General features: G+C 35.4%; 2 pseudogenes; both read left to right on the top strand.

Moving 5' to 3' along the window:
• Positions 1-41,998: 41,998 nt before the first annotated feature.
• LOC100685657 lies at positions 41,999-42,486 on the top strand (annotated as a pseudogene).
• Positions 42,487-60,273: 17,787 nt separating this feature from the next.
• LOC100683211 lies at positions 60,274-61,006 on the top strand (annotated as a pseudogene).
• The last annotated feature ends 11,083 nt before the right edge of the window (positions 61,007-72,089 follow it).

Raw genomic sequence — 72,089 nt, 5'->3', positions numbered from 1 at the left:
TCCAGAACTTCTATTTTATGATTATCTTGAAAGTCAGCTGGAGCCCCTCAGATTAAGAATTATTTTTTTAAAAAAAAGCTGTTCTGATAATTAAAACTCTTGTTGGGTGCTTGAAAATATCCTTTGTATCTGGAAGTTTGAAGTGATAAAAAAAAAAACAAAAAAACAAAAAAACATGTTTTGTCCTGTCTGTGATTCAAACACAGCTATCAACCCCCTTGTAGGAACTTGGCAAGACTATTTTTGTGTGTGTGTGTTCTGTCCCATTTTCACTGGCTCAGGATGGATAAGACTACTAAATAAATGTTCAACTTTGTCTTAGCCTTTTGGATGTCAGAAAGACCTAGATCAATAACTACCAGGTCATCATGTTTGTTTTCCCTCAAAGTCCAAAGAACCTTAATTGGCTTGGTGTGAATCTGAGGAGAGAGAGGATTTTCTTCGGCAAGTTTTGCTTTTGGATTCAGATTCCATTCTTCATTTGAGTATCTCTCCTATGAAAAACAATGAGTACCTGAAATTTAAAGAGTTTAATTCCTCACTCACAAGCAGTTGTTGAGGGAACTCAGTGGCCCTGGCTCAAATAAGCTTAGAACTAAGAGAAAAATAAAAGCCCTTTTCTCACTTTTTTTTCTCCAGAAAACAGCTTGTTGTAGGGAGTCCTTAGTAAATAATTGGTGATAGCACTTAGCCTAAGCAGGGAGTGAAGGAGGAAGAAACCATAGCAATCCATAAAGACTATTTTCAAAAGAATCAAAAGGTGTTAGTTTCAAGAACAGGAAAAGTCATGCATATTTGGATTATTTAATTTTAGTGATAAAATTTTTCTACGGTTCTTTAACCTTGTATGAAGATGGCAAAGAAGACATTATTAAAAGGAAAACTACATTAAATCTGTGTTCTACAAAGATAGGGCTAAGTTATTATAAACAATTGGTAGAATATAAGGTTGATCCTTATATATATGTATGTGTTTGATATTCTTCCATGAATATGCAAAGTTATTTCTTATATAATATTCAAAGGTAGCTGATACAAAAAAACAAATGTCAATCTTACGAGGCTCTAAAATTTCAATCTCTTTACATATCTCTCCCATAACCTGTTCTCAGTAGGAAAGTTATTTGGTCTGATTGATAATGGCATAATTCCATCTGGAAAACCCTCTAATGACTATGAATTCACAGCCAATTTTAACACAAGTTGAGTTATATTGAATTAAAATGTATATTTTATAAAACTAACAAAGACTGAAATATTACAAGGTAGCATATTGAAGTGGGAGATGTTTCACTAATCATTTGTCAAACAGGACATTTAGTTGGTGTTGCTTAATGAATATAGAAGCATTCAACCAGGATGATAGCACCATGGAACAATAAAAGTAGGCTAAGAGAAGCCTTATCAATATGTCATTGTTTGCTTGGTTTTTTGATCATTCAATTTCTATTTTTCTATCTCTTTGGATATAACATAGCTATCCAGCATCCAGATAGGGAATACTATTTCTTAGTTTCTAGGACTTTTCTTCACATAAATTTTGAATAGATGTCTTTATCTGTTGCACAGCAACTGAGGTATGAGGACATAGCAGGAAGGCAGAGTCAAAAGATATATTATGGTATTGTAGGAAAAAGACAGATAACCATCATGACATTATTCTTTTAAAAGATGGTTCTGCTGAGACATTGGGTTTCTAGGTAGAGACAGTAAGGTTGGTAGAGATCAGAGAATTGACAGTCAAAAATTTAAGGTTTGTGTAGCAGTAAGAACCAATGTTATTTTTAAAAGATTCATGTAGAGGCCACTTTTAGGCAAATAGGCTTGAGCGACAATGTAGAAAGGACCCCACAGTATCCACCTGGCTGAATACAGACAGGCCCATAGGTGATTCCGCTCAAGATGTCCATAGGCCGTAACTAACCAATGGACTATTTACAACCAACAGTTACCAAAAAAAAAAAAAAAGGGGAAATTGTATATGTTGCCTTATCTCCTTACCTTCCCCCTTTAAAAACAGCCCTCACCCACTACATTTCAGACAGCTTCTCCATTCCTGTCCTGCCCACTGCCCCCTTGTGGTGTATTCACTAAACTTCTATTGCCTTTGTTTTGCCTCAGATGAATTCTTTGCATCTGAGGAGCCACGGGTTCCATTTGATTATCGCCCTTCCTTTGGGGGCCCCATCTGATCAAGAGAGACACCACATTTAGACTTCACATTTAGACTGTAGAAAAATTATATCACAATTAATAGCAGTGTCATATTCAAGAGGAAAAAAATGAATTGAAAGATAAAACATGTTTTAGTGTCATTATATAAACTGTAATACTTAAATAATGATACTAATTCCACAATCTAGACATGAAATACAATCCTCTTACTTTGCAGTCATGCTTGATAGTCAGTTGAATTAAATATCAACCTTACACAGGGAAGAGCATCCTCCAGAATTGCTACCATTCACCCTCAAGTCAATTAACACAAATGCCACAGAGAAAGAAATGTTAACTTGCATCATACTTAAAAGGGATCTGAACACGACTTGTAATTAAAATCAAATCACCCATATACATACATATTCTCAAGCTTACCTCCTTCTATCTAATCTCTAATTCTTACTAATAACGATAATGTTTTTCTTCATGTGCAGCTGGAATGATAAAATTTTCCTATTAAAGTGATATGACTTCAGTTTATATACATCTTCATTTTCTAATCAACAGAAATGTATTTGCATTTTTCTACACAAAGAGTTGTATATATCCCTTTATGATCTTAGGAACCCACAATTACTTGACTATCTCTAGTTAATATGTTTTCATCAGACCAGAGTAAATATAAATGTGAAGGAGATGATCTTATCTTCAGCATCTTCCTCTCCCTTAAGCTTCTTTCTTCTCAAATATCCTATCCACAGGGGCAAACTTTGTCAAGGACCCTTGCCATATTAAGGGAAATGAATGGAATGGAAGAGAATGCAATGGGATGGAGTAGAGTGGAATGGAATGCAGTGGAATGAATGAAGAAGATAGGAGAAGAAGAAAAAGAAGGGAAGAGAGCTTTAATTAAGCTATACTATTACTGAGCATCAGACTAATAAAGGATATATTATAATATTCAAAAAGAAGTTCAGTTCACATGTATTACTGTGTTCAATAAATAGATTTGGGGTAATATAAAATCATATTATTCTAATTAATATTATTCTAACCTAAAAACTGATGCTTATGATTTAATTTCTCTTTCAACAAACATATAGTTCCTTTTCTCGTTTTGCCTTTCTCCACGTTCTCATTATGCTGAAATTTTAGATGTAAGAGTTGCAGCCCCTGATGTGGAAAACAGACACAATGACAATTACACTGTCTTATAAAAACTGCCTTAGAAGTCATAAAGGCAAGCATGACAAATCCATCCTGAGAAACCAAGAAATAGTATTTGGGCTAGTTCCTTCAGGACTATAAAGATGGGTTGTATTTTAATAGAGAGATGGGAAAGAACATGAAAGATAAGCCCAGATACTTCTAACATAATCTTACATTTGAGAAAATAGAATTTTAATACAACTAGATCATAGGAAACATGAGTCAAGACTGTAACCAAAAAATGGGATTATGATAGGTTTTGAGAGATGTTTCAGACTCTGCAAAGGAGATTCACTCTTTAATCCTTGGTCGCAATTATGTAACAAAAAGCAAAAATTGAGAAAGGTATGACTAGATCTATGATCTAATTAAAAATGAAAAAGAGAGAATAAATCAGAGAAGAATAAAGAGATATCTTTAAAGGGTCTATTAAAATGGTCATGGTATGGGAAAGCAACAACCTGGTAAAAGTTACTGGCAGTAGGAATTAAGAAAAGGAGATAATCAAGAGGCACTTACTAGAAACTTTGAACTGAACATGGTGCTTCATTCCATTGGATTAGTGTTCTGACAATTAATAAGAAACATGTATTCAAAAGTATAGCATATCAAATTAATACTAGTATATGAAATTTATAAACCTATTTTATAAAATTCAAGTGAATTTTTAGGCATCTGTTATTGCATCTACCTCAAATAATAGACCATTTTATTATTACAATAGTACTATAAAGCAGAAAATATAACCCATTTGAGAGATGAGAAGATGAGAGGTTTATTGATTGAAGTTGTTCAAGGTCACATTTTAGATTGGATATTCCACCAATGTAGCTGTTGCCACAGAGTCTAAGTCTTTTGGATTCAGTACAATAGTTCAAAATTACCTCAAATATTTGTGTTTTCTATATGGTAGTGGGTGGCAAGAATATGGAAGTAATGAGATGGCCCAGGGGAAAGAGGATAATGGTGTCAGAGAACAAATTCTGGAGATGAGTAAAAATAAATATATTTGGCTTTAAAAATAGACCAAGGATAATTCAAATGGACTTCATCTACCTATATGTCACCCAACAGTGATGTTGTGCATTAATATTTTTATTTTCATCATATATAAAATATGTTATCCCAGAACATTTACAAACAGAAAAAAAATGATTGTATGAAGATTTACTTTTACTTACCATTTTAAGATCTGTAGGTGATACTGTGGAGTAAGGAAAACTTTGTTATTGTCACATTAAACCACTCACAACATCTAAAATACTAGCACTATTGCTTAAGCTCATTAGATTTCAAGGATAGTCATGAGTACAAAATCAGTGGCATAGAAAAAAAAATACTGTTAAATGTCTTCGAATCTCTTTATCATGCCCTTAATTACTGACATAAAGAAATATGTTTGGCTTTCAACATGGACCTACCTGTGCGATTGCAAATTGGCAAAAAAGTAAAACATAAATGGAATCCCAGAATTATCAGAAATAACAAGTTTCTAAAAGACATTTATTCATGCTTCTTCCTAATTCATATAAGAAATGAAGGTCTAGAAATATAAGGGGCCTGTCCTAGTCAAACTTCCAATGACATCCAGGGTTAAAATGTAGGATTTCTGGTGTTCCATTTGATGCCTCTTCCTTCGCAAGGCCAAACAAATAATCTTGTTATAATGTCTTAAAATATTATTACCATACAATAAAATAATTGCTTGGTATTTTGGAAAAGGGATGAAATAAATAAGCAAAATTAAGCTTACATCCTGAATACAACAATTTGATATTTATTAAAGAGATTTTGGAACTAATGTAACATCATGTGCTGACTATACTCAAAAAAATAATTACTTAAAACATGTTAAAAACCTTAAAAAAAATAGAGATGTTTGTAGCATTAGCCATGACAGAAGCAGGAAAGTACATTTATCTTCATCTTCATTTATTTCTCCCTCTTCTAAATGTATTTTCTTTGAATATCAAAAAATGGCAGCAAAGGGCAGCCCTGGTGGCCCAGCGGTTTGGTGCCGCCTTGGGCCTGGGGTGTGATCCTGGAGACCCAGGATCGAGTCTCACATTGGGCTCCCTCCATGGAGCCTGCTTCTCCCTCTGCCTGTCTCTCTGCCCCTCTCTCTCTCTGTGTGTCTGTCATGAATAAATAAATAAAATCTTTAAAAAAAATGGCAGCAAAGAATTGAGCCAGAAGTTGATTGAAGTAAATGAAAGTCTTATGTATATGACATTGTCAGAATATAATGTGTAACTCAAAGGCAATTGACAAATGAATTTTTATAATTATTTCGCTTTACTCTTGAGGGGTGGACCACGAGGCTGAAAGGGTGCGGTTGGGCATTTTCAGTTGCTTTTTGGAGCAGAATCTCAGCTAGATAATAGGCTTTAATTAGAATACTCCTGCACAAAAAGAGAATTGCACTCCTAGCATCCCATGATAGCAGTCAAGATGCAGCAGGTGGACAACAAACACTACAGCACACCAGCGAGAAACAATACTGCAGTGACAACGAGAGCATACAGAAAGTAAGTGAAATTAGATAAGTACAATAAGAACATGGGCAGAGCAGTTTCCATCCTGCTCGCTTAACTGCATTCATGCTTCAGTGATGCAACAATTATACCACTCCATCCTCCTTTAACCAGCTGTTCCAATGCTGTCATGATGTCCTAGGTAGGTGTAAAATGTGGTTCGGCATGTGTCACCACCTAGATGTCATCACATTACTGTCTACTTCAGTGATAAAACTTTTGAGTTTTATCTTTATTTGCCTTCAGATGAAAATATATTGGTAAAATTATGAATAATCTTTTAAAGGTTAGCTTAGTCATTTTTCTTTTTTTTTAATTTTTTTTATTTATTTATGATAGTCACAGAGAGAGAGAGAGAGAGAGAGGCAGAGACACAGGCAGAGGGATAAGCAGGCTCCATGCACCGGGAGCCCGACGTGGGACTCGATCCCGGGTCTCCAGGATGGTGCCCCGGGGCCAAAGGCAGGCGCCAAACCGCTGTGCCACCCAGGGATCCCACTTAGTCATTTTTTATATTATTTCCATCACTAAGGTAGGTGTACCTGAAACCATCTAGAAATAATGTATGATTTTTCTTTAATTAAAAGCACAGAATTTCCCAATATGGTGCCACTTTTAACGTTGATCTTGGTTTCTTCTCTATTAGTGATGATTCCAATTACTTTATCCCCAAAGAATCATAATATTCTGTATCTTAGCAGAAGGAAGATAATATAACAAATGAACAAAAGTTAGCTAGTGTATTTCATATTGTACACACATGCAGCACCTGATCTTTTATTTGCTCCTTCAACAACGTGGTGACAAGCATTTGGCTTCAATATCCATATGTGTAAATGTACATATATAAACTATGATAAATCTATTCATCTATATCAATGAAAACAGATTATATATCAGCTACGTTACATTGTTTTTAGGTTTTTAAAAAGTACTCTGTATTGCTATTAAACTATCCAAACAAGGATTTACAGAAAAATAGAATTAAACTCATGCCATCCTAATTTTAAATCAAAGTAATTTTAAAGCCAAATCCGTTTCTTGTTTGATGTTTGGTTTTCCTTACTATTGCCATTAATAGCAGTTCATCCACAGTGAAAGGTGTGCTATTAGTCACCTCTGAAATTCGGCCACTTGTTCAGTCTGACATTTTTACAGAATTGTCAAGGCACGTTAGCTTTTTCTTGCTCTTGGCAAAGCTTACCACTTTCTCAAATCTAAATGCCCACCATTTAGCCAAAACAATAGTAGCTTACAGCATACCATTTAGTTGTTTCACTTTCACTTAAATTAAATATTTTTTTATTTTTATTTATTTATTTTTTTAGAATTAAAGATTTTTAATTATTTCTTTCTATTATTTAGGGAGGCTTTGTTTTGTTTGCTTTTGCTTTCTCTTTCTGTTGCCCGCTTTCCCTAAGAGCCCAGAATGAATGATCAATGTATCTCTTGTTTGGAAGGAGAAAACACCTCTTTCCGCATCTTCCTATGATCAAAAGCTCTCCTGAGCTGAATGGACACTGATAGTCCATGATTTTTCATACTCCAGGCAGGGAGCGTGTTGAATAAACATACTTAACAAAAATTTACTACAACCTATTTTTCTCCTCTCCTAGCACAAGATTGAGGGACAGCCTTAGAAGTTGATTAGGTGATAAGGGACTGAGTTTTCTGAGTGTTTCTGTGTTATAATGTGATTAGCATAGATCCCAAGCTCTTGATTCCATCTGGTCTTGTAAAAAGAATATAGCCGATGTCTTAGAATAAAAAGATTATAGTCATAGATGTACTCAGAAGTGCTCAGACTCCACACTTCCACAGTGTTCTAGGATGAAAATGGCATAGAATTGTGCAGATATAATAAGGTGGAAAGAAAGAAACCATCAGGGGCACCTCAGTTGGTTAAGTGTCTGCCTTTGATCAGGTCATCATCCCAGGGTTTTGTGATTGAGCCTTGCATCAGGCTCCTGCTCAGCAGTGACCGTACTTCTCCCTCTCTCTCTCTCTCTCTCTCTCTCTCTCTCTCTGCCTCTACTCCCAACTTGTGCTTGCTCTCTGTCTCTCTAGTACACACACACACACTCTCTCTCTTTCTCTCAAAAAAACAAAGTCTTTAAAGAAGAAGGAGGAGGCGAAGGAGGGGGAGGAGGAGGAGGAGGAGGATGGAGAGGAGGAGGAGGAGACCATCAATTTACTTTTCTGATCCTAGTCAGAGTCACTTTGACACAAAGGAGTAATTTTTAGCCTGAGAACTTCTGTGATACTAGAATTTGCTTAGAATCTGGAACAAAATATTATTGAATTGAGGTTCTGTTCAAGTTTGCTTTGAGTTACAGATCTTCCAAACTTTTGGAAAAACAATTTTTTGAAGCTTTCCAATGCTGCAAAATTTCAAAACAACAACAACAAAAATACCTGATATCAATAGAACATAAAACAAATGAATTTTGTCTTTTGCTTGTCTTCTTACCATAAAGGAGTAATATTTTCCATTTGGAAGTTGAGGGCATTGTACTGCTCTTTTAACATAAAGTAGGAGAGAAAATAAGACAAATACCATTACAGTAGTTAAGAGTAAATTTGACATCTCCCCATCTTCCTCTATCTGAAAAGCTGTTGCAACTCTGCCCATAACCCCAAAATGTTTCTCTATGCATCAAGGGTTTAACTTTCAGCATCTGTGAGGCAGAGTGTCACAAAGAATGTGTAAGATGTTGCATTGTCTAAGAATGCCGCACTTCTTTAACATGAGTCTATGGAGATGTGTGAATAATTTATCTTAGGCATAATTTGAAAAGGCTTTAAAAAATCACTTGTGACAGTGATACTATCTTTCTGTGTGCCCATTCCTGTCTTGATGTGGCACAGATGAGATGGAGAAGTTGAACATAAAATAGCAGGAAATAGTTTCATTATTTATTTATGCATACTATTGATATTCTTTAAAGGAATAAACTGTTGGGAAATAAAAGTTATAGAATCAAAAACAAATGATTTGAAGCACGGACTGAAAAATAGGATACATGTAACAGAAAAATTTGTAGAAAACTACCTAGCATATAAAGAACACTTAACAAATGACATTAGGGGTGCCGGGGTGGCTCAGCTGGTTGAGCAGCTGCCTCTGGGTCAGGTCATGAACTCAGGGTCCTGGAATAGAGCCCAGCATCGGGACTGATCATGGAGCCTGCTTCTCCCTCTGCCCTTGCCCTGCTTGTGCTTTTTCTCTTTCTCTCTCAAATTAATAAATAAAATCTCTTAAAAAAATGTTTAGCAGAAACTAGTTTAAGATATTTTTTATTCAGGAACGCCTGGGTGATTCAGTGGTTGAACATCTGCCTTCAGATCAGGGAGTGTTCCCCCGGGGTCCTGGGATCGAGTCCCACATCAGCCTGCCCACAAGGAGCCTGCTTCTCCCTCTGCCTGTGTCTCTGTCTCTCTCTGTGTGTCTCTCATGAATAAATAAATAAGATCTTTTTTAAAAAAGGTATTTTTATCGAATAAATTTGGCATGCAACATTATTTAAGTTTAAGGTATGCAGCATGTCACTTTGACATTTTTTTATATATTTTATATTTTTAATACATTGCTGGAGCAGTGATATTTATCACTTAACATAATTATAGTGAAATATTATTGTTTATATTTATTGCACTATTCAATAGATCTCTATGACTTATGTATCACTCGTTACAAGTTCATACCCTTAAATACCATCTATAATCCGCCCCACCCCATCTCCTGGTAACAACCATTTTACTCTATTCTTACAGGTTCAATTTTTTAGATTCTACATATAAGTGATATAATACTTGTCTTTCTACTCTTTATTTTGCTTAGCATAATGTGTTTAAGGTCCATCCATGTTGTCCCAAATGGGAAGATACCTTTATTTCTCATGGGTAGTATCCCATTGCATATAGGTGCCACATCTTTTTTATCCATTCATCTGTCAATAGGCATTTGAGTTGTTTTCACATCTTGGCTATTTTGAATAATGCTGTGATAGACATGGGAGTGCAGGTATCTCATTGAAATCCTGTTTTTATTTCCTTTGGGTATTTACCCAGGAGTGGAATTGCTGGGTCATATGTAAATCTATTTTTAATTTCTTAAGGAATTTACATTAAAAAAAAAAAATATATATATATATATATATATATAAAGGTTTTCTTTTCACTACATCCTCACTAGCCCCTAATGTCTCTTGTTTTCCAAATGATAGTTATTCTAACAACTGTGAGGTGATATTGCATTGTGGTTTTGATTTTCATTTCCCTGATGATTAGCAATGTTGGGCATCTTTGCATGTCTGTTGGCCATTTTGATGTCCTATTTGGAGAAATGTCTAATTATATCTTCTACCCATTTTAATTTGGATTGTTTTGTTGTTTTTCTTCTTGTTTTTTTTTTTTTGTTGTTGTTGTTGTTTGTTTTTCTTCTTGTTATTAAATTGACTGAGTTCTTTATACATCTTGGGTTTAACCCTTTATCCAATATAAAGTTTGCAAGAATTTTCTCCCGTTCTGTGTAGGTTGTCTTTTCATTTTATTATTATTTTTTTCCTTTGCTGGGCAGAAGCTTTTGAGTTTGGTGTAGTCTCATCTGTTGAGTTTTGCTTTTATTATTTCTGTTTTTGGTATCATGTCCAAAAAAATCACTGCCAAGATCAATGTAGTGAAGTTTCTTCTCTACCATTTCTTCAAGGAGTTTTATGGTATCAAGTATTATGATTAAGTGTTTGATCCATTTCAAGTTAATTTTTTGTGAGTCCTGTGAAAGAGGAATCCAATTTCATTATTCTGAATGTGTTTCTTCTGTTTAACTGGCACCATTGTTAAAGAGAGTATCCTCTTTCAATTGGGTATTTTTAGCTGCCTTGTTAAATATTAGTTGACCATATATGCCAGGATTTAATTCTGAGTTCTCTATTCTGTTTCATTGGTTGATGTGTTTATTTTTGTGCTGGTCCCATACTGTTTTTATAACTATGGCTTTATGACATATCTTGAACTCCAGAGTTGTGATACCACCAGGTTTTTTCTTTATTCTCAGGAAGGCTTTAGCTATTCAGGCTCTTTTGGTTCCGCCACAATTTTTTTTTTAATTTTTATTTATTTATGATAGTCACACAGAGAGAAAGAGAGGCAGAGACACAGGCAGAGGGAAAAGCAGGCTCCATGCACCGGGAGCCCGACGTGGGATTCGATCCCGGGTCTCCAGGATCGCGCCCTGGGCCAAAGACAGGCGCTAAACCACTGCGCCACCCAGGGATCCTCTGCCATAAATTTTTAAGATTGTTTCTTCTATTTCTCTGAAGAGTGCCTTTGGTATTTTTGGTGGGGATTGTGTTAAATCTGTAGACAGCTTTGATTAGTATGGCCATTTTGGCTATGTTAATTCTTCCAATCAACAGGAAATGTCTTTCATTTGTTCATGACTTCTTTTTCTTTCAGCAGAATCTCATAGTTTTCATTGTACAGATTTTTTACTTACTTGGTGAATTTCATTCCTAAGTCTCTAAATTTTTATGCCATTGTGAATAGAATGAGTTTTTAATATAACCTTTTCAGATACTGTTTGTCATTAGTGTAAAAGAATACAATTAATACCTGCATATTGATATTATATCCTGCCACTTTACTGAAATTGCTGATCAACACCAACATTTTTTTTGCCTGACTCTTTGGGATTTTCTACATATAAGATAATGTTATCAACAAATAGTGACAGTTTTACTTCTTCCTTGTATTTTATTATTTTCATTTCCTTTTCTTGCCTAATTGTTTAACCTAGTTCTTCCAGAACTAATTGTTACAGGAGTGATTGAGAATGGGCATCCTTATATTTTTCCTTATTTTAGGGACTTTCAATTTTTCTCTAAATTTTCTCCATTCTCCATATGGACTTTAATGTTAGCTGTGGGTTTTTCATATATGGCCTTTCTTATCATGAGATATTATCCATCTATATATCTATATAGATATACATCTATATCCATATATCCATCCAATTTGTTAAAGATTTTATCATAAAAAGATGTATTTTGTCAAACACTTTTTCTACATTTATTTAGATATTCATGTGATTTTTTCATTTTATTAATGTGATATAATACATTTATTGCATTTATTATTTTGATGTGTTGAAACAGCCTTGCATCCCAAGGACAAATCTCATTTAGTCAAGGTGTATAGTCATTTTAATGGACTCTTGAGTTAAGTTTAATTTTTTTAAAGATTTTATCTATTTATCTATGAGAGAGAAGATGAGAAACAGAGAGAGAGAATGAGCTGGGGGAAGGACAGACGGAAAAGCAAACTGCACCAAGCAGGGAGCCTTACACGGGGCTTGATTCCAGGACCCGGAGATCATGACTTGAGCCAAAGGCTTAACCAACTGAGCCACCCAGGCACCTCAGGTTTGTTAATATTTTGATGATAATTTTGGCATATATATTCATCAAGGACATTGATTTATAGTTTTTGTTTTGCTTTGTCTTTAGTATCCTTATCTGGTTTCGGTATCAAAGTAATGCTGGCTTTCTGGAATGAGTTTGAAGTGTTCCCTTCTCTATTATACTCTAGTAGACTTTGAGGAGGATTCTTTAAAGGTTTGGTAGAATTCCCCAGTGAAGACTCCTGGTCCTAGAGTTTTCTGTGTTGGGAGTTTTGTGATTATTGATTCAATCTCTTTACTTGTAATTGATCTGTTCAGATTTCCTATTTCTTTCTGATTCAGTCTTGATAGGTTGTATGTTTCTATAAAAGCATCTATTTCTTCTAGGTTATGTAATGTGCTGGTGTATAATTATTCATAGCGATCTCATGAGTCTGATGGTGATCTCATGAATCTATGTATTTCTGTAGTATCAGTTGCAATGTTTTCTCTTTTTTATTTTATAAGTCTTCTTATTTTTTTCTTAGTGTAGCTAAAAGTTTTTTAGTTTTGTTTATAATATTGAGGAAACAGCTCTTAGTTTCATTGATCCTAACCACTATTTTATAGTCTGTGATTAATTTATTCCCATTCTCATCTTTATTATTCTCTGCCTTCTGCTAACTTTGGGCTTTATTTATTCTTCTTTTTCTAGTTCTTTGAGTTGTAAAGTTAGGTTGTTTATTTGAGATCTTTGTAATTTCTTAAGATGTGCATTTTTTTTTTTTTTTGCTGTAAACATGCTCTGAGAACTGTTTTTGCTAAATTCTATTTTTGACCTGTTGCATTTCTATTTTGATCTATTTTAGGATTTTTAAAAAATTTTCCTTTTAATTTGTTCTTTGACCCAATGGTTGCTTAGAAATGTGTTGTTTAGTTTTCACATATTGTAGGTCTTCTCACTTTGTTTTGTTATTGATTTCCAGTTTCATGTTATTGTGGTCAGAGAAAATAGTTGGAGTGATTTTAATCTTAAATATGCTAAGACAGGTTTTGTGAACTATCATATATGATCTGTTTTGGATAATGTTCCATGTGCACTTGATGCTCTTGGATGGAATTTTCTGTATATATTTAAATCCATTAAATCCATTTGTTTTAAAGTATTGGTCAATTCCAATGCTTCCTTGCTGATTTTTTTGCCTGAACAATTTATCCATTGATAATAAGATGGTACTAAAATTATTTTCAGTTGTTTTCTATTTTTCTCTTAATATGTTAGTATTTGCTTAATATATTTTGGTTTTCAGGTGTTAGAGGTGCATATATTTACAATTTTCATATATTCTTGATATACAGATTACTTTCATAACTTTTTTGTCTCTTATTATCTTTTTTGGCTTGAGGTCTATTTTGTCTAATATACTGTGGCTACACCCATCATCTTTTGGTTTTTACTTTCTTGAAAAAGCATCTTCCATCTTTTCTAGAATACCAATTAATCTTCTGATGCCTCTCCTAATGGAGTCTGATACTTCCTGTAGGGCTTCTCACTTTTTAAAATTCTAGTTCTCTCTCCTCTTCCATCTGAATCATTTCTATATTTCCATTTTGAGCTAACTTATCTTCTCTTCCATCTGATCTGCTTTATTTCCAGTACTTTTTAATGCATTTGTCATCTTATTTATCGAGTTCATCAGCTCTAGAATTTCTTTGGTCTTTTTTAAGATCTCAATGTCTTTGGTAAAGTACTCCTTCTGTTCACTAATGCTATTCTTGAGATAACTGTATTGCCATTCTGAGTTTTCTTGTAGCTGATAAATTTCTTCATGACAGCTATTTTGAATTCTTTTTCAGTTAAATCACAATGTCTCTAGGTTCAGTTCCTGGAAAATTGTCATTTTCCTTTTTGATATTCCATTATGATTTTTTAAAAAGACTTACTTATTTTAATGAGATAGAGAGTAGAAGCAATGGGAATGGGAGAGAGAGGGAAAGAGAGAAACCTCAAGCAGATTCTCCTTTGAGCAAGAAGGGGGGGGGCGGGGCTGCTCAATCTCATTATCCCCAGATCATGACCTGAGAGATCAAGATTCTGACAATTAACCAGAAGAGACACCCAGGCATCCCTCCTTACCTATGATTTTTAATAGTGTCTGATGAAAAGTTCCTCTGCCTACTGCGTTTGAAGTACCAAACACCTTCCCAGTTATGCCAAGTTTTGTTTACTGTGATACTAACAGTTCAAATACTTGGTAATTAAGATCCTTCCTTTTTTTTTTTTCAGAAGATGGCTCCATCTCACAAGTTTTTGATTGTCCTTAGCTGACTGATGTTTTGGCAAAGTAGGGAACAAGCTAAGGGGGCAGAAGGGGCTGGTGGGAAGCAAGGGTGGAGGTAAAGTTGGGAAAGGTGAATGGTTAGTTAGCACTTTGGGCCTTGGGTGTGGGCTTGCCTGAATCCCAGGGCACACATTGGGAAATAATGTCTTTTTCTTTTCTTTTCTTTTCTTTTCTTTTTTTTTCCCCCTTACTTCCATTTCCTTTCCCTCTCTCCAATCACTGAAGTTTGTGCGAGAGCAAGGAAGGGTCCTCCTTCTAGCTGGGCGGAGCCTCACTCCCCTTCACCTTCAGGTCCTCTGTAAGAAAGATCCTGCTGGTCGCTGTCAAACCTGATGCCAGCCTTCTCTGCCACCACTGCCTCTACTGCCTCCAGCTCTCTCCTCTTCCCTCTCCCTCTGAGTTCCAAACCACTCACTTTACAGTGCACAGATGGACAGATTTCTTGGGTGTGCTAGTATGCTATGCAGAGGCTGGATTCTGGAATTCATCGGCCGGATGATATCACAGCTATTTTCATAGTGTGTGCAAATCTCTTTCTTATGTCTCTCCTTCTATAACAGCCTACAACATCATTGCACACAGCAAGAGTCTACATAGTGGCCAAGGGGAAGATATTTATGGACTTCAAGATGCAGTTGCTGTGAAGTCTAAGTAAATTAAATGTTTTGGGCCCACACTGACTCAACTAATTTACTTCATTCTAAAACAAAGACATCAGTCTACTAGAGCTGTGGTTTTTGTGATTTGATGGGGTTAATAGAAAAACTCTGAATCCTTCTCTGACACTGTGTAGGGCTATTTCCCCTGCTACTCTCTTTCAGACATAACAAGAGAAATCAAGTCTACATAAACTATTGTGGAATTTAAGACTCTATCCTGTTGAAGTTAAGAGTTATATAAATATGATCACCTTGATTCTACAAACTCCCACCCATAACTGCTGAGATCAGAGAGTCCATTTCATCTACGATAACTTCAACTTGCTTTCCTGGCTTAAACTGTCATTTAAAGATCATATCAAAATGCAAATTCTTATGATTTCCACTCTAATACACCAATTGTAGATACATACTATATTTCATCTACATAGATTTTTTTTTTAAATATTTACATCCACAGTTAAGCATTTTCTGCATTGGCAATAACTCCAAAAAGAATTCCCAATACTTTTGACAATATAAATCAACAAACTCTAGAAATTCTTTCTGGAAATGTATCTTCTTTTTCCTACTCTGTTTCTGACTTTTACCCCACAAGTAATGTTAGATCAGTGTGGCTATAGTCTTTTTCACTTAGATGTATTAGAATGAGGGGAACTTTTGAGCCAAGTGTGGAAGGGAAGTCTCAGTGCGAAGTGTTTCCAGGGCCATTAGGTCATGGGTAGGCACATTTTTTCTAGACATATTTTCACCTTTTTCTATAGAACAAATATCTCACACTGTGAGGGTCACATAGAATCCCTGTTCATATTATTTCATATTTTCTTTTATAATTTCTTTAAAATGTACAGTCCTTAGTTCATTGGCTATCAAAAAATAGCCTGTGGATCTAGTCAGGCCATAGGCAATAGTTTATGAACTCCTGGTATAAGTGATCCATACACTCTATAACCTCCAAGATATGGTGAAAACAGTAGTCTGGATTTGGCCCTTTTTATTCAAGGAGATACTTCTCAGTGTGTTAGATTCTACATTGTTGAAGTTCGTCAACACACATATTTAATTTGATAGTAATAGTAATAGTAATAATAATAATAATCCCTACTACTAAATGCAATGAGACAATAATTTAGCTTAGGCATAGAAAGGCACTTCATTAATATAACATCTTAAGCATTTTGATCATTGAACTTGACACTCATTTCAACTTACTTAGTTTCTTCAGAAGCATTTATTCGCCATGATCTTGTAAGTATTATTACTCTCATGTTTTCCTAAAGCTATGCCCTAATGGAACACAAAGTTCTAGGAGATCATACATTATAATTTAATTAGATGGCTCTTTTTTTGTACAATTTTTCTTAAGTTATTATGAACTTTATTGATATACACCAATTTCAAGGGTACAATCTGATTATTTTTAAAAGCTTATAGTCATAGAGTAACACAATTTCCATCACCACTTGTGTCCCTTTGCTGTAGTCACTATCTCTTTCCCAAGCTTTGGACTCTGGCAACTCCTGACCTGCTTTTTAACCTATATTTTTGCCTTTTCTAGAATTTCATATAAATGGGGTTATAAAATATGTAGCCTTTGTGTTTGGTTTGTTAACTTAGGGATAATGATTTGGGGTTAGTACATGCAACCACTGTTTCTATTGCTGAGTAGTGGTCCATTGTATAGCCGTTTTTTATCCACTTACTAGTTGATAAATGTTTGGGATCACTTCCATATTCTCTTTTCTATGAATTACACCTGTACATGTGAACTTTTAGATACTATATTGTGTGGACACATGATTGACATTTTTTGACTGCAAGGGATTGCAAGTTTTCCATCTATAACATGAACATGAGTTTTCCTGTTTTTCAGACAATTTTAAAATTATTTTTAAAATTCCAAATTCTCTAAGTACTTCTGAAGTTTCATTTTAAAAAATTCCTAATCCAAATTCCCTTGTTCTTTTTGTATTTTGAATTCAAACAACAGATCTGACTCTGACTGATTTAAACAAACAAACAAACAAACAAACAAACAATTTAATGGAAGGATAAAAAGTAACATGTAAATAATCAACTTTGTTAAAAGTAAGAATTAAGGCAATTTATACAAATTATGTGTTAAGGGCCCTGCAATGTTAAGGGCCTTGAATGATTCTACATTCAAGGAAAATCTTGTCATAAATACTAAAGAATTTAGAGTGGCAAGAAACATATAAATCAAATTAATTTAGAAATAGAAGGAATACATAATGGAAGAAACACTTGTCAACACCAAAACACATTAAAAACCAAAGATTCAATATATATAAAATGGTTTAATTAATTTAACAACTCAATTGTTTAAAAAAGAGAAGAAAGAAAAAAAATGTCTGAATCTGAGACTTTAGGCTATTTCAACAAATACAGTAGACAAAAAAAAAAAAGAAAGAAAGAAAAAAAGAAAAGAAAAGAAAGAAAATAAAATGGAAATCCCATCACTCCATGATTTTATTATTTTTTTTTAATGGTGTGGGAGAAAGGGGGCAGATTTATTGACTTACTGTGCAGCTAAAGAGCTTCTATCAGCCATGGTTGTACATAATGACCTGTGAAAAGTGTGAAAGTGTCCCTTTAAAAATCTCTTTAGGTAAAAAGGGTATAACACTATGTTTTGACCACCTTTATTTACCCATTTAATCCTGTTTAGTGACAAAGAAGTGATACAGATACAAGGGAATTTAACAAGATAACCTAACTATAAAAACACAAAATTAGAAGTTGGTATGAAGGCCAAATATATGTTATTCCAATAAATATAATGGTAATATTAAGATAATGAAAACAAAACTCAGATTACTATTTTTTTAAAAAAAGCTATAATTATTATAGGGGATAAAATTTTAAAATGACACAAAATTAGAGTGCCTGGGTGGCTCAGTCAGTTAAGCATCAGACTCTTGGCTTTTGGCATATGTTATGATCTCAGGGTCCTGGGATTGGGTCGATACTCAAAGGGAAGTTTGCTAGAAATTCTCTAGCCCCTTCTCCCTCTGCCCCTCCACCTGCTCACACATACTCTCTATCAAAATGAATGAATAAAATCCTTTAAAAATTACACAAAATTGAAAGATAAGGAGATAGTAAAAAATTTTAAAAGTAAATGATAACATATTCAAAGTAGCAACATAAGATTTTAATGTTTGATGCCTTAAAATGGGACAATGATAAATCTCCCCATTCCCCAATAACTGTCAAGTATTTGTATGCATATGGCAAAATAACATGACAGTATTTTGATTAAAAGCTACATAGACATGGGCAGCTGGATGGCTCAGTGGTTGAGTGGGGGTCCTGGGACTGAGTCCCACATCATGTTCCTCTCCTTCTCTCTCTGCTTATGTGTCTGCCTCTCTCTGTGTGTTTCTCATGATTAAATAAATAAAATATTTTTAAAAGGCATAAACAAATAGGAAAAAAATGAAATTAAAAGAAGCATACCTATCTCAGGAATATTCTCTAAAAAAAGAATGTCCTAAAATAAATAAATAAATAAATAAATATATATATATATATATATATATATATATATATATATTAATACACACACACAAAAGTCATACAAGACATTTGCTGGTTATTGTGTTTGGCCTTGTAATGCTTTCTTTAAACTGTTATGATTTAGCTTAGTTCTGACTTGAAGAGCACTGTGTCAGTAGATTTGAGAGCACCAACTGGACAGAGATTGAGAGTGCTAAGGAATATTGCCTTTTAAATGTGTACAATAGGGATCCCTGGGTGGCGCAGCAGTTTGGTGCCTGCCTTTGGCCCAGGGCACGATCCTGGAGACCCGGGATCGAATCCCACGTCAGGCTCCCGGTGCATGGAGCCTGCTTCTCCCTCTGCCTGTGTCTCTGTCTCTGTCTCTGTCTCTCTCTGTGTGACTATCATAAATAAATAAAAGTTAAATGTGTACAATATTGGTATTTGAGCAAAATTCACTCTGATAAATAACAGAGTCCAAGGTGGAGATAAGGAAAGATGCAATTATATTCTAATTACAATTTTGAGGAAAGTATGATTAAGAAATTGCTCCAATACTTTTAAAGAAGTTGTAATAGTGTTCTGTAATAAGAGGTATTAGAATGATTTAAAGGGCATGTTCTTCATTTGAAGAACACACAAAGCAGTTATTTTGCTTTGGATACATCCAATACCCAAACACCTGCTTAAGAAGTGCTATGGCCTAGCAAAAAAAAAAAAAAAAAAAAAAAAAAATTGCCATTGATATCTTGTAGAGATTATTATGAAAAATTAAATAATAGTAATCATTTCCTTTTGCAGCATTATGGGAAGAATATAAATTAACTTCTTTTTGTAAAGGCCTGAGCATTTAGAAAGACACCTGAGAAGTAAGAAGATGCTGAGTGAGAACACTTCAAGTGTTGCTTGAAAAAAATTAATTATGCATGCAGGAGGTGAGAAAATCATCAATGGGTTTATTTTGTAGCATAGTAGGAACAATAGATATTCATAAGACATTGTAGAAAGAGTATGATATTGGTGTAAGCAGAGCGCCAGATAAGGGTGCCTGGGTGGCTCAGTCAGTTAAGCATCTGCCTTTGGCTCAGGTCATGATCTCAGAGTTCTGAATTGAGTCCTGCATTGGGCTCTTTGCCCAGTGGGGAGTCTGCTTCTCCCTCTCCCTCAGTGTTCACTGTCTCTTGCTCTCTCTCTCAAATAAATAAATAAATAAAATCTTTAAAAAAAAAAAAAAAGGAAGAAGAGTGCCAGATGAAGAAAACATAAGGATATTGTGGAATGGCTTCATTATTTCAAAAGAATAATTATCATTTATGCTGAGGTTAATTTAATGAAATAAAAAAAATCCCATACCAGTGATGTAAACAGTAATAAAAGCAGGGAAGTGATCTAAAAAGTGTTACGAAAGTACAAACACACAATTCTATAAAACAGAAAAAGATTCAACTGATTGTGTGAAGGCAAGTAAGCCATTTTTTTTCTCCACAGTATAATATTTATTTGCTACAACTTTGGCAGTGACCAATGTTTAGATAATACAGAGGACTGATAATTCTGTTACACCTTGCTATTAGGTTAAAATAATCCCAAATCTGCCATGTTTATGGACATTTATTAAGCATGTAGGCCCAAAACGATCCTGTAATCTCTTCTCTATGTTTGATGAATACCCATCTATCTTTTAGAATATTCGGGAAAAAATAAAAACAAAATCTCTGAGCCATTTTACTGGAAGTGAATGTAACCACACTGATTGTAGGCACAGGGTTTGATTTATCATCTTTCAGGAATCAGACCATAAAAAGACCAAATTGAAAGTACCAAACTTTAAGCCAAACACAGAAGCTCTCATGGATTTTTACCATATTCATGTAAGGACACTAAGCATAACAAAAATATTTATTTCAGTCACTTCTGCTACCTTTGTCACCACCAATTCCACTAATAAAAACCCATATCTAAATTTCATTTTGCAAATTAGCAAGGCAATGGAGTATATCATAAAAAACCTCAATGATGATCTCCTATAGCTGTCTCCCAGAAAGTGACCTTTTTTTTAATAAGATTATATTTATTCATTTGAGAGACAGAGAGTGAGTGATAGACAGCACAAGTGAAGGGAGAGGTGGAGGGAGAGGGAAAAGCAGACTCCCAGCTAAGCAGGTAACCCTATGAAAGACTCCATCCCAGGGCTCTGAGATCATAAGGGAGATAGATGAAGGGAGATAGATGCTTAACTGACTGAGCCACCCAGGGCTCAGAAAGTGACTTTTTAATTAAATGCTAGCTGATTCCCTATTGGAGTATGAATCCTCAAATAAGGCAAGTAATTTGCATTTAGATTGTAGATCAGATTAACACAGAGCAGCACAATGCTTGAGCTGAAGAATTCTAACTTAGGCTCAAGAATGCTACTGGTTACTGCTAACCTGTTGCTTCTCCTATTGGCCATTCAAATTAATACCTGTAATAAATCATGCCATGTCTTATTCACATTTTATTTTTCTTCTCAAGTCTACCCCCATGAATTGCTGCTTAAAAAAATTCAAGAAACTTGTATTAGGAAATGATTCATGTTTGCCACCGAATGTTCTGTTTAATTTCCCATGCAATCCAAATGACCTGAATCTTAGGGAGCTCTCTCTCCTCTTACCACCACTCCAGCTGGTTAGGGCTATAAATAATGCAACTTCAAAAATTTACTCTTGAATATTATATAGAACATGATAACCACTACATTTACAACAACCATCTTTTCAAGCCCATTCTCTTCTGTGAGTCAGTATTAGTTGTAAAGTTCGCTGCTTATGATTAGTTCCAAAATTTAAACTATGTATTTAAGACTTCCTGTTCTTCAGTTCTAAAAACTACATGCTTGATATATTTACTTTGCTTATCAAAATGTTAAATACACAGAAAGTTGATTTAAAATGAAAGTTTCAACATTTTATTAAGATTTAATTTTTTTAATAATAAATTTAATATTCATTGGTGTTCAATTTGCCAACATACAGAATATTTACACATAGTTGTCATTAAATTTATCCTACCAAAAGTTTTTTTTTTTTCAATGTTCTGTCTGTAGTATTGCAAGCTTTGTGATCTTGAGGCAGAATTACCCTTATTATTAGTGGGCTTAAAGGAAATTTGATAAAAGAAGTTTGGGGAGGTTTATTTATTCTCTGACACTACAGGTTGAGTCATATTTAAAAATTTCATCTAAATTCCTTTTACTTAAAGATTTTATTTTTGCTCATATTTCCTAAAGAGTATTAATTTTCTTCCCAGAGCACTCTCACTACTAAACTGTTTAAGATTTAACAAATAAACCAAAATCCATCTACTTCTCTCTCTTTTTAAAAAATATTTTATTTATTTATTCATGAGAGACACACAGAGAGAGGCAGAGACATAGGCAGAGGGAGAAGCAGGTTCCCTGTGGGGAGCCTGATGTGGGACTCAATGCCAGGAACCCAGGATCATGCCTTGAGTAAAAGGCAGACACTCAACCACTGAACCACCCAGGGGCCCCTACTTCTCTTTACAAATGTATTTCAAGGAGGTATGAATTATTTGGAAATATATGTAAATCAAAATATACATATACATATTAGATAATTCAATATGTATCTGAAATAGGCACACATTTATGTTTATGTACATACACAACAGTTTTATACTGATATACAACATCACAAAAGTTGTGGATTGTGTTTTTCTTAGTGCACATTTATTATTTTAAACATGGTGGCAAACTTTGCTTATAGTAGACTTAGATGCAGCCAACTCTCAGGAGTCTAAAATTACCATCATGAGGGAATTAATTAAAATATTCCACTGAGAGAAAAACTAATTTTTGAGAGAATACATTAATTTCCAATTTCAGATTACTTAAAAAAAAAGTATCTGAGCAGAGCTACATTTACATTGGTATCATGAACTTTATAATTAAGCTTTAAGTTTTAAAATTACTAAGATACATATTAACAAACACTCATCATGGTATAAAATGACAGATTTTGACTTGGGAATCCATGATTGCCAATATTATGGTTAACATTTCTTTGTGTTGACGTTCATAAGAAATCGTATAGTTATCATTCAATTATCTCTCTTTCTTTTAAAAATTATCCCTGAGTGTTTGCAAATAAATATTCTGTTCACCTTTTGAACTGTATCATAATATATCCTGATAAAAATAAAGCTGTACAATTGGTTTGTTTCCCTAAAATATTCTCCTTAACATATCAAATAAGAAAGAAGTAATTTAAGCCACATACACAATTTATGATGAAGAATCATTGTCTTCAGTGCTGCTTATTATATCTCCTACCTATACTTTCTTTATTCATAACAATGATTTCCACAAGGCTTGGCCTTATTCATACAATATCTTCTTTTCTAAACAGATTTCAGTTTATATCATTGTTAATAATAATGTACTTAAAAGAATACATTGCTATTTTGACATAATACAGAGATAAAATATAATTTATTGAAATCTTAATCTGTACTAAATAGTACTCTAAATTTTATGAATTTATTATTCCATGTATTTGTTATATTAATACTACCAAGTACTTGATAATATTTTTCCTATTTATAATTACAGAAGTTGACACTTAAAACTGTCTAATTAATTTGAAGAATTGAGTTTCACCCCCATATAGATATGAGCCCATAAATGTTATAGCCAGGCTGCACTGAATTAAGATCATTGACTTTAAAGACAATAGGTTTAGGTTCTTACTTTATAACTTTATATTTGTAAATGTAAATAATTCACCACAACAGAGAGTGTGAAATAGCATACTCAGAAAGCAGTAATTGTTTTGTCCTTGAGCTATTATGTTATTGACATTAATACTATATTTATAAACCTAGAAATCTCAACATAGTGCTGTATTGAGATGTTTATTTGGGAGGGAGGCATTGGAATGGTTGGTTAGATGTGTAGACAATTTCTTGATGTTTCTAGATGTCTTATCTAGTGTTCCAGGAGTTGAAAAGTATCTGTTAAATAGAAATATTTGACTTTATTAGACAAATTATGTCATATTATGTGAGGATCAAAATAAAGCAGAAGTTCCTAGGAGAGAAGAGAGTGTTACTGAAAAGAAACTTTAATGAAACATCTATTTCTATCCCGATTATTTTTTAAAATATTTTATTTATTTATTCACGAGAGACAGAGAGAGAGACACACAGAGACATAGGTGGAGAAAGAAGCAAGCTCCATGCAGGGAGCCCAATGTGGGACTCGATCCCAGGACTCCAGAATCATGCCCTAGGCAAAGGCAGACGCTCAACCGCTGAGCCACCCAGGCATCCCCTCAATTATTTATTTTTAATATTTTATTTATTTATTTGAGAGAGAGAGAGAGAGAAAAGCAGGGGAAGTGGCAGGCAGAGGCAGGGGGCAAGCAGCGTGTCCAATGCAGGGCTCAATCCCAGGACTCTGAGATCATGACCTGAGCAGAAGGCAGATACTTAACCAACTAAGGCAGGTGCCTCAGTTTTCTATCTCATTTAAATCATAGTTTTGTGCATATGACTCACATCTGTAGGTTGGTTCAGCCTTATACTAAATCTATCCCTGTAGTTTCTCAAGAGCATGGAGCCTGATGTGGGGCTTGATAACATAATCCTGAGATAATGACCTGAGCTGAAATGAAGAGTCTGATGCTTAACCAACTATGCCACTCAGGTGCCCCTTTCCCAGCTTTTAAAATATTTATTTGACTCTCATAAGAGAAGTATGAGAAAGGATGATGAGATACTATTAGTTCTGGCCACAGATTTTTTTTAAATAAAGGTTTTTGATTTATCAATACCATATTAAAAAGTTAAAAATTATACATATATATGGAAAGTGAACACTCATACACACAAAGAATACCTGAGTCAAAGAATAGAACACTTCCTGTACTCCAAAAGGTTCATGGATATTCTCATCAAATAGTTACTCCCTTCCTATATATCTCTCAAAAATAAACACATTTTAATTTTTGTTTTTCTTGCTTTATAATATTTTTATATTTAGTTCTACTTGCTGATGAAGGATTCTGGTTGTTTCTATTTTGAGCTGCCATTTCCAAAAGCTATGAACATTTTTCATGTCTTCTCATATAGATTAGTGTGCATTTCCACTGGATTCTAAGATCATGCTGAATATATGAGACATAAGGTATGCATATGTTGAGCTTGAATAGAAATTCCTTATAGTTATAAAATAGTTATACCAGTATATACTACAACCCATTGTAGTGAAGAGTTACAGTTGTTACACATCCTTGCCAATACTTAACTGCATCAGTTATTCTTTTATTTTAAGCCATTCTCCCATTTATGTGAGGCATGTTGTTACAAGATTTTTAAATTTATTTTTTTTAATTTTTTTTTAAGATTTTTAAATTTATTATTGAAGTATAATTGACATATGATGCTATATTAGTTTCAGGTATAGAACCTATTGATTTGATAATTCTATACTTAGTGCTCACCACAATAATTGTATTCACCATCTTTCATCATGTTACATTACTATAATATTATTGACTATAGTCTTTACGTTGTACTTATCCTGCCAATATTTTTAAAAGAACTTCTAATTTTTAAATAAGTTTAGATTTGCTAAAAGTTCAAAAGATAGTAAACTATTCAACTTTTCCTAATATAACATTTTGTTTTGTTTGGATTGGTTTTAAAGATTTTATTTATTTATTCATGAGAGACACAGAGAGAGAGAGAGAGAGGCAGAGACACAGGCAGAGGGAGAAGCAGGCTCCATGCAGGGAACCTGACATGAGACTCCATCCCGGGTCTCCAGGACCATGCCCTGGGCCAAAGGCGGTGCTAAACCACTGAGCACTCTGGGCTGCCCTTTCTAATATAACATTAACTGTGATTTGTTTATTACAACTGAGACAGCATTGCTATAATAATATGAACTACAGAGTATTCATATTTCACCAATTTTTCCATGCATGCATTTTCTTGATTTAGGATTAATTTATAATACTATACTGCATTTGCTCTTCATTATGTTATTGACATTAACATTCACTGTTTCCTCAGTCTCCTTTATCTGTTGTGGATTCAATCTTGCCTAATTTTTATGACTTTGAGATAACTGAAGAATAGTAGTCATGTAAATTTGAGTGTATGTACTGTTTTCTTATGATTCTCTTGGAATTATGGGAAACAATAAATACACTTTTCTCTTGACTTCCAGCCTCCAGAACGGTGAGAAAATATATTTCTGTTGTTTAAACTACACCCAGTCTGTGGCACTTTGTAATAGCAGTCCTAGCAAACTAACACAAATTTCATCTATAAAGATGGGTCTTTTCTTTCCAATTTTTTAATTCATTTATGTATGCCAATGTGGAGTCATGCATACTTATTACGTTCTTGAGATTACAATCTAATATTTCCATTAATATTGTTGCACCAATTGGTCTAATTTTGGCTACTGGGAACTTTCCAGTTTTACCTCTATGTTCCTCTGATGTGCTCCTTTTCATTTTATTTTGAGAACACTTAGGTATTTATTTATTTATTTATTTAGTACTATAAGATGATTGAAACTCACCTTGAATATTCCTTGTCCAACCTCTACAAGTAGAGTCCTGGTTGCTTTTATTACAGAATGGTAGTTAGAAACCAAGATATAAGATTTGAGTGTGTTCATTCCTACTGTGTCATCACTGTTTCTAGACCCAGTTAGTGGACAAAAATAGAAAATCTGGGGATTCCTGGGTGGCTCAGTGGTTTGGCGCCTGCCTTTGGCCCAGGGCGCGATCCTGGAGTCCCAGGATCGAGTCCCATACTGAGCTTCCAGCATGGAGCCTGCTTCTCCCTCTACTTGTGTCTCTGCCTCTCTCTTTCTCTCTCTATATCTATCATGAATGAATAAATAAATAAATCTAAAAAAAAAAGAAAAATCTGTATTTATAAAATAAATTATGTATACTAAAATATCTATTATTAGTTATTTATCCATCTCTGTGTATGTTTGTGTGTTTAAACATAATGTATGTGTGTATAAATACTTATAAATATTTTTGAATATATGGACTATAGTTGTAATAACTAATGTCCTTGTAAATTATAGCATATGTCCATTCTAGGTATATTTCATTGATTGAATATTCTTCTTTTTCCTGATTCTTTGTTTGCATGGTAATCTTTGGATGCAAGACACTGTGAATTTTATCTTGACAGGTGCTGTCTATTTTTATATATCTCAAAAACGTTTGAGTTTCTAGAAGGGGTGATTCAATTAATTTACTTGAAATACATTGGTCCTGGGGATCCCTGGGTGGCGCAGCGGTTTGGCACCTGCCTTTGGCCCAGGGCGCGATCCTGGAGACTGGGATCGAATCCCACATTGGGCTCCTGGTGCATGGAGCCTGCTTCTCCCTCTGCCTATGTCTCTGCCTCTCTCTCTCTCTGTGACTATCATAAATAAATAAAAATGAAAATTAAAAAAAAAAAGAAATACATTGGTCCTTCTTGGTGTTCTTTTGTTGTTGTTGTTGATGATGGTGATATTTTAAGGCAGAGTCAGTGCGATCCTCATTCTAGGGCTTACTAGTCGCTGCAACCTAGATACAATATACTTAAGTATTCCACCCAATGCCCCTGAATTATGAGATTTTCCAGCCTGGCTGGTGAGAACAAACACAACACTGCTTCAGATCTGGGCATTTTTTATTTTAATCTTTTCGGTGGCCATTTGCAAAAATATCCAAGCGAACAATGAAGAAAAAAATGTATGCATTAATGATTATAACTTAATAGCATGGATAAGTTACTTCCAGAAGATAGAAACAGCTGCAGCATAAACAACTTGTTTGTTCCCAGTCAATGACCTTCTCCTTTGTACTTAATATTGTCAACTTTAGCATTGCTTGACACCCCAGATCCCCACTGAGTTGCATCATGTTGGCAATTCTACCCCCTGCATCCAAATTCAAGGGGAAGAAAACAAACTTTCAATAGGCTAATCAAAGCCACTTCCATGCTCTCTAGGAGGGCAAATGAAGTTGATTATTTTTATTGCTCAAATGCAAATGCTGTTGCACTAAAAATTTAAGATATACAATGCATAGGTTGTATTCAGTGTCAGCATTTTAATATATTCTTGTAGAAAAAACCCACACTGTGCTTTTACATTTACATATAATTATAGAGAATTATATCATTAAATGTTTAGTGTAGTACTATTATGCAAAAGAAATGTGTTAAGTAACTATAGACAGATTTTTTTCATTTTTAGAATGTTATTAGATGTTGTTTTAACAGTTTATATTATTTCTCATAGAATTTGTAAACACATAGAGTGGAAGCATCAATAGAAAAACACATAATTTTAAATGGAAATATTACCATTTCAATTATTTGCAGTGGATGTGTCTTTTAGTAATCAAGTAAAGCAGACACATTAATGGGATAGAAAGCAACGTTCAAATAATGCACATCAATATTACCATACATTACAGTTGCACTTTACAGAACCTTATTCTTAAGTTTTTTTTTTTTTAATTTCAGTATAGTTAACAAGTGTACAATATTAGTGTTATATTAGCTTCAGGTGTGTGATATAGCGAGTCAAAGTTTTTTAAAATATTTTATTTATTTATTCATGAGAGACATGGAGAGAGAGAGAGAGAGGCAGAGACACAGGCAGAGGGAGAAGCAGGCACCATGCAGCGAGCCCAATGTGGGACTCAATCCCAGGACTCCAGGATCATGCCCTGAGCCAAAGGCAGATGCTCAATAGCTGAGCCACCCATGAGTCAACAATTCTAAGAATCATTACTCAGTGCTCATCATGGTAAATGTCCTCTTAATCCCTTTCATCTATTCCATTCATTTTCCCACCCACCTCCTCTTTGATATGCTTTATATTAAATGAGTACCCTCAGTTAAAGTTATCTTTTTTCAACAAGAACATTTTTTTACTTCAAGCATACTTCAGAATACATGGTTCTAAAAGATCTATCTAAAGCATTCCATCCAAGAAAAATAGAGTACACCTTTTTTTCAAGTATACACTGAAGAATCCCTTAGTCAAATCACATAAAAAGAGACATAACAAATATTACAAATTTAAGAAGACTAAAAACCTTATTCTACAAGTAGAACCCCCTTGAATGAAGGAGATATCAACATACACACGAAAGTGCTGTAAAACTTTTGGAGTAAAGGAAACATCACACTTAAAAGGTTTATTGGAATATCCCACCATGAGAAAAAAAGTGGAAGAAGGATTGGTTCCTTTTGAATTACAATCTGGTATGGTGGGTGGGAGGGGTCCCTTACAAAACAGGTAATTTTGAAATGTGAATACAATTACTAATTTTTTGCTTGGTATAATATAAATTATGCTCTATGTTTCTACTTGCTTTTTGAAAGAAAAAGTAAATATAATTTAAATCCAATTATTTCTTGTAAAGGAATTGTCTTTCATATTACTTATTTTTTTCTTAAAACATAATTTTAGATAGATGATAGATGATAGATGAGATAGATAGATAGATAGATAGATAGATAGATAGATAGATGATAGATAGATAGATAGATGATAGATAGATAGATAGATGATAGATGATAGATAAATGGCTCAGTCAGTTAAGCTTTGGACTCTTGATTTTGGTTCAGGTCATGATCTTAGTTAGAGTCATGAGATTGAGTCCTGCACAGGGCTCAGTGCTCAGCAGAGTCTTCTTGAGATTCTCTCTTTCTTCTCTCTCTGCCTCTCTCCCAACTCACACTCACTCTCTCTTTCTCTTTCTGAAGTAAACAAATAAAATCTTTGTTTAAAAAAATTAATTCATATATCAGAACTCACAGAATGGAGGCCACCCAGTGGCCTGGCCCATGTCACATATCTGAACTTAGATCAGCCTGTACTTATGTGCTGTCAAGAAAATCTAATATATACTAATCACAAACCTCCACCTCTGCTGTAACTAGTTTGCCGTTCCTCAGAAAATTGGACGTCTTAGCCTTAATATTTTACCAAAAAATCTATCATAACTGCTAACTCAGGAAATGAACAGATAGGTACTGATGCACTGCTTTGGCCAACTACTCCATTCCAGGGGACCCCAAAGAAGCTGGACAAATGGAAAGCAAGGCTCTCAGCTGGGTTTGTCAACACCGTTGCCAAACAAACTCAGATAAATTCATCACAAGAGAAGCCAATAACTCAAGACAGCGGGGTTTTGAAAAGAGCAAAGAAGAAATTAATTTCTGGTGCCAATAGCCAGAGGGAGGTGACAGGCTCAATCCTTAACCAGCAAACCCTCTGCCTACAATAGGGACTCTTACAGTTTTATAAAGAAAGTTTCAGGAGTACCTACAAGAGAGCAGGCAGAGAGTGCATGGATATGGGTGGTAGTGGCACATGATCACAGACACAGGAAGGGACATGTGGGGTATGGCCTTCCAGACATTTCATTGTTATCAGAGCTCTTTGAATATGGTGGTTGGAATGTTCCAGTACTTGTAAATGCCTCAAAAAAGTTCAATAAGAAATAATTGTTGCAGTTTATAGTTGAACAAGAGCACTCACTGACAACCTTCTAGCTAATTATGCCCTATTCCTATGTTGCCTCTTCTATGTTAAACTCACTCTTGTGCAAAACCTCTTGGGAAGAGTGCTCCACTGCTGTTGAGCACTGTACTCTCCCAAAGCAAGAATTGTTTTCCCTGGAATAAATAACATCAAACTTGTTATTAAATTATTATTTTTGATACTTAACAGTATATATTTATATATATATAACTGTATATGTATACATATATAGTGTACATATATACATATACTGTACATATACAGTTTTATATATATAAAACCGTTCTCCAAAAGACATACCACCACATGAATAATCATTTAGTTTGCATACCTATATTGAACATATGGTGTGATTAATTTTCATAAAAAAGTTATTTATTTTGTGTACTTAAAATAGATGAGGAATAAGAATTTATTCAGGAAGTAGTTTTCTTATTTTATAAAGTTTAGAAATTCTTCATGATGCATTTCTAACTGTAGCTATGAATAAGACAATCACAATGTCTACACCTATAGATTTACCTGCAAATAGAAAAGACCATTATTACAATATTATAGGAGACCAGAATACAAACCTACCATGTTTTACGGCAATTTGCTTTACTGACCTTCACAGATAATTTATTATTTAAAAATTGAGTTTGTAGCAACTTTGCATCTAAGGAAGTCTATTGGTGCCATTTTTCTAACAGCATTCACTCATTCATGTCTCTGTATCACATCTTGGTAATTCTCACAATATTTCCAAGTTTTCTATTATTACTATATCTTTTATGGTGATCTATGATCAGTGATCTTTGATGTTACTATTGTAATTGTTTTGAGGCTCCATGAATCAAAACCATATAAAATGGCAACATTAATAGTAAATGTATGTGGTCTGACTGCCCCACTGACTGGACATACCCAGTCTCTCTCCTTCTCATCAGGCCTTTCTCTATTTCTTGAGACAAAACAAAATGGAAGCTAAGCCAGCTAATAACCTTACAATGGCCCCTACATAGTCAAGTAGAAGGAATTGTCATATGACTCTTACTTTAAATCAAAAGCTAGTAATGATTAAGTTCAGCGAGAAAGGCATGTTGAAAGTTCAGACAGGCCAAAAGCTAAGCTTCTTGAGCTGCACACTTAGCCAATGGGTGAATGCAAAGGGAAAGTTCTTGAAGGGGATGAAAAGTGTTACTCCAGTGAACATATGAATGGTGAGAGAGCAAAACAGCCTTATTGCTGATATGGAGAAAGTTTTAGTAGTCTGGATAAAAAATCACATCAGTCACAATACTCCTTCATATTCCTTATCCAAAGCCTAATCCAGAGCAAAGCTGTAGAGCTCTTGAATTCTGTGAAGGATGAGAAGGGAGAGAGATGTAAAAGAGATGTTGAAGCTAGCAGAGATTGTTTCATGATGTTCAAGGAAAGAAGCATCGCCATAACATAAAATTGCAAGGTGAAGTAGCAAGTGCAGATGTAGAATCTGCCCTGGATTATCCAGAAAATCTGGTGAAGATAATTTGAGAATGTGGCTGCACTAAACAACAGATTTTCAATGTAGATGAAACAGCCATTTATTGGTAGAAGATTCCATCTAGGGTTTTCTTTCTTTCTTTTCTTTTCTTTCTTTCTTTTCTTTTCTTTTCTTTCTTTCTTTCTTTCTTTCTTTCTTTCTTTCTTTCTTTCTTTCTTTCTTTCTTCTTTCTTTCTTTCTTTCTTTCTTTCTTTCTTTCTTTCTTTCTTTCTTTCTTTCTTTCTCTTTTTCCATCTAGGGTTTTCTTAGCTAGAAGGGAGAAATTAATACCTGACTTCAAAGCTTCAAAGACAGGCTAACTTTCTTGTCAGGGACTAATGCAACCAGTGACGGTTAGTTGAAATCAGTACTCATATACCATTCCAAAAATTGTAGAGCCCTTCAGAATGACATTTAATCTACTCTGGCTATGCTCTCGAAATGGAGCAACAAAGCCTGGATGACAGCACAGCTATTTACAATATGGTTTACTGAACTGCTAAAAAAAAAAAAAAAAAAAAAAAAAGAAAGAAGAAAGAAAGAAAGAAAGAAAGAAAGAAAGAAAGAAAGAAAGAAAGAAAGAAAGAAAGAAAAAGGATTCTTTTCAAAAGACTACTGCTCATTGATAATGCACCTGGTCAATCAAGATATCCAATGGAGATATATAAGATTAATGTTGTTTTCATACCAGCTAACACAACATTCATTCTGCAACCTGTGGATCAAGGAGTCATTTTGATTTGCAAGTCTTATTATTTAAGAAATGCATATCAGGGATCCCTGGGTGGCGCAGTGGTTTGGCGCCTGCCTTTGGCCCAGGGCACGATCCTGGAGACCCGGGATCGAATCCCACGTCGGGCTCCCAGTGCATGGAGCCTGCTTCTCCCTCTGCCTATGTCTCCGCCTCTCTCTCTCTCTCTCTCTCTCTGTGACTATCATAAATAAATAAAAAAATATATATTAAAAAAAAGAAAGGCATATCATAGAGCTCTAGCTGCTAGGAATAATTTCTCTGATGAGTATATTTTAAAACTTCCAGAAAGGATCCACCATTAAGATGCCATCTGATTCATGGATTGAGATCTCAATATCAACAAGAACAAGAGTTTGGAAAACGTTGATTCCCACCTTTATGGATGACTTTTAGGCGATCAAGACTTTCATGGAGGAATTAACCACTGATGTAATGGAGACAAAAATAAACTAGAATTAGAAATGGAACATAAAGATGGGTCTGAATTGCTGCCATCTCATGATAAAACCTGAATAAATGAGGAGTTGCTTTCATGGATAAGCAAAGAAAGTGAAGAAATCTACTCCTGGTGAAGAGGCTGTGAAGATTGTTGAAATGATGACAAAAGATTTAGAATATTACATAAACTTAGTTGATAAATAGTGGCAGGGTTTGAGAAGACTGACTCTAGTTTTAAAAATAAAGTTCTATTGTGGTTAAAATGCTATCAAGCAGCATCTCATGCTACAGAGAAATTGTTTGGACAGAAAGAGTCAATGGATGTTGCAAACTTCATTGTTGTCTTATTTTAAGAAATTGCCACATCTACCCCCAAGTTCAGCAACCACCACCCTAATCAGTCAGCAGCCATCAAGATAAGGCAAGACCCTCGACCAGCAAAAAGATCATGACTCATTGAAGGCTCAAATGATGGTTAGCATTTTAACAAGAAATCCTTTTTTTTTTTAAGATTTTATTTATTTATTCATGAGAGACACAGAGAGATAGAGAAAGAGGTAGAGACACAGGCAGAGGGAGAAGCAGGCTCCATGCAGGGAGCCTGACGTGGGACTCAATCTTGGGTCTCCAGGATCAGGCCCTGAGCTGAAGGTGGCACTAAACCACTGAGCCACCTGGGCTGCCCACAGAAATTCTTTTATTAAGATAGGTACATTGCTTATTTAGACATAATACTACTGCACATTTAAGAGATTACAGCTTTTGTATAAACATAACTTTTATATGCACTGGGAATACAAAAAAAATTTCATTTGACTCACTTTCTTATAATACTTGCTTTATTACAGTGGTCCAGAACTAAATCCACAATATCTCCAAAGTATGCCTTATGTCACTCAAAAATATGTCTCTTTGGCTTAAAGATTATTCTGAACTGATTATATTAATAGCAGACACACAAAAAATTCTGTAGATCATGTTTCTTGTTTTTAAAGGAAATTTACATTTATAAGGGAAATCTCCATTTGTAAATGTATATCTCTCTCTGTATTAGGTAGAGAAAGATGACTTAATCATAAAAGATTTATCAATGGAGAATACAACTGTCTTAAATCTATCAAACTTTGTTCTTGTTTACCAGACTTTGCCCTATCACCTTCCCACAAGTCACCTCACTTACCCAGAAGCTCCAAATCTCTTTTCTTTAGTTGACAATATTATATAAGCCTAAGATATAAACACTCCTTAGCGTTACACATCCCTGAGTTTCTCTCATGCATATATGAGACATACATGTTAATACAGTTCTGTTTGTTTTTCTCTTGTTAATCTCTTGTGACAGAGACCCAGACAAGAACCTAGAGGGATGACAGCAATTTTTTTTTTTCAATTACAACATCTAATCACTTTGAGAAAAGTCTGTTTTCCTTCACATTGTTGAACAACAAAGTTCAACTGATGAAATTTAAAGATTTAATTGACTGTATTCAACAATTCACAAATAGGACAGTGTCCAGTGTAGGAAGTAGAAAGAAGCTCCAAGGAATGTACAAAACAGAAGATTTTTAAAGGCAGAAAGTGGATGAGACCAGGAAGTCATAAAGAAAGGATTTATTTCAGGTAAGATTACTTCTTTTGGGGAAAGAGTGTCTATCAGGCAGATTACCTCACTAGCTCTGATCAGGCAATTTCAGATTGACTGGTTAAAAAGTCAAGTTCCTTGGAATGGCAGAAATTACAGCCATGCCTTCTTTTCCTGAGGAAGGGGCAAGCGATTCTGTTTTCAGCCTATTCTTTCTTTTTTAACAAGATGCTCTGTGATGCTTTTTTCTCCAAAGTTGTATTTTTCTTTCTTCGTATGTTGTTCAAATAGCAATAACTGACTAAGTTCAATAGAACAATTGTACACACTACTCACCCTGGCCAAGTTAGAGAAAGGCACCTCCTTTAAACGGACACATGAACCTTAGTAATTTTATTTTATTCTGGTCCAGGCCTCAAAAAATACTGGTAGGGAAGCCACATGTTCTTTAAAGCTCTCTTGCTATGACATCTTTCCTTAACTTCTAATAGACATTTTTGCTAATTTATTAGAGTTATTTTTAAGCACTTCAAAATTGTATAAAAAAGTTATAATTTATTTATTTCACTAGACAGCATTTATGGAGCAAGGATGAAAGAATAAAATGTTATTAACTTTCTAAAAGTCAGAAAGGTAAAACTACAAAGTGTACTTTACAAGACCTTGACAATTTTTGTAAACTGTGTAAACTAACCTTTTTCTTTTTTATTTACTTCCTTCATAAGAAATCAAATACTTAGATTGCCAATAATAGTCTTAAAAGTAGTTTGATGCTAAAGTTAAGTGGGAATGCTAACATAATTGAAATATATCATAAATAAATACTTTTTTCCACAAAAACAAACATAGATAAATGAAGGAGTAGAAATTATGGAGAGTTAACAGAGATTACTATAAATAAGAAAAAGGGAAAAGTGGGCATTCACTAACCAAATTATGCAATAAAAGAGGAGACAGTCCTCTCTTCTGGAGTTTTACCAGGAAATTTTTCAGTATCTTTCAAAAATCCTTTCAGATATCATGTAGATTACACTTTATGAATGCAATAACTACACCATCTAAGAATGTACATTAATCTGATTCTTTCTCTCCTAAGGAAGGCACATGATGTGATGAGCACTGGGTGTTATATGTAACTTCTGAATTACTGAACTCTACATCTGAAACTAATGATGTTCTATGTTTGTTAATTGAATTTAAATTAAAAAAAGAAAAGAAAAATTCTCTTTCTCCCTCTATCCTCTTTCCACTCTCTCTAAGAAAAATAAAATAAAATAGCAACTTTATTAAAATAAATCATTAATTAATAAATTAATTATTTGTTAATTTAATAATAACAACTATTATTAAATTAATTATTTTATTAAATAAAATAAAATAGCAATTTTACATACAATAAATAAATAGTATAAGTACTCCACGAAATTCAAAATTAGAAAAATAATTTTGATTTTATATAATAACTGTGAGTTAAAACTCAGTAAATATATTTATTTAACCATAATATTAATTGATAATACTAGGATTAGGATGTAAACTAAAAATTAAGAGCATATTTAAAAGAACATTGTAAATTAAGAAGCATGTTCCTACTTAGTTATTTAAGAATTATAGGGTAGGAAAGTAATTTTCTCTCTAACCTTCTGAATTCCTAGCTGAGATTCTCATATAAAAGACAGATTAACAAGAAAAAAAAATGAAAAGTAGTTCATTCACATGTATACCTCATGTGTACATGTGAAATATCCAGGGAAAAATGCCTAACTCCCTGATGTGTTCTAAACCGGTAGCTTAAATACCATTGTGGAGGCTGAGAAAATTAAGGCCATTCCACCTTAAGTTCACTTAGCACATGTACAGCCATCTCAGGCCCCTGTGAATAAGAGCTGAACTTTACCTTACTTCAATAACAGAAAAAAAAACAGCTTAACGCCTTTGAAAGCCCCATATTAGAATGAGAACAGAGCTTTATGCCCGAGGCAGAAAGTCCTATATCAGAATGAGAACAGAGCTTGAGAAATTCCTCACCCCCTTCTGGAAATTCCCTAGACCAGCGCATAAAAACTCAGCCGAAACCCACCTCGGGGCCCAAGTCCCTGCTCTGCTGTGTCCCGTGTACTTGGACCCAGCTCGAGCTTGTTAATAAACCCTCGTGCACTTACCTGCATTGGTGTCGGCTCCTTGGTGGTTTCTCGGATTTGCAATCTTGGGCACAACATTTGGAGGCTCCTCCAGATCCGAGAAACCCCCAGGACCCCATCCGGAGGGTTTCACACCTGGTGAGTGCACTCAACTTTCTCCACCTTTTGCGTGCATATTCCCTGAGAGCTCTATACTGTATTTTTACCTGTAAGAATTCCAGTCTGTATTGGGTCGGCATTGGCTTAGACGGACCTGCTGGCGGGCTGGTCGACCGGGGGTCTTGAGGAGACGTCCCTTCCCCCCCGCCTGGAGGACGGGGTCCTCATCTGTAAGGAGGGCCGGCTGCCAGCCCTTCAGATTACTTTCGGTTTTGTCTCTGCAGTGCACTGGAACATTTGTCTGTGTTACTATGTCCTTGTTAACTGTGCATTTGTCTGTGTTCTGTGTCTTTGTTAACTGTCATAACTGTTTACAAAAGGAGAAGGAAATTTCAAACTTACTGCATGTCAGAATGGCCAACCTTTGACGTGGGATGGCCTCGAGAAGGAACTTTCCACCTACCTATTATCTTACAGGTTAAGGCCGTGATCTTCAGGGACAAACCAGACAACCACCATGAGCAGGTGCCCTACATCCTGGTCTGGCAGGACATGATCGAGAATCCCCCTCCTTAGCTAAAACCATTTTTACCCCCCAAAGGAGGACCTACCAAGACTCTAGCCCTGTAGAAAGCGGAGAAGGAGACTAACTCTAAGACCAAAGAGCTCCTTTATCGGGTCTTGCAGGATTCCTCTCCAGAGGACCTGATTCTCCCGCCACCCTACCAGGCACGCCCTCCCCCTTCTGCCCCTCCATTGGAGGCACCAGGGGCTGCATAAGGGGCTCCACCCCTCCCTGACAAGGGAGTCCCTGTGCACGGGCCCAGCCAGCAGTAGGGACACGTGGACAACCCACCAGGCAGCCCTACCTCGGAATATGGGGCCAGCTGACTCCACAGCCCTTCCCCTCCGCGCCATGGGGCACCCCAATGAGACTGGCAGACAGCCAATGTTATATTGGCCGTTCTCCACCTATATAAATCACTGGTGCCAATTATATAAATCACTATTGGAAAACCCAGAATGCAAAGTTCTCTGATAATCTGAAAGATCTTATCAGGCTTTTAGATACTGTTCTCTTTACCCACCAGCCTACTTGGGATGACTGCTGGCAGCTCTTGCAGGTTCTCTTCACCACCGAAGAGAGAGAACAAATTCAGGTGGAAGCCTGGAAGTCTATTGTGGGAGAGTACAGACAGCCGACTCAAAACCCAGACCTCATAAACCCTGCCTTCCCCTTACCCTGCCCCACCTGGGACTACAACTCTGGTGAAGGTAAGGAGAGACTCCAGGTCCACCACCAGACTCTAATGGCAGGTCTCATGGCTGCCGAGTGCAAGCCTACCAATCTGGCCAAGGTATAAGATGTAAGAAGGTAAGGATGAGAGTCCAGCAGCCTTCTTAGAGAGAATCACGGAGGTTTTAGGCAGTACACCCCTATGAACCCAGAAGCCCCAGAAACAAAGGCTGTAATTATCATGGCCTTTGTTAACCAGGCAGCTCCAGACATCAAAAGAAAATTGCAAAGAGTAGAGAGACTAGGAGAGAAGAGCTTGCAGGACTTAGTAATAGTAGCAAAAAGAGTCTATAATAATAGAGAAAGTCCGGAAGAGCAACAAACCAAATTAAGTGACTGGCAGACCCGAAACCTGGCCAAGATCCTGCTGGCCACAACCATGGATGAACCACGGGAAAGACGGAGGCACCTCAAGAAGCTGGCTTCAGGGACAGGTAAGGAGGATGGCCCTGGTTCCTGTCGGGGGCACCTTAAACTGAACAAAAACCAATGTGCTTACTGCAAAGTAAAGGGCGACTAGGTGAAAGACTGCCCTAACAAAAGATCTAAGGCCCCTGCGAAGATCTTGGAAATAGAGGACCTGGACGACTAGGGGAGTCGGGGTTTGGCACCCCTCCCCGAGCCCAGGGTAACTCTCAGAGTGGAGGGGCAACCGTTGAATTCCTAGTGGACACTGGGGCACAACATTCGGTTTTATTACAACCCCAAGGGAAATTGGCAAACAAGACTTCATGGGTGCAAGGGGCCATGGGCACCAAACAGTACTCATGGACTACCCAAAGAACTGTGGATCTCGGCATGGGCCAGGTATTCCACTCCTTCATGGTCATCCCTGTGTGTCCCTACCCGTTGTTAGGTCAGGATTTGCTCACTAAGATGGGGGCACAAATTTGCTTCAACCCCGAAGGGGCAAAAATCCTAAACAAGAAGGGACACCTGATTCAGGTGCTTGTCCTGAGTTTAGAAGACGAATATCCTCTCCACTGAATGCCCTCAGCCCCAATGACTGACATTGACTGTTGGCTACAGGAATTTCCCCAAGCATGGGCAGAAACTGGGGGAATTGGGCTGGCCCGGCACCAACCGGCCATATACATAGAACTAAAGCCAGGGGCAGACCCTGTCAGGGTCTCATCTCCCTCCGATGGCTCTCATCTCCCGAACCCAGACTGGGAACCCACTCTGCATGACTGTCAAGAAATTTTGGCACAGGTGCATGGAATCAGAGCTGATCTCCAGGAACAGCCATTGCAGAACGCAGACACCACCTAGTATATGGATGGCAGCAGTTTTGTCCAAGAAAGAATCAGATATGTGGGGGCAGCCATAACCATGGACCGACCCTGCCCGACACCCCCAAATATACTGATGCTGACTTACACTGGATCAAATGCTTATGACCCAGTGCTTGCGTGGCTGGGGGAGGGCCGCAGACTCCAGCATCATCCTGCCAGAGGAACTAGGACGGCGAGTCCTATCCAGAATGCATCGGAGTACTCATATGGGAACAAGGAAGATGGAAGACCTCATACAACATGCAAAGATCATTATTAAAGACTCTCAAGCAACAGTCGAGCAGATTGTGGCAAGCTGCCATGCATGCCAGTTAACTAATGCCATGGCCCATGGGTCTAACCTGGGCACCCGGCTCCCAGGGGACCGCCCAGGAGCCTATGGGAAGTGGACTTCACTGAGGTAAAACCTGGAAAATATGGATACAGGTATTTACTAGTGTTTGTAGATACTTTTTCAGGACGGACAGAGGCATCTTCCCACCAAACATGAAACAGCACAGACCATGACCAAGAAACTGCTGGAAGACATCTTACTGAGGTATGGTTTTCCTGTTAAGATTGGATCAGACAACGGCCCAGGATTCATCTCTAAGGTAACACTGGGAGTGGCCCTAGTACTTGGGGCAGACTGGAAATTACATTGTGCACATAGGCCCCAAAGCTTAGGACAGGTAGAGAGGATGAACAGAACATTAAAGGAGACCTTAACTAAATTAGCCCTGGAGACTAGTGGGGACTGGGTGACTCTCCTCCCCTTTGCCCTATATAGGGTGAGGAACTCCCCACATAAGATGGGACTGACTCCCTACGAGATCATGTTTGGTATTCCTCCACCTACTATTCCCAATTTAAAACCTGAGGTGCTTGCTGAGTTTGATGATCACCAACTCCTTTTCTCCCTCCAAATGTTACAATGAACCCATGAACAGGTGTGGCCTAAGCTGAGGGCCCTCTACAAGACTGGGCCACCCCAGGACCCCCATTGATATCAGCCGGGTGACTGGGTGTATAGTCCGGAGATACCAACACCAGACACTTCAACCTCGCTGGAAGGGACCCTACATCATGATCCTGACCACTCCCACTGCTCTCAAGGTCGACAGGATTATTCCTGGGTCCACTACACCCACGTCTGGCCAGCTGACCCACACGCCATTCTCAAGGACTTTGTTCTAGAATGGAAAAGCCAACCAGACAAGGACAATACCCTAAAGCTAAGACTATGCCATTTTCACTTACTTCCCACCTCCAAGACTCCCTAGTCTGAGGTTTTCCTTCAAAACAGAAAGGGATTAGACTTAGTCTTCTTACAAGGGGGGGGGGGGGGCATGTGCTGCCTTAAATGAGGAATGTTGCTTCTTCACTGGGATCTAAATGGGAACGAGAACAGTAACAAGGTTGGTTCGAATCCTGGTTTAATCATTCCTCCTGGCTCACTCTGAGAGCCACCTAGACCCATGATTGGGTCCTTCTTTAGGTTCCTCTCAGAGGAGGAAATGTGGAGGCCGTGAAAATTAAGGCCATTCCACCTTAAGTTCAGCGTTAGCACAAGTACAGCCATCTCAGGCCCCTGTGAATGAGAGCTGAACTTTACCTTACTTCAGTGGGGGGGGGGGGGGGCAGTTTAACACCCTTGAAAGCCCCATGTCAGAATGTAAACAGAGCTTGAGAAATTCCTCCACCCCTTCTGGAAATCCCCTAGACCAGCTCATAAAAACCCAGCTGGAACCCACCTCAGGGGCCAAGTCTCTGCTCCACTGTGTGGAGTATACTTGGACCTAAGCTCGAACTTATTAATAAACCCTCATGTACTTGCATTGGTGTCAGCTCCTTAGTGGTTCCTCGGATTCGCAATCTTGGGCACAACACCATATACAAGAGAGATGGTGTGGCTCAGGTGGGACCTTTGTTAGGTGATGAAGTTTTGGAAAATAGGTCCAGAGCCAACGACCAAGTAAGAATTCTTGAGACGTCTTTGGTACAAAATGTTTGTTTTATTAAAGCATGGGGACAGGACCCTGGTCAGGAAGAGCTGCTGCCCCAGACCTGTGAGGGGTGGCTTAGTATATACCTGGGAGTTAGGAGGAGTTTGAGGATAGGGAACTCTCTAAGGAATTTTGTAAGCAAGGTTTCCAGGACTTGAGGGGGCTAGCTGTTGTTGGGAAAATGTCTTATTACTTATTACTTATTACTGTCTAATAAAACCTGAGTCATGAGACCCTTGAGATGTATGTTGGTAGGCCATGTGCTTGGGGGATGATTGCCAACATGTATCTTGGGGGTTTAGAGATAAAGGAAATTTCTAAAGGAATTTTTATATGTTAAAGTAGATTTACAGGCTCCTGGGAGTTAGCCTAAGATTGCCTTCTGCCCTTAGCAAAGCATTCACATCAAGGCAGTTGGGTTCATAGACTCTCAGTTTCAAGGATTTGTCAATGTGCTTTATCCTCAGCTAGTCCTCTGTTCCCCCATCACCAGGGATGATGGAGCATGAGAATGGAGCTGATGTCCTGGCTGCTCTCCTGGACACTGAGCACAGTACCCTAGCTCTCCTGTCTCTTTGAGTGGGGAGCTGCCCAGCACCCCCAGGTCATAGAAGAGAAACCACTGGATGTTTATGATTTGATTAAATCTGGGGCCCCTAGAGGAACTGGAAGTGGCAAGGAAAAGTAGTGTGGAGGTTCCAGAGAGAAATGAAGACTATTTGGTTATCATCAAGTTTATGCTAACAATACCTCACTGCTCTTTGACAACCCTTAGTGGTCTTTGCTTAAGAGTAAAACTCCAGCAGGCATTTAAACATGAAGTTGGAAATCTGCTTTTCTGAAGAAACCCACTCAACAGAGGAAAACCTCAACAAACAGATAAATGACATAGAGCAAGTGACAGCTACAGTGGAAACTCCCAATTTACAGGAAATCATGAAACCATATATTTTTGAACCTAATAGCTGTTATAGGAGCCACTTAAATTTAGTTTTTTGATATATTTGTTTAAATTCTTCACAAAATGTAAGACTCATGTTTAATACATAGGTGATTTGTACACTTTTTAACAGATGATTTTTAGACATTTTTTAAACAGATGATGTACAGACAGGATTTAATTATAGGTAGTACTTTGTTCGGTGTATAACATTCTCAGGATATGTAACACTTAAATAGTCAGACAGAAAAATATTTTCTAGTTATTATGTGTCAGATGAGTTGCTATTTTTCTGATACCTCTTCTGATACAACTACTTTTCATGTCAAATATTTACTGTGGCCAAATGTATTCAATTTAAATCATTACTCTGTAGAATAAATAAGAAGAATTCTTGTAATAAATACATACATACATCTCTTGTTCAGCTAATGACAAAAGAGAGAAGGATGTAGCTATCAGGAAAAGTAAGGTAAACACGTGTTACGTTTTGTTAAGCAAACTTGTCTACCCAAAGGGTTTCTTGTGATTTAGAACCACCCTTCCCCTTCTGTTACAGAGAGGAAGATATGCTTACAATGGACATATCCTCTATAAATGTAAGTTTTCCATGTAAGGAGTGGCTTCCACTCTGTTTTCAGAGCTTCTCCTGTGTCTACTCTTTCTCATAACAATCATATTTTTTTAAATCCTTATGCTAAAGAGGCACATTTCTGGATAGCACACCTGCTAGCTTTCATAATATTAACATTTAGGTAAATCTCTCATTCTTTGGACTAACTAAGGTCACAAACTGCTTGAATCTAATGAATATTTTTGAAAAGAGTCCATTAAAATGAGATTTGTGTTATTTTAAATAGGTTCTTATGTGTTCATTAATTACTTAATATAAGCTTAGACCATTTTGTGAACTTACTGGTTCGTTCCCACGAAGAATATATGTCCAGACAACTGAAATAATTTTCTGTTACTTAATGATCAACTACTGATTGAAAAACTTATTTGTGTATTTTGGGTGGCAGTTTCCAATGACAGGGACTTTTTTTTCCCTAGAGTTAATATTTTTGGTATGTGTAATACAGTTCAATATCAAGACTGAGCTGAAATAGTTTTTGTTCTCATTTCAACATTTCTTTAAATGAGAAAACTGTATTAAATTTTTCTATCAGTAGCTGCTTAACAGAAAACAATATTTGTATTAAATAAGTCAAAATGGAAAATATAGTATTTTACCAGTTTTTAATCTAGGATGTGGACACTTTATCCCAACATTTTCTTCAGAGGTTGACTTTGCTTTTATTTCAGTGGGGTCTCCTATTCAAGTCAGAACATTTGCAGTTAAATTAAATGTGTAAAGAACTAAATATAGGACCCAACCTGCATTTCAGGAGACTTTTTAGGAGTTTTCTCTCTACTTGAGGTTACAGAAGAAAATCTTCATACTTCTAGGCTTGTTGGCCGCTTTATTTTATTTAGTTTTTTTTAATTTTTATTTATTTATGATAGTCACACAGAGAGAGAGAGAGAGAGAGGCAGAGACACAGGCAGAGGGAGAAGCAGGTTCCATGCACTGGGAGCCCGACGCAGGATTAGATCCCGGGTCTCCAGGATGGCGCCCTGGGCCAAAGACAGGCACTAAACCGCTGTGCCACCCAGGGATCCCTGTTGGCTGCTTTAAATTTCTGCTTCATAATGTGGTTTGACATATTAAGCCCTGTATGGAGTGACTTTAAGATAGTATTCTCCAACTTTCCTGCATTCTGCCCATAATACAGTTTGATTTTCATTTTTATTATTTTTGCTAATTGAATACTTCAACAGATTTAATGAAGCCATAGTCCTGAGCTTTGCAGTCAATCTGTTTTAACACCCTCTGGAAGAATGAGTATCAAATTTAGAAAAAAAAAAAAAAATCAACTGTGGTCCTCTACATCATTTGCTATTCTGTGTTCTCTTTAATGACATATCAATTTAATTTTGGTATTTTGAATATTGAAGGCTTCCATACCTGAGCAATTACTTGTAACCAATAAGCATCCAAATACTGTTTACCTGCCTTGTGAATCCAACTTGTTAATATACAGCTGAAGCATAGCTAAACCCCCATTTTCCTCTATGTCTCATGGAGTAACCTACCAGTATTTTCATTTTTCTTTGAAAGATTTCTAATAGTTGGTGTACGTGCCTTCAGTCGTTGACCTTCTAACTGAAATAAACCAGAATCTTCTTTAAAGCCTTGCTCTTGTAGGATTTGACATCTCTTTATTGCAAACTGAATTTCCTCTACTGCCATTCCTAGTTATTCTTCCTAGTTTCCATGATGAAATGCACCAGGGAGGGTGAAGGTTCAGGTTTTCTCCATTCCAAGTGGAAGGGGTATTTCTTCCTGGGAGTTGTACTAATTTTCCAAGTCATCACTCTAATCATGGAAGTCGCTATATAACCTAAAGACAAGACAGCCAGAGGCCCTCAAGAGGTTCCACAGATCATCTTCGGTCCAAGCGGAAAGTTCCCATACCAGTAGCATGGCAGGGATACAGGGTTTCCAGGTTCTTATCACAGAATACCCAGTGAACGGCATCCTAGGGAATTCAGTTCTGATTCCTGTCAGCCTTGGAGTTCAGCCCTTCTCTATTCTGTCCACCGGAAAATTTGCCTTTTGCTAGCTAAGTTACATATTTGTATGAATCATTGTCTTTAATTTTAACGGATAAGCAAATAGATAGCAAAAAGCAAAGTTCAAATTAGAATACATTTTTTCTACTGTTTCAATCAATAGTTATTTAAAACATTCACAAAGACTTTTAATTTCTCCTTAAGTTGAACTAGGTCATATTGCATAGGACATATTTGTCAGGAGGAAAGTATACCTACTAGTGGAAAGAATAAATAATCAAAATACATTCACACAAGGAGACAGTAACCTCTGTGTATAACCCTTGAGAAAATCCATATGACAGTAGAAACCACTGTACAATTTTGTAAGTAAAAAGTTGCTAGGCAACATGAATTAAGAAAATTCAAAGGTGATTTTTGTTAAAAATATTTTTCTCAATTAAACATGATTTGAGATCTGGAAAATCATGAAAATAAAAGTTCTATCAAATTTCAAAGTTTTATTAAAAAATTCAAACTTCTTATAAGATTGTGTTTATTTATTCAAGCTGTAACGAGAAGCAGCATATAACAAGTCCTACTATAGATTTTCCAGTTTAGCCCAATGAAACAGCATGTCTTAAATTTTGAATTTTAGCTTTCCATGAATTTCTGCATTTTTTTTTTTTCAGGTTAGAATGCTACTTTTAGGAAGATAATGTTCTTTCCCTGGGAAATTAGATCTATATTGTCTCTAAAAATTCAGTAGGGAGCAGTGATTTTAACAGGATGGTACATCTTCTTGTAGCATTCTATTTCTCATTGAAATAGTGGCATGTGTCTCAATGGCCACACGTGGGTTCCCTGCTGCCATTACAAATAAGTATGAAGCCATTTCCCTGGTGGATATAGCTCTAGGACTGACATTTCATGATAATGAAGGGAACTGGTGTTCCTCCAAATACAATCCCACTAAATGCTTCCCCACTTCCTCACTTTTCCTATTAAGAATTTCAAGGAGGATAAGAGTTGAAATGCAGCTTATGTATGTAGGATCATTCCATTTGTAATTGTAATTTTTTAAATATAATTACATTGAGGCACCTAATGGCCTTCATACCTAATCTTCATCAACTTTACAATATTTGTCAAAGATCCAAAATAGTGCTGGATTTTTAAGTAAAAAAATTTAATTCAAACTAATATTTTTCTTAGTTATAATTTATTCACCACTGTTGCATTTGAACTAGTACAATGAGAAGGTAGATACTGTATTTTTTCCAACTGCGAAAAATTGAAAGTTTCAAAGTATAGAAAATAAAATTATTTCTTGGTTCTATTTAGCAGACACACCATGAAACAAAATACTTTGCCTTCATACTTTTTCTAGTGGAATTATCTTTTTTCTCCCCTCCTTTTTTTTCTGTTAATGATTTTTGCAATGTAATAAAAATATTCATCTATTCATTCCTCTGTTTAGTCAATATTTTTTGCATGCTTATCTGACTAGCTACTACATAAAATAATTCAATCGAAAACTGTGAGCTCTAAAATCTTTTATCATCAGTTATTCTCAATTTTTGTAAATTCTATTCTAATAATAAATAATAGGAAGTATATCTGAATATAACTGAGTGGCTCAGTTGGTTAAGCATCTCCCTTTGACTCAGGTCATGATCCTGTGTTCCTGGAATCGAGCACTGTGGGGCCCACTTCCTGCTCAGTGGGGACTATGCTTTTCCCTCTGCCCCTTCCCCTGTTTGTGTGCTCTCTCTCCCTCTCTCTGTCAAATAACTAACTAACTAACTAACTAACTAACTAACTAACTAACTAACTAAATAAATAAATAAAATATTAAAAAAAAAAGAATAACCAAGTGAGCTTCAATGGTAGATACTTAAACATTTGCTAAGGTTTATCTGTTAAAACATGTCATCAAACTCCTCAGATATCTTCTTTTAAATTGTTATTAAAACAAGGTATAATTGTAAAATACACATCTATAAAATGAAAATAACTCATTTTCAATCCTTTCTTACTTTAACTATATGCTTTAAAATAAAAGTGACCATATTCACAAAATTTTGAAAAAAAATAAAACAATTAATAACCAACCATTGGATGACATTCTTGGTTAAACAGAATTCCTTCAGAGAGCTTTAAAAAAGTTATAAAATTTAAAATTGATGATTTAATGGTTTTTGAAGATTACCTCACCTAAAAAGCTACGTTAAGTTTAGCCATGAAATTGTGTTCAATTTGACTTAGTGTTAGATTCTGTTTTTACTTGATTCTCAGTTACCTGCATATTGCAAGATTGTTTGTTTCCATTTCATAGTTTTTGGTGAAATTTTTCTATTTATCTTTTATCTTGGACAGATTAAACTCTATAAAAACATTGAGAATTAAAACTTTATATTTCTTTCCTAAATGTATACCTACATATTAAACACTCAATATAAAAGAGTAGTTTGAAGCCTCACTTTCTTCTTCTCACATTATAATTTACAATGTAAAGTGAACATTCTTTTTTTCTAAGCCCCAGTGAATTACCATAGTTCTTTCTAAGTTTGGGTCAACTTCTAATATGTTATCTGTAAATATTCATTGTCATGAAACATCTTTGAGAATTTTATCAATGTGAAATTTGACTGACAGCTCTTCCTCTGAAACCTCTTCATCTTTTTTGTAACAGTTAGTTTCCTCTTTTTGTTGATAAGTTCACCTTTAATAAAATTCTTTGACTACATATCTAAAGTCTCTGAAACCATGACAATGTCAACATTCCCATGGCGATCTATTTCTTCTAGGACTCCATTCATATATATTACATTTGAATTTAAATTCCAGTTTTGGGTTCTTACTTTACTGAACTCATATTTTTATTAGCCAATTCCTTTTTTCTGTTGCCCATTTTGTAAAATGTCATTTTAGTTTATCACTGGGAGAAAGAAGGCAATACAAATGAATGGTTGTGGTCTGCATGAGCTGAACAAAAGATGGGAAGTGACCATCACCTCCAGATGTCAAAGTACACAAATGTAACTGATTATTATGAACAGGTTATTTCTATGGTGATTTGTGAACCAAAGAACTAGCTGTGAAGTTTGTATTTTATGGCAATTTGTCACAGTTAATACCCCTAGGTAACAGATTTGAATATTTTGGGGAGGACTGATCTTAACTAACAATGGTAAGTAGAATTTATGAACCTCAAAACCATGCAAAGCAAGGACAGCACCCAGTGCTTCAGAGAGAAACAATTTTAAAAATCTGAATATACATTTTTCTTCATGTTCTGTGTACACTGAAAAATGATGCCAAACAACAACAAAATAAATACTTCCTCTATTTAACCAAAAAGAGATTTTTTTGGACAATCAGTATTTTTCTCCATCTTTCTAATCCTGTTCATCCTAAATGTGTTACTGTGTGCATTTCAAATGACAGATACAAAGAGACTTAATTTTCAAGGCAAGTTTATTTTGTAGTCATCTTCTTAGTTGTTATCCTTATGATTATTTGAAATCTGTATCTATTTTTCCTTATTTCTTACAAAGTCACACAGTTCCTATATTTCCACTCCAGTGTCCCACAAGCAAAACAACAAATGCACCCAATTCTGGAACACAATTTTGGTACACTTTGCCAATGCCTAGGTAATCTTCAATTCTTTACATTTTTTAACTGATATGCATATAGCAGGGTGTGTGATTTAGTGTATATCACAGGTACTCTTGCCAGAGTCAAAATGGAAACAGGAGGAGAAAATTATTCTGCCACTTTCACTCTACTGTATTTTATTCTTAAACCATTGCAACCAATTACAGGGAAATGTAACTGATGAAGAAAATGTTTCCTCCCAGTGGGAACAGAATTTTTGATATGCAGAGTGGCTTTAGTCATGAATTAAAGTGCTCCCTTAAGATTTGGTTCATTCAGTTTCCTGGCAGGGTCCACTCATACAAAGTGTGAAATGGCAGGGGGTCATCAAGCAAATGTCTGGTTAGAAAACGTTTTAGGATAATCTAGTGGCATGCCAACAGCAAATGTAGGAACAAACAAGGCAGGGATTAAGGAGCATGGAGAGGTTGGGAAAGCAAATGTTCCCACGTTAGTACAGGCAAGCCAGTGAACAAATATATTTGATACAAGCAAAGTTGACAGTTCTCATTTTGGAAGGTCCTATTTTTACTGTATAATCTGTATTTCACTCAAATACAGATTCTTTTCTTCCCTAGTGTTTCCATAAAAAATGTTGTCCTTGCTAAGATTTCTAATACTTCAGAAAAAAAAAAAAAAAAAAAAAAACTCAAAAGGAAGCAGATTAGTGGTAAAGAGAGAGATTACTTTAAAAATACCAAAAAAACTTGACATACAATCGGATATTGTTTCCTCTGTATACCCCGGTCCCATTTCTAAAATTATACATGGAATACGTCATTTTTTGTAAATTGAAATAAATATATATATATAAATGGAAGTAAAAAATTTATATATGACTATAGATTGAAGACAAAGATATAATCCTCCTTCCTTTAAATTTGCTCATTTCATGTTATTTATCTTACAGACTCCAAATGTATCTGTAAATAATAAGATATTAAGTAAGCATTTTCCTATTACTCTGGATTTGAGGAAGTTGAAACAGTATCATTAACTAGGGACCAAAGCTGAAGAAAGCTGTTGTCAAGTGCTATACATCCTAAAGAGAACCACAAATTCTTGGGGCAGATATTAACCAGAGGTTTACTGAAGAATGGAAATAATTTTCCACCAAGTACTGCATCAGTACCCTTCTTCCCAAAATATATAAAGTGACCAAAGAAAAAGAAGAGAAAACTTTGAATCAGGGGGTCTTTTTTTTTTCTTTTTTTGGAGAAAACTGACGTGGTTCTTCAGACCCATAAAATAGAGGGATGTATGTTGCTTCCTTTACTTGTTCAGCCAAAGGGAAGCTAGTTCTAAGAGTGTCACATAAACATAAGCATGTTTAAGAAGATGACACTAATATCTTTTTCCTGGTTAGTCTTCTAATGAACTTGACAATCTAAGGGACTATCATTTTTGGGAGATCTTGATATGTGACCCCTGAATTTGAGAAAAGATTTTGAACAGAGACTGGTGCCTACTTCTTCCCAAGATGGGATGCTTAAAGAAATAACCCATCCCTTCCCTTCTTGAGATCTAAGATCCTTGATAAGTCAGCAGTACCTACTTTCCACATCAGGCCTCTCTCTTCAGCACAGATACCCTTACCTCGCTGGGGCTCTTACACTCAAGGCTATTACTGGAGTATCCTCTCTCTGGGCAACCAGGGCTTCTCAAATCAATTTACACCACCTTACAAGGTACAAAAAGTGCTTCTTTCTGCATATTTTGTCTATACTAGATATTGATAAAACACTTATAGTGTAGCAATATGATAAATGAATCCCGGTGTCTGTTCATGAATTAATTTACATTCTTAATAAGCAGTGTCCATATATTCATATATAGGATATTTGTATTTATTTTGTATGAAGTATCAGTTCATTGTTTGCCTTCTTTTTTGTAGAGATCTTTTCTTTTTAAAGATTTTATTTATTCATGAAAGATACAGAGCGAGAGAGAGAGAGGCAGAGACATAGGCAGAGGGAGAAGTAGGCTCCATGCAGGGAGCCCAATATGGGACTCAATCCCAGCACTCCAGGATCATGCCTGGAGCCAAAGGCAGACGCCCAACTGCTGAGCCAACCAGGAGTCCCATGTAGAGGTCTTTATTCCTTTTTACTATGTTGATTTTTTTTCTTTAAAGATTTTATTTATTTATTCATCAAAAACATATAGAGAGAAAAGGCAAAGACAAACGAAGAGGGAGAAGCAGGCATCCTGTGGGGAGCCTGATGTGGGACTCAATCCCAGGACCTGAGGATCACATCCTGAGCTGAAGGCAGATACTCAACCACTGAGCCAACCAAATGCCCCACTATGTTGATTTCTAACCATTTATATTTTTAATTTAATTAGATGTGATGTGTTATATGACATGTTTTAAAGCATGTCATTTAATGTTTACTTATTTTTTTAACCAGAGAAATATTTGATTATTATGTAGATAAATACATATTTCTATATTTTGTGGAATACTTAGAAATACCCTCTAAAACCAAATTTATAGGTATGCCCAGGTGGCTCAGTCACTTCAGAGTATGCCTTCAGCTCAGGTCATGATCCCAGGATCCTGGGGTTGAGCCCTCAGTTGCACTCCCTACTTGGTGGTGAGTCTGCTTTTCCCTCTCACTCTGCCCCACCCTCTGCTCATGCTCTCCCTCTCTCTCCCACTCTGCTCTCTCCTTCCCTTTCAAATAAATAACCTTAAAAAATAAAGTAAAACCAAATTTATAAAGATAATTATGCCTAAATTGGAGTACATATGAGCATAATCTAGAATTCTAATAAAATTGCAATAAAACATCATTATTATTATTGTTTCCAAATAACTGATAACTTTCCCAACATCATTTATTGAATAGTAAAACTTACCGCTACTAGAATCAATTTCATCTCTATCTAAAAATAATCATCCCATGTGTTTGTATTTGTTTTTGATCTTTTAATTATTTCTATTGATTCATCTATTCCTTAGTTTTTAAGGTTTGAATTACTGTAGTCTTTTATTTTGTACTAGGAGTATACCTTCTTATTAATCTTTCTCTGAAATTTCATGGTTTTTTTTTGTATTTATTAATCACTGACTTACTTTATCAGATGGACTTTAGATTTAACTTGTTAACTACTTCCTCCCTCAAAATATGACTTGCTTATTTTAAAAATGTCAATTGCTTTACATTCCAAAATAGTTTAAAGGGAATTGATAATTTTATAACACTGAATTGTCATTTCTTTTTTTTTCTTTTCTTTCTCTCTCTCTCTCTCTCTCTCTCTCTGTATATATATATACAGAGAGAGAGAGAGAGAAGGGGAGGGGCAGAGGGGGAGTAAGAGGGAGAGAGAATATTAAGTAGGCTCCACACCCAGTACAGAGACTTATGCCTGAAGACTGACACAGGACTCCCATCTCCTGACCCTGAGGTCATGACTTAAGCCAAAATTATGATTCATACCGTGAACTAGCTGAGTCACTTAGGTGCCCTGAGTTATCATTTCTAAACCTATGTAATTTCCACTCATTTATTTAGGTCACTCATATTTTCATCTCTTTTATATTTTTCCTTCATATTTGTCTGTCTTTTCTTGTTTCTTAAGATATACATGAGTATTTATAAAATATCATAGAGGAAGGCTGGCTACAGATGGTCTTATAAACTTGTATTTTTCTTCTTTTTTTCAGCTTTAATGAAATATAATTATAAACTTAAAATAGTTTATAGTTACATATAGTACTTGATGTTTTTGTATAAACATACATTGTGAAATGATCACCATAATCAAGCTAATTAACGTATCTATTACCTTACATAATTAACATTTCTTCTTCTTTCTCTTCCTTTTGTTGTGCTGAGAATGCTTAAGATCTACAGCCTCTTATAAATCTCAAGTAGAGCATACATATTGTCAATTATAATCATCATATTATATGTATATTTGATCTTCAGAATTTATTCATGCTACATAACTGAAAAAATTTTTTTCCTTGACCAACATATCCCCATTCCTCCACCCCCTTGGCCTTACAAATAAAATTCTACTCTCTTGCTTCCATGAGTTTGATTATTTTAGATTCCACACATAAAACAGGTCATGCAGTAAAATTTGTCTTTCCATATCTTACTTATTTCACTTAGCATAATGTTCTTCAGGTTTATCTGTGTTGTCACAAATAGCAGAATTTCCTTCCTTTCTTTTCTTTTTTGAAATTTATTTATTTTAGAGAGGAGGAAGGGGGAAAGGGAGAGAATCTTTAAGCAGACTCCCTACTGAGCATGTAGCCAGAAGTGGGGCTTGATCTGAAGACCCTGAGATCATGACCTGAGCCAAAGTCAACAGTCAGATGCTTAACCAATTGAGCCATCCAGGCAATTCTGAATCACCTTCCTTTTTAAAGCTAATAGTCCATTATATTCCAGTCATAGATATGTTTGTTATTTATGCATTTTTTAAGTAAATTAATTGAAACTCGTCTCTGGAAAGAAAGCACAGTCAGTGAGAGACTATGTTCTTGTACTTAAGATGGGATGGGGAACTCAGATATACAAGAAACACAGAGTCAAGCCTACACAGATAATTTTGAAAACTTGCAAATATATTCATAGAACAATAAGAACAATTAAATTTACCAGTGAAACTACATTAAGAGATTACCTCATGTGTAATTCAAGGATGCAAACTATTAAAATTATAATATATTTATCTTATTGTATTTAAAAAACATAAAGAAAATATTAATATTCTGTGATGATATAATATTCAGATTGTTTAGATCTAGGGCCAAGTTTGTAATGTGTCTGTGACTGTGTCTTTGTCAGTAAAAGGCAATCAATGGTGATACTAATCATGCACAACTATCCCATAAAGTAGCTATGAAGATTAAATATCGTAACACAAGTCATGGCTGGGGACAGTTTTTGACTCAGTCTGAACAACTAATATACAATTTCTATTGATGAAAATGATGCTACAGAAATTTCTGTATTAAAAAGAAAGTATACTGTTTAACAATTTTTAGTTCAAAATGCAGAAAACAGTTTTATAACATTTTTAAAATAAGTTTGCTTCCTCTCACACAACATGGGCCTAAACTCCCAATGCCCAGATCAGGAGTCACATGTTCCACCAACTAAGGAAGCCAGGAACCCCTTTTATAACTGTCTTCAATGTTGGAAAAACAAAAATACTACAGATGGTTATTGCTAAGATGTGGAATTATGTTCATTTTTATTATTTTCCCTTTTATAAAGTAAATGTACAGTAAGTATATAATCTAAATGAAGTTAATTATGAATATGATCCAAACAAGAAATGGAAAAATCTCCCATTTCTTAAAAAAATACAATACTAGTTAAAGTTGGTTTCATAAATGTGAGCAAATAAAGTATAAATATGAATTAAAGTTAACGGTAAGACTCATTTTAGAAATCTGGTATTACATGAGTAAAACAATCAAATCTGTAATATTTTAATTATACACTTCACAATATCAGAAGTATTTGGTATAGTTATCGATAATAAACACAATATCTTTTCTCCATCAATTTTTGCAACCTAGGCTTGGGATAAACATAAAACAAAAATTTGAAAAAGATCTGAATAAGAGAAAAAAAATAGCTTGTTAGATACTCAGAACCTAAGTCTGAGTTGCCAAGAATTGCCGAAAACACCTTTGTATGCTTCACATGTCCATTTCCTAATGCCTTTTTCTTTTCAATAAATAATGACTGGAAATTATTCACATTTTAACAGGACCAAAATGGAAATTACTACCATGCTTGACAATTCTCAGGGCCATAGAGTGAGATGAAAATGTGTGTTATCTTATGTTTGCACTATTCTCTGTAGAATAACTCAAGTTAGCTCGCACATGAAAGAAGGAGAAAAAAAATAATGCAATGAGTAACGAATTTCTTAAGGGGTGATAATCAGCACTCAGCTAAATAGAGTGGAGCTCAGTCAGGATGAAGAAAGTGAAAGACTATTCAAACACACTTCTGCCCACTTAAATGGTCAGTATAAAGAAAATATTAATAGGCATGCATGCTATGTACTATTATTGCCTTTCCAAAATTTGTTATAGCATTGATTTTCAATTATTTCTCAAGATGGCATTTAAATGTGTTCTTTATTTAAAATGCACACCTTTATAATGTTTCTTTTATTTTCTCCACTGTGGCTCCTCACTATTGACCTTTTTCATGCAAATTGCTGGCTATTTGTTTTCAGCCATTCCCATCTTCCTTGCTTCTGAATACTATTTTGTTGCATGTCTCTGGAGAAAGAAATTTTAATAACTTTTATTTTAACCATATTTTTCATTTTTATTTTTGTGCTGGGAACTCATGTGCTTTTATATATTACCATAGTTTATGCTAGAAGATTTTAATTTTTAATAAGTATTTTTCTACTGCATAATCTGTTTATCCAGAACTTTTGTTTAGAGATATTTTCCCCTGAAGTTGTCATGTTTTTAAAGATTAATTGATTGTTTTAATCTTGCCATTCTTCTGTAAAACATAGTCCAAAATCAAGGTTAGGTCAAAGTTTTATAAATAGGCATGTCATTTTTCTTTTCTTTCCTTTTATTTATTTTTTTTTTTTTTGAAAGAAGACAACAAACATTTCCAGGTGATATTTTTTTCTCTGAGGTGAAAAACAATTTAAAATTCATGAAAAGTATATATCTCTCTATATACACACATACATCCACATTACTTTCTGACAATGCCAATAAATTATTTAAAACTTTTAAAAAGATATATTCTCCACTAAAAACATAGTATTGTAGTATGAATAAATGTATATTCTAAACTCCTCTCCAAATGCTTTAAATATATTGCTAATACCTCATACAACTCTGTGACTTAAGCATTCACCATTATTTACTCTATTTTATGTAAAAGAAATCCAAAGCTAGAGAGATTGAGTAACCGATGTAAGATCACATGGATGGTAAGTAGCAGATCCCACACAATCTAGTTCCAGAGCACTTAACTTGTATTTGCTATTGTCATTGTTAAGTTCCTTAATAACTTAGCAAGGAAATAAAATTTCCAGAACTAGGTATATTTAGAATAAGCCCTCTTAAGAGGTAATAAAAATAGCTAATAAATATTAAGAATTTTCAGTGGGAGAATTGTTTTAATTATATCACATTTAATAACATTACATGAATGAAATAATTTAACTCATAACATAGGTGTTATTGTATCCTGATTTTAGAGATAAGTCTCTGGTGGGTTAAATTAAATTAACTAATCAACCTAAGGTTACACTGCTTGCAAGTGATAATGCCAGGGAGGATTCTAACTCAGGAAATCTGGTTCCAAAAGGCACAGTTGTTAACAAGAGATGCCAATTTAACCTTTCTCACTTACATCAATTGCTTGTTCACCGGTCCACATGTGAATGAGCAATATCTAGTGGTTTAAACTCAGATTTAAATTGCTGTTCTAGGCTATGGAGGATTTATCTTTGACTTTTCCATATTGAGAGGTATAATTTTACTCCTGGAATTCTTAAAGGTCCTGTGCCAAATTAGTGAACCAATCCTTAAAAGAAGACCAACAATGAATCCATTTCAAGACTAGACAAATGTTATACAGGATACTTGAAATAAAAATTCATTGTGGGGTACTACTGATGAAGTTTTGGAATAGGAGAGGTCTGGAGTGACGACCAAGAAAGAATTCTTGAGACGTCTTTGGTACAAAAATGATGGTTTTATTAAAGCACAGGGACAGAACCTGTGGGCAGGAAGAGCAGCTGCCTAGGGCCTGTGAGGGATGGCTGATTATACACCTGAAGAGTTGGGGGAGGTAAGGAAAGGGGAGATTCCAAAAAGTCTTTCATATGTTAAGGAGGACCTACTAGATAGGAGGCCTTGCCATTGTCAAGTTAAAGATTGTTTTTCCTTCTAAAAAGTCATTAACATTAAGACAACTGGAAGCCTGAGGAATGTCACACATATCCCACCCTTGGTGGGGGTTGTTCATGGGAGATCAGCTGTGCTTTGTCCTCAGCTAACCCTGCTCCCACATCCATACTAAGAAAAACACATGTATAGGGAAATGCCAGGTTTTGTAAATAAATGCAAACACATACAGCATAACATTCATTAAATAGAACTTCTATGTGTCTAGAAATTATGTACTCACATAGGAATGTCATTTTCTAACTAGGAAATCCAAAGAACATGTTTTAACTCTTGGTGTGAACGTACATTTATATGTCTTATCCCTTGTTTTGGACTATCTAAGTGATAGAAGGAACAAAAATTCCTAAACTTAAATGGAAAATATTTCTCAGCATGTGCATGAATTTTCACCCTCCACCATATTATATAGGGGTCCCTATGTATGAGTACTTTTTCCATTTAGTTTACCTAAATAAAATTAAAAAGAAATTAGTTGAGGGAAGAAAATCACACTTCATATATCCTCGAAATCCACTAAATAGAACATATGGGATTATATCTCTGTGGGTAGGAGCTACATGTGGATTCAGATAAGCACACATTGTGTTTGTCTTGCAGAATTGTATTTTATTTAATTTTAAAAGATTTCATTTATTTATTTGGAGAGAGAGAGCATACATGAGCAGGCGTGGTGGTGGTGAGGAGAGCCAGAGAGAGAGAGGGAGAAGCAGACTCTCCACTGAGCAAGGAGCCCTGGGATCTTGACCTGAGCCAAAGGCAGATGCTTAACCAACTGAGCCACCGAGGGATCCCTGTCTTCTGAATTTTAAAATAAACAAATGTCAAGAATGGTGTAGGGATGTTGGACCATTGAAGGATGGAATATAATGAACATTTTGTTTTTCCTGTTCTTCAAGTCTTCCTTCTCTTTCTCTCTCTCTTTCTCTCTCTCTTTTTCTAATAAGAGAAGCCTAAGGTTTCTATGATAACGATCTGTTAGCACAATAGATAATATCAATGAGAGTGTCATTCATTCTGCCTTACTGGCAGAAGACCCAGTTCAGACCTGATAAATGTCCTCTTGCTGTCTCTGTGGAACACAGCACAAGAGCTAAAAATGGTCAGTGTTGTCCCACTGTGGCACTGTCTTGGTAAGAAAAGATTTACTTTGGTAGTCAGATTCCCTTTCTCTGATCAATTGTTACTGAGGAGTTGAAAGTTGCCCCTGTCTCCTTCCAAATTGCTAGGTAAGATTTCTCTATTTGTGCAGCTTGGCACTGACCAAACCTAGAAGGTATATTCTTAGAATGTCCATATGTGACTACTGTCGACCAAGATGGGAATGTGTTCCTGGTACTGTACAAGGTTCAACATTTCCTTTTGGCAGCTATATGTGGTGGCCCAAATAAGAGAGATAATAAATACCTTAACTGCAAGTTATTCCTATTAGATATCATATTTTCAGCAAAAATATACTGATATAAAAAATCTGAAAAATAAATATATAGTGGCTAAATGTCTCTCTTCCAATAAACTGCTGTAAGTGAATGACATAAATTAGAATATTTAAAATATGAGTTGTCATGAACAATTTTTATCAGCTATGATTAAAGATGTAATATTAAAATACAAAGTAAGCTAGCATTATTTGCACTACAACATTACACAGTTTAATACTTATTTAGTGTCCTGATATCACCTAAGTTTATAATTATTTTAACTGAATTTTTATTATTTTATGCTGATGTTAAATAACTCATGTCATTATTCTGTATAGTAGGAAATAACTAATAACTATATATTATGAAATAACTAATTGTTGACTCAAAAAAATGTGGGAGTGTTTGTAAGAATGCTATTCTAGTTATAATCTTTATCCAAAAGAATATTAGGCTTTGTAACAAAAGAATTCAGCATACTAAATAAAAATAAAAATAAATATTCACTTAGAAATTATACATTTCTACATAATATATACTAAATGTGATAAAAAATATTGCTTTCTAGTTTAACAGAAATATACATATATAAATATATAAAAATTTTGATATAGGTATACATTTTAAAAACTATAAATTTAAATTCTATTAATATTTATATCACTTGTGTAATAAATATTATAAATAAATAAATAAAATATAAAAATTTTAAATTTATACACATGAATAATGAACATTGATATTCATATTATAAATATAAATAGATGACATATTATAAAATTTAAAGTTTAAAAATAGCTATATTTAAATTTATAAGTTTATATATGTATATGTTTTTATTATTAACTTGGGAAAATGTAATCTTTCAGGGTGTTTTAAATTGTATGCCAACATATTCCTCAATTTAATTTCATAAAGAAATTTCTATTTGGAGCATTTCTAAAAGAAGATAACCTGACAATTGGTGGAGACATAGCCTTGCCTTTAGGGCTGTTGAAATATTTTATATTAAAGTACTTAAGGACTCAAAAACACATTGATCTTAATTATCCCAGTTTTTATTAAAAATAATGTGGAGCAGAGTAGTTTAAAAATGAAAAAAAGAAAGGCCATCTTCTTAAAAAAGGAGCTTCTGCTCAGTCTGCCTTAATTAAACATGAACAAGTCTACAAGCCTCAGTAATCAAGATACACTATATTAAAGATATTTAAGGAGATGGATCATTGTTTTATTTGGATTCTACTTTCCCCCCCCCTAGAGAAATTAAATACCGACATGATTGCCTTCATTAGAACACTTTTAATTTCTCTCAAAATGTTTCTTCTATTCTAATGCTGTAATAAATAGGATGCAGTGCAAAGGTAATTAATCCATTGTGCAATGAAAGAGAAATATAATGTGCTTACTTTGACTTCTTTTATTACGAATTAATTCACAATCAAAGCTACTGGAAACCACAATTAGTTTTATACATTAATCTCAAGGAATACATGTCCCTATACTAACATTCTTGGATGCATAGTAAATGTGTATATTTAAAAATGTACAACAGATGAGAGATAGATTGCTATGGAAAGTTTGTTAGATGTGCTTATTTTGGTGACATTTGTGTTGTGACTCATGACTTCACACTGCTCACAGATATAATGTAATTATGTAGTTGATCATGAGAAGCTTATTTTATCTAGGATTAGGATGATTATAAAATGTTTGCTTATGTTAACTTCATAGAATGAAAGGAATCAGGTTTTTTTGTTTTGTTTTTTGTTTTTGTTTTTTTGAGAGACAGAGAGAATGTGCAAATAATTGGGGGGTGGGGTGAGAGGAGGGAGGCAGAGGAAAAAGGAGAGAGAATGCTTAGCAGGCTCTATGCCTATCATGGAGCAGGACTCAGAATTTGATTTCACAACCCTGAGATCATGACCTGAGCTGAAATCAAGAGTCAGATCCTGAACTGACTGAGCCCCCAGATGCTCCAGGAATCAGATATTTTTAACAATATATTTGCTAACAAATATAAGCAGGTATTCTTTATCTTAATTATTTGAATATTAGAACATTAACCTCATCTAAAATATCATCTTGTTGACATTAAATTTTTCCTGAACTTCTCCAAATGATGCAAAGAAGTAGTATCAATTCCAGTTCTCTGGTACACCTGATATTTTTCAACCTAACACTTATAAAGAAAGAGGCCATTTCTGTGGTATGGTCAAAATATATTTCATCTTTCAAGGGAGAAGATGACAGCTTCGGTGCAGGAAGATGGCGCCCTGGCCAAAAGCAAGGGTGGCGGGGCTGCGAGCACTATGACAGAGGATGTCTCCTGAAGGCACCTTGCTGTGACAAACTGTATACTTGCCGGTTGTGTCATGATAACAATGAAGATCATCAGCTAGATGGCTTTAAAGTAAAGGAAGTGCAGTGCATAAACTGTGAAAAAATTCAACATGCCCAACAGACCTGTGAAGAATGTAGCACATTGTTTGGGGAATATTATTGCAGTATATGCCATCTCTTTGACCAAGACAAGAAGCAGTATCATTGTGAAACTGTGGAATTTGTAGGATTGGTCCAAAGGAAGATTTTTTCCATTGTTTGAAATGTAATTTATGCCTAGGTATGAATCTCCAAGGAAAGCACAAGGACATTCATACATCCCATGTTGTTGCTCATGTCTTGCCATGTGGACATCTTTTACATAGAACATGTTATGAAGAAATGTTGAAAGAAGGCTACAGATGTCCCTTGTGTATGCATTCTGCTTTATATATGACTAGATACTGGAGACAGCTGGATGATGAGGTAGCACAGACTCCTATGCCATCAGAATACCAGAACATGACTGTGGATATTCTCTGCAATGATGGCAATGGGAGATCTACAGTCCAGTTCCATATATTAGGCATGCAATGTAATATTTGTGAATCCTACAATACTTCTCAAGCTAGTAGAATTTCACTAGATCAGCAATGACCAGCGTATACTGCACTGGAAAACTCAGCATTTTCTGATCTAGAAAAAGGCCATCTTTAGTATTCAAGTTGTTATAATGTGTCAGAATCTATGCAATAGAGTTGATGTGTTTTGTACTAGTGTCACAGCATAAAATCATATTACATGTACTTAAGGATTCAGGGTCTCTTTTTTTTTAATTTTTATTTATTTATGATAGTCACAGAGAGAGAGAGAGAGAGAGAGAGAGAGGCAGAGACACAGGCAGAGGGAGAAGCAGGCTCCATGCACCGGGAGCCCGACGTGGGATTCGATCCCGGGTCTCCAGGATCGCGCCCTGGGCCAAAGGCAGGCGCTAAACCGCTGCGCCACCCAGGGATCCCCTCAGGGTCTCTTTATAGAATATCATAGCTTTATATTGGATGAAAGACACTGTGCTTGTTGTTGATTGGAAATTCTCTTAGTGTCAGTTGTTTGGAAGCCAATGATGTTTGCCACTGAAATTCATATCCATAGAAGTATATTCTACTTCCATGGAACTTTGCTTTAAGTGACACTATGCATGAAGAGTTCATTTCTAGTTCTTGATAGAACTGCACTTGTTTCTCAGTATTATTCTTGACTTTTTAAGCGCTGTGCTATAATGAGAATATGTTGGGTCTTACTGTTGAAATCTTATGATATATACTTTAGAATTTTCTAAGAGAGCCCTTTGGATCCTGTAAATGTGATTTTTTTTTTTAAATTTTTTATTTATTTATGATAAGCACACAGTGAGAGAGAGAGAGGCAGAGACACAGGCAGAGGGAGAAGCAGGCTCCATGCACCGGGAGCCCGACGTGGGATTCGATCCGGGGTCTCCAGGATCGTGCCCTGGGCCAAAGGCAGGCGCTAAACCGCTGCGCCACCCAGGGATCCCTACTTGTTTTTTTGTTTTTTTTTTTTTTTTAATTTTTTTAATAAAATTATATTGAAACTGTTCAAAAAATAACTTGTCAAAAGTTTATTAAAATAGTTTGACTATTGCTTTTTTTTTTAGTTTGAATAAATATGGCTGTATTCAAAATAAAAAGTAATCTATATTAATAGATGAGAATGGAGAATACTAGAGTGTTCTATGAGGGCCAGGGAGATATGGAGAAACTTTAGTGGGAGAATCCATTAGAAATGTGAGATACTGACTCTATTTCATTATATTTATATTTTTTGCCTTAAAAGCAGAGACAGGGTCATGACAAAAATGCTAAAATTTCTGCCTTTCTTTTTTTTTCTCTTATTATGGCAAGACCTTACAGACCTATAGATTTATACTTTTCTTTTTTTTAAGTCTCTTCCCTCTTATTAAGAATTCCACAGATCTGTGGGGAACAACTAGGATCACTGTTGTAGCTAATCAATCCTAGGGGATGGACATTTACGTCTCAGGCCTTGAAATCAATTAATTTGCAACAATAGTCACTATCATTTTTTGTTTGTTTGTTAGAGAGTTGCTTTATTTACTGGTAAGAAGGGAAGACATTGAAGGACTTTGAAAACATCTAACTTAAGATCTCAAGTGATTTGTCTGATTGCTGTGTAAATAGATAATTGAATATTGAGGACAGGAGCGAATATAGTGGAGATCAGTTAGGAAACTATTGTCATATTACAAGTACAAGATGATTGAGGCTAAACCAGTGTTAAGATAATAGCCATGGGAAGAAGTGATTGAATTCTGTTGTATTTTGGAATTAGAGTAGATAGGATTTACTGAAGAATCCAGTGTAGAGTCAGAAAAAGAAAAGAATCAAGCATGAGTCCAGTAAATTTGACTTAAATAATGAAAAAACATGAAATGTTATTCATCAAGACAGGTGAGAATACAAGAGTTTCTGGGAAAAATATCAGGAGTGCAGTTTGCAATGCATTAATCTGCAAAGAACTAAGAAACACCCATGTGTCAGGTTGAATAGGCAATTGGAAAGATGGAACATTGTTCAGAGCAGAATCCATGGAGTATGATGAAATTTTAGGTGTCTTCTGCTTATCAATGTTATTTAAGGCTATGAAATTGAATAAGATCACCTGGGAAGTGGGAGACTTTGCAGGGAGAAGAGATCCAATGATTGTACCCAGAGACAATTCTTTAGATGTCTAGGAAGTGAGTGGGAATCAGATAAAGAATGTAGGGGAAGAGGGAGGGACAGAAAACAACCCCAAAATTAAGAACCACTGTGCTAGACTTCTAAGAAGGAAACAAAGTAAATGTGGCAGCCTAGAGTTGAAGTAAAAATTTGAAATTTCCATGGAATAATGAATGATCAACTACATCAATGGGGTAAAGTAAGATGGGAATTTAGGTGCCTGGGTGGCTCAGAAGGTTAAGCCTCCGACTCTTGATTTCAGCTCAGGTCATGATCTCAGGTAGTGGGATTGATCTCACTGTTGGGCTCCCTGCTCAGCAGGCAGGGAGTCTGCTTCTCTCGTTCCCATTGTCCATCTGCTCCTCCCTCTGCTCGCTCTCTTTCTCTTTCTCTCTCTCTCTCTCTTGTTCTCTGTAATCAATCAATCAATCATCAATCAATCAATCTTTAAAAAAAAGTTGAGGACTAAAAATGAGTTAGCAACATGGTATTCACTGATACACAGTATCTCCCTTCCTGGACTATTGAAATAGACTCATAGCTAGCTGGTCTGTCCTCTTCTACTCTTGTTTTCTTGTATCTCTTCTCAAAACAGCAGCCAGCATGAGCCTGTTAAACTGTTGTAAATTCTTCATTTCTTCCTATCTTAATCAGTGCTAACAAAATGACAGTGCCCTGTACTATTTGGACTCATCCTTCTTGTCTGATCTCATCTCCTACCGCTCTTCCCTTTGCTCTTCCCTTTGAAAATCTTTCTGTAATATTTGGACAACACCACACCTCAGCAAGCATTTTGTGATTTTTCTTCTTGTGCCTGAGATTCTCTTTCCAGATGAGCATGTGGCCTATTCCATAATTTTTTCTCCATCTTTGATCAAATGCCAGCTTCTCTGAAAATTTTCGTGTATAATTATTGTTTAAAATTGCAAATACTCTTCTACTTGGCTACCTGATCTATTTGCCCTACTTTATTTATCAAAATAGTACTTGGCACCTTCTGCCATATTACTTATTATTATTATTTTTAAAGATTTTATTTATTTATTCATGAAAGACACAGGGAAAGAGAGAGAGGCCAAGACACAGGCAGAGGGAGAAGTAGGCTCCATGCAGGGAGCCTGACGTGGGACTCGATCCCTCATCTCCAGGATCACTCCCTGGGCTGAAGGCAGTGCTAAACTGCTGAGCTGCCCTTATTATTTATTTTTAATGTCTGTTCATATTCATTTAAAAATTTGTTTCATATCAGCAATGTTTTTGGGTTTCTTGTTTTACTGCTTTATTTTCAGCAATGGAACATGCTGGGCAAATACTAAGCACTCAATAAATATCTGCTGAATAAATTAATGAAATAATGAGTTAGATGCTTTTTTTTCTCTACTGCAAATATGCACAATCAATACATAGAAAGTATACTTAGAAAAGAGTAGGGCAGTTGGCTTGGAAATAAGGTGAGTTACCATTAATAACTGTATACTCATTTATTTGAATCACAAGTCATTACAGCAAGATACTTAATGTTTTTCTGCAGAAAGGACATTTTTTGACATTCAAAAAGCTGTACGTATTTAATGTATGCAACCTGATTAGTTTGGAGAGAAGGATTCACACATAAAACTCACCATAATCAAAACCATAAACAGGTTCATGACCTTTAAACATTTCCTTTCACTCTCTACATTTTGTTTCTTATTTTTTCTTTTATCATAAGAACACACCATAAATTCACTGTCTTAGTAAATGTTACTTTCAGAATACAATATTGGTAACTGTAGGCATCATGTTATATAGATCTCTACAATTATTCATCTTTGCATAGCTAAAACTTTGTACCTTTTGACTAATACCTCTCTGTTTCCTCTTTTTTCCCAATCCTTAGCAACCACCTTTCTCTTCTCTCCTTGTATAACTTGACTATTTTGGAGTCTTTGTATAATCAGGATCATGTAGTTGTTCTTTTAAGCATGTGACATATTTCTCTTTGCATAATACCCCCCAGGTTCATCCATGTTCTTCCAAATGGCAGGATTTCTTTCTCTTTTTAAGGCTGAATAACATACCATTGTATATAAATACCATATTTTCTTTATTCATCCATTGATGGATATTTAGGTTGTTTCCTTGTATTGAATACTGCAGTAAATATGTTGCCCATATATCTCTTTAAGATTCTGATTTTAATTCTTTTGGATATATATCTAGAAGTAGAATTGCTGGGTTATATGGTAATTATATTTTTAATTTTTTGAGGAACTTCCATACTACTTTCCATAAGAACATGACATTCTTTTTTTTTTTTTAATTGTTTTTTTGGGGCTCCTTGGTGACTTGGTGGGTTGAACTTCAGACTCTTGGTTTCTACTCAGAACATCATCTCATGGGTCCTGGAATTCAGCCCTGCTTGAGACTCTGCATGGAATCAGCTTGAAAGATTCTCTCCCTCTGTCTCTCTCTCTCAAATAAATGAATCATTAAAAAATGATTTTCCAGGTATATATGAAGTGACATATAGAGCAAAAAAATCTAGACCTGTTACCAAATGTGAATCTCATAATATTCATGTGATCTCTTAGAGTATGTTCCATGTACACTTGAAGAGAATGTATATTCTGCTGTTTTGGATGGAAAGTTCTGAATATATATTAGACCCATTTGGTCCAACCTGTCATTCAAAGCTGAAGTTTCATTGTTGATTTTTCTGTTTGATTGATCTATCCATTGATATAATTGGGGTGTTAAAGTTTCCTATTTCTACTGTATTACTATCAATTACTTCCTTTATGTTGGTTAATAGATGCTTTACATAATTTGGGTGCTTCCAATTTGGAATGCATAAATACTTATAATTGTTGTATTCTCTTGTTGGATTCTTCCCTTTATGATTAGGTAGTGTCTTTCTTTATCTCTTGTTATGGCCTTTGTTTTAAACTCTATTTTGGGGTACCTGTGTGGCTCAGTCAGATCACTCTTGATTTCAACTCAGGTCATGATATCAGGGTCATGAAATTGGGTCCTGCATCTGGCTCTGTACTTGAGATTGAGTGCATGAGATTCTCTCTCTCCCTCTCTTTTTCCCCCCTCCTCCCACTCAAACTCTCTAAATTAATTAAAATAATAAATAATATATTTTTAAAAATTACATATATTTTGTTTGATATAGGTATTGCTATTCTAGATTTCTTTTCACTCCCAATGCATGATTATGTTCTTTCATCCCTTCACTTTTAATCTGTATGTGTCTTAGGTCTGAAATGTGTGTTTTATAAGCAGAAAATAGATGCATCTTGCTTTTTATTCATTCCATCACCTCTGTCTTTTGATCTCAAGGTCTAATCCACTTACATTCAAGTTAATTATTGATAAATATGTACTTGTTGCCATTTTGTTACTTGTTTTAGTTTTTGTAGTTCTCTCTATTATTTTCTTCCCTTGCTTTCTTCTCTCACAGTTTGCTGGCTTTCTTTAGTGACATAATTCAATACCTTTCCCTCTATTTTTTGCATATCTATTACTAGATTTTTGGTTTGTGGTTATAATGGTCTATATTAAGTTGTGGTCACTTGAGTTCAAATACATTATAAAAACACTAATTTTTTACTCCTCTCCTCCCATACCTAGGTTTCAGGTATATAATGTCATACTGTATATCCTTTCATTTTGTGAATTCCTTGAGTTTTATAGGTATGCTTAATTTTACTGCTTTTGTGCTTTCTGCCTTTGTTACTTCTGCTTATGGGCCTTCCTTTCCACTAATAGAATTCTCTTTATCATTTTTTATAAGGTTGATTTAGGGGTGATGAATTCCTTTAACTGTTGTTTGTCTGTGAAATCCTATCTCTCCTATTCTGAATGATAGCTTTGCTGCATAGAGTATTACTAGTTGCCGCTTTTTATTTCTTTCAGCACTTTGAATATATCTTAGCGCTCTCTTCTAGCCTGCAAAGTTTCTGCTGAAAAATCAGCTGTTAGCCATATGGGGTTTCCTTTGTATGTAAGTTTTCTTTTCTCTTGCTACTTTGAAAAGTCTCTCTTTATCAGTACTTTTTGCCCTTTTAAATACTGTGTTTCTTGGTGTGGACCTCCTTAGTTGATTTTTTTTTTTTTTTTTTTTTTTTTTGGCAGCTCTCTGTGCTTTTTGGGTCTGGATTTCTCTTTCCTTCACAGATGAGGAGTTTTCAGTTATTATTTCTTCAAATATGCTTTCTTCTCCTTTTTTTCTCTTTTCTCCTTCTGGGATCCCTATAATGTGAATGTTGTTACATTGATGGTGTCACTGGGTTCCCTTAAACTATTTTCATTTTGTATTTTTTTTCATTTTGTATTAATCTTTTTCCTTTCTCCTGTTCCACTCTATTGCTTCTCATTACTCTGCCCTCAAGGTCACTGATTCATTCTTCTGCTTCCTTTACCCTACTATTTACTCCTTATAGGGTATTTTTTAATTTTAGTTATTGAATTCTGCATCTTTGATTGGTTCTTTTTTATGTTTTCTATCTCAGTTGAGTGTCTCACTGAGGTTCTCCACTTTTTTTCAAGTCCAGTGGGTATCCTTATGACCATTACTTTAAATTTTCTATCAGGAATATTACCTATTCCTGTTTCATTTAGCTTTCTTGCTGTGATTTTGTCATATTCTTTCATTTGGGGCATAGTCCTCTGTCTCCCCATTTTGTCTGTGTGGTTATTTCTGTGTATTAGGAAAGTCATAGTTAGCTATGTCTCCTGATCCTGCAGGCAGTGGACTTACAAAGAGAGGTCCCATGGTACCCTGTAGGGCAATATTCTGTGTTCACCAGAACCTAGCATTTCAGGGGCATCTCTTATGTGTGTTGCATACTCCCTAAAATTGTGGCTGAGCTGCTTTTGCCTTCAGTCTAGTCATCTGTAATAGCTTTATTTGTATGTTGTGCGCAGGGTTTGGTCCTTGCATTGTTAGTGAGATATCTGGACTTGAGTCAGAGCAAGCATTTTCCAGAGCTGTGGTTGCATTGAACTGCAAGGTGCTCTCTCTGTGTTCTCACCAGGAAGGATTTAATTGATGGGCAGGGTCTTTAACCTGGGGGTTATCTCCTTCTTGCCACCTGCCTATGGCTGGTGTCTCAGTGTCTCAGTTGCATTAGTGTGTGTGATTATTTTTCCCTCTTCCTGAGGAAGGAGTCATTTGGAGTGGTGCTGGCCACTGTCAGGGCTGTTTGCTCAATGCCATGCTTGTGGTACCAATTTGGATAGACTCCTACCAAGGGTAGGTGGAGGGGAGGAGTTCCAAGAAGAGCCTGGACACAGAGCATATAGTGTTAGCAAAATTTGCCCAGATATGCTGTGGGAGACCCAGTGCCAATTTGGAGTGCTGCCAAGGGTCAGTTGGATAGGGCATGTCTGTAGAAGAGCTCAGAAATGAAGCATACTATTAACAAGTTGGGAACTTTTCCTGATGCACTGGGTCCCACATGTCCCTCTATATAGATTGGGAAGTGAGGGAGGGAAATGATGCTTGCCAGCTCTTTTGTTCTTAAGAAAGTGTCCCAAAGATCCTTACCTCTCCAGCACATGTTCTGATATTAAAAAACAAATCTCCCTCCCATATACCCCAGGTGTTTTTTAAACTGTTGCTTCTCTAGTGTATCTTTGTGGGCTGTGTGTTGTATTGTCTCTTTAAGGATGGGGACTCAGTTTCCTCTAGTCCTCTAGAGCCAAGGTCAATCATTCTTAAAGTTCCAAGTATTACATCCTACTGATAGTAACAATTCTAGAGGTTAACCCCCCTGGTTTTCAAAGCCAAACATTAGGGGATTTGTCTTCCCAGTGAGGGTTCCTCTTGCGTGGAGTACCGGAAGTAGGGTCTACTTCTGTCCCTTCTCTGTGCTTGTGATGGTATTCCCTCAATTGGACAGTCTTGTGGATCAGCTTGTTCCATCCATGTATCTGTCCTTCCTACCATTTTTGATGTGGCCTTTCTCTATGTTTAGCTCTAGATAATCTGTTCTGCCAGTCTGAGTCATTTCCTTTATTATTTCCCTTGATATAAGTCTTATCTAGGTGTATCCACAGGATAAAGTGAATTTAGGATTCCCCTACTCCAACATCTTCTCCAGAGGTCACTTTAAAAACCTTTTAAAATAACATTTAAGTTATTAACTATGTATTATATAATATTCTGAATACTTCCATTGAGTGTCTTATTTAATTCTTATGACAGCCTTATAAAATAAGGGAATTTTCCGGAGTTCACATAACTATTGAATACCCTGAACTGCTTTAAACCTATGGCTTTTCCAAGGTTCCTAACTTGACTTACACTTTATGTTACATCACCCTCTTTAAAGTTTTTTAAAGAAAAAAAAAGTTTTTCCAAGAAACACAGATTCACTATTAATATTACTATTAATATTACTATTAAAATTACCCAATTTAATTCATACTGGTACACAGTTTTGCACATTTTAACATTGCTGAAATAGGAAGGACTTTCAGTATTACAATAGATGGTGCCTATAATTTCTGTCAGCCAGATGACAATCACTACTCAATAATGTTAAGTACTTCTCTTTACACTTACAGGTAAGGAAAAAATCATTAGCTTAGCATAAATGGAATAGACAGAAGCAATGTTAGTATTATAACAACATTATTATAATTCTTTCTGCCAAGCATTTTTCTAGTTTATTTATATGCTTTAACACTTAAAACACATTTCAAGTCACAACTTTCCATCCATGTTTTATATATGTGTATTACTTTTCTTTTTAATTTTTTTTAATTTTTTTTTATTTATTTATGATAGTCACAGAGAGAGAAAGAGAGAGGCAGAGACATAGGCAGAGGGAGAAGCAGGCTCCATGCACCGGAAGCCCGATGTGGGATTCGATCCCAGGTCTCCAGGATCGCGCCCTGGGCCAAAGGCAGGCGCCAAACCGCTGCGCCACCCAGGGATCCCTATATGTGTATTACTTGATGTAAGTTCTCACTTCACAGTGATGGAAATAGGATTCGAACTCAGATATCTGAGATCTCATAGACAGAAGAGCTGAAATTTTAACAAATCTGTGTTACTGATATATCACTATTATGGACTGAATGCATGTGTCCTTCCCAGATTCACATGTTGAATTCTCCTAACCTCCAATGTTATAACATTGAGAAGTAGGGTTTCTGAGGTAATTAAGTCATGAGGGTGGAAGACTGTAATGTATGAACCAGAAAAAAGGCTCTAACCAGGCACTAGATCTGATGGTATCTCGTTCTAGGACATCCAAGCTTCTAAACTGTGAGAAACAAATGTCTGTTGTTTAAGCCACCCAATTTATGGTATTTTGTTACAACAGCCTTTTGCACCAAGGAGTCATGAGCTGACTAAGAAAGTTTGGTCCTTAATCTGTGTTTATTGTTGCATTTATGTTTTTCAAGTGTAGTACTTGTATGTAGTTGGTGTTGAGCATAAGTTTAATTATTTTAATAGTCATTTAAAATTACACATCACCAAGTCATTGGTCAAATGCCATACTCTCTTCAAATTCTGTCCATGTTTTTGCCCCTGGGGAACTTTGCATGTAATTTTAGAATTGTACTTACTACTCCCTGTCTCTTTGGTTATAAGAGACAGTTTATCCAAAATGAGGAACATTTCTAGTTTATCTTTGTATCGTCAAACAACTGGTATTAGAACTTCTAATATATGAAATTTCACTGAACTTGGTTTATAAATCTTAAATCTTACAGAAATTCAATACATAAAATAGATGCTCTGGTTAACATTATGCAGGTATTTATGAATCCTTACCTCTTTTGCTGATTCCACTTCACTATGACACAATCATATATCTTGCTTCTTCAGATAGAACCTAGCACCAGAAGTTTGAATCCAAATATCTCATATTTATCTTTCAGTAAAAGCTTCAATGATTTTGATGCCAATCCTAAATCAGGTTGTTACATTCAGAATTCAGTTCAAGAGCTTTTCTTCATTCTAAATTCTATAATTCTATAGAATTTTCTGTTTTTTTTTTCTGTATATATTAGTATTTGTATTTATCCATTCATCTCTCTTTTTTTACTGATTTTTTTAAAGTAGACTCCATGCCCAGCATAGAGTCCAATGTGGGGTTCAAACTTATGACCATGAGATCAAGACCTGAGCCAACATCAAGAGTCAGACACTTAACCAAATGAGCCACCCAGGTGCCATGTGAATGTGTTTTTATGTGAAAAATTTCTGGCGTCTATACATATATTAATGTATATAAATATATTTCATATTCCAATGAATAGAAATCCTTCCAAACTTTTTAAAATCACATTTTAAAATCACATGAATAGGGATCCCTGGGTGGCACAGTGGTTTGGGGCCTGCCTTTGGCCCAGGGCACGATCCTGGAGACCCGGGATCGAATCCCACTTCGGGCTCCCGGTGCATGGAGCCTGCTTCTCCCTCTGCCTGTGTCTCTGCCTCTCTCTCTCTCTCTCTGTGACTATCATAAATAAATAAAAAATAAAATAAAATAAAATAAAATCACATGAATAGAAATCCTTCCAAACTTTTTAAAATCACTGAATAGCAGTAAAAATTCAGATATTTATTAAACTTGTCTTACTCTAAGATATTTATTTTGAATAATGTTACAAACTTATTAACAAGGAAATACACAGAGATTGGTAAAATTCAATATAGTCAAAAAATGATTATTTTTGTTAACCTTTATTTTTTTTAAAGATTTTATTCATTTATTCATGAGAGACATACAGAGAGAGTCAGAGTACAAAGCAGAAGGAGAAGCAGGCTTTCTGCAGGAAGCCTGATGAGGGTGCTATCCCAGGACGCTGGGATCACAACCTGAGCCAAAGGCAGACACTCAACCACTGAGGCACCCAGGTGCCCCTGTTAGCCTTTACTTTAATAATTTACTTCAAGTATTTTAGCTTGTACTTTCTAGATTTTCACCGTTCCACTTTGCATGGTCATAGATTAGGAAATGCAAACTAGGTAT

This window comes from Canis lupus, chromosome 31, assembly GCF_011100685.1.
Source record: "Canis lupus familiaris isolate Mischka breed German Shepherd chromosome 31, alternate assembly UU_Cfam_GSD_1.0, whole genome shotgun sequence".
Taxonomy (NCBI): Eukaryota; Metazoa; Chordata; class Mammalia; order Carnivora; family Canidae; genus Canis; species Canis lupus.
Note: the sequence above shows the minus strand (reverse complement) of the source record. Positions and strands in the feature narration are given on the sequence as shown.